The 69,011-nt window shown below is 35.1% G+C and overlaps 4 protein-coding genes across 12 annotated transcripts; 2 read left to right on the top strand and 2 right to left on the bottom strand.

The window, feature by feature from the left end:
* Positions 1 to 28,359: 28,359 nt before the first annotated feature.
* On the top strand, positions 28,360 to 32,308 carry LOC135612817 (rop guanine nucleotide exchange factor 3-like). Of its 2 annotated transcripts, none has more exons than XM_065109529.1 (8): positions 28,360 to 28,764; positions 29,299 to 29,650; positions 29,731 to 29,847; positions 29,956 to 30,110; positions 30,199 to 30,273; positions 30,451 to 30,738; positions 31,427 to 31,762; positions 31,949 to 32,308. In XM_065109529.1, the coding sequence occupies exons 2-8, from the start codon at positions 29,332 to 29,334 to the stop codon at positions 32,105 to 32,107; spliced, it is 1,449 nt and encodes a 482-aa protein (XP_064965601.1). In that variant the 5' UTR covers positions 28,360 to 28,764; positions 29,299 to 29,331; the 3' UTR covers positions 32,108 to 32,308. The 2 variants fall into 2 exon arrangements, with proteins under 2 accessions (XP_064965601.1, XP_064965602.1); XM_065109530.1 differs by lacking the exon at positions 28,360 to 28,764 and adding an exon at positions 28,796 to 29,060.
* Positions 32,309 to 35,179: 2,871 nt separating this feature from the next.
* Positions 35,180 to 42,392, bottom strand: LOC135612816 (uncharacterized). Its single transcript, XM_065109528.1, has 8 exons — positions 42,304 to 42,392; positions 41,658 to 41,815; positions 41,182 to 41,246; positions 36,909 to 38,388; positions 36,747 to 36,806; positions 36,497 to 36,639; positions 36,241 to 36,409; positions 35,180 to 36,144 (listed from the first exon to the last, which is right to left on the bottom strand). The coding sequence occupies exons 2-8, from the start codon at positions 41,776 to 41,778 to the stop codon at positions 35,567 to 35,569; spliced, it is 2,616 nt and encodes an 871-aa protein (XP_064965600.1). The 5' UTR covers positions 41,779 to 41,815; positions 42,304 to 42,392; the 3' UTR covers positions 35,180 to 35,566.
* A 6,875-nt stretch (positions 42,393 to 49,267) lies between these two features.
* LOC135612815 (rop guanine nucleotide exchange factor 3-like) lies at positions 49,268 to 53,216 on the top strand. 2 transcript variants are annotated; one of them, XM_065109526.1, is made up of 8 exons: positions 49,268 to 49,672; positions 50,207 to 50,558; positions 50,639 to 50,755; positions 50,864 to 51,018; positions 51,107 to 51,181; positions 51,359 to 51,646; positions 52,335 to 52,670; positions 52,857 to 53,216. In XM_065109526.1, exons 2-8 carry the CDS (start codon positions 50,240 to 50,242, stop codon positions 53,013 to 53,015), a joined length of 1,449 nt encoding a protein of 482 aa, XP_064965598.1. In that variant the 5' UTR covers positions 49,268 to 49,672; positions 50,207 to 50,239; the 3' UTR covers positions 53,016 to 53,216. The 2 variants fall into 2 exon arrangements, with proteins under 2 accessions (XP_064965598.1, XP_064965599.1); XM_065109527.1 differs by lacking the exon at positions 49,268 to 49,672 and adding an exon at positions 49,704 to 49,968.
* A 2,871-nt stretch (positions 53,217 to 56,087) lies between these two features.
* On the bottom strand, positions 56,088 to 64,001 carry LOC103985660 (uncharacterized). Of its 7 annotated transcripts, none has more exons than XM_018826587.2 (9): positions 63,575 to 64,001; positions 63,212 to 63,460; positions 62,566 to 62,751; positions 62,090 to 62,154; positions 57,817 to 59,296; positions 57,655 to 57,714; positions 57,405 to 57,547; positions 57,149 to 57,317; positions 56,088 to 57,052 (listed from the first exon to the last, which is right to left on the bottom strand). In XM_018826587.2, the coding sequence occupies exons 3-9, from the start codon at positions 62,684 to 62,686 to the stop codon at positions 56,475 to 56,477; spliced, it is 2,616 nt and encodes an 871-aa protein (XP_018682132.2). In that variant the 5' UTR covers positions 62,687 to 62,751; positions 63,212 to 63,460; positions 63,575 to 64,001; the 3' UTR covers positions 56,088 to 56,474. The 7 variants fall into 7 exon arrangements, with proteins under 7 accessions (XP_018682132.2, XP_009401702.2, XP_064965593.1 ...); XM_009403427.3 differs by having other exon boundaries at positions 62,566 to 62,723; XM_065109521.1 differs by having other exon boundaries at positions 57,655 to 59,296.
* Between the last annotated feature and the right edge of the window lie 5,010 nt (positions 64,002 to 69,011).

Raw genomic sequence — 69,011 nt, 5'->3', positions numbered from 1 at the left:
ATCGGCAATTATTATTGTCACCCCATCTTTTGACGTCTATCTCACAGGCCACGAAGGAGACGGGTTTCTGTCGTTCATGAGATCATTGATGCTTGTGAGATGAATATCGGGAGACGACACGTGGAAAGACTCCTTGCCTAGGCATTTATTGGCTGACATACGAACACACCGAGAAATATGCAAGTGGCAGACGTCGGTTTCCATTGCAAGGCTTCGTTTCCTGAGCATAAATTACCGAGATTTCCATAGTATTTTTTACTTTTTATTTTATGGAGGTTCATTAGCTATACACATCTATACGCAGAATCTTGTTCATTTTGTCTGTCGGAGGGGCAGATGAAGGAAGGTTTAATGTGTTCACGTTGCAGTGCACGGCTTTGTCACCTCATGGATGATGTACCGTGCATGGGTAGGGTTCGGACTAATTAATTAGGACGCAGTTTTCATCTGTGGTTAATGGGTAGGGTTAAGACTAATTATATGGATTTTTCTCTCCGAATATAATAAGAAGTATCAAACTAATTAAATTTTATATTTATTATTTTCTTAATTTATATTTTTATTGTTGATTCTTCCTATTATTCTGAAAGTATTCTTTCTTCTACAAAGTGATATTAGAACCGAAAAGATTCAAAAATAATTATAGATTGGACAAGAATATCACTAGTTGTTTATTTAGCTTTGGTTCCAAGAAGTTTGATGGAAGATATTTTTTGCTCTATGATAAAGAAGAATAAATGATATTATTTGGTAAAGCATAGTAAAAATATTAAAATATGAGTAAATAAATTTTTTTTTTAAATAACAATGAAGATTAGAATGAGTATGCAAGTTTTTATTTATCTTTACCTCGTTGACAATTATCAATAACTACTCTATAAAAATTAATTTAGGATAAATTTGAATAATTTTATTTGACTAAATGTTTAATAGATAAATTATATATGGAACAAAAAGTTATTTATAATGAGGATGGAGAAGAGTGGAGACTTTATATATCACTTGAACATATTCAAAAAAAATATTTAGATTAATAAAAAATATATAAATTATGGAGTAAATAGTATATGGTTACTTTTACATTACTCAAACTTTTATGATAACTCTGTGTTGATAGGGACAGATTAATGAGACTAGATTCTAGGGGCATTCGCCTCCTCATCTTACCACTATTTAGATTTTTTTTCTTCATAAACGTTTGCACCGTTGAAATTATAAGAATAAGTGCGTACTATTCTCCATACAACCTTTTTCTAGCCCATTTAGGGATTTTTCTTATCTTCTCCTAGACAATATAAACCTTGATATAATCTTGGACTATGTAATTTCAAGCAAAATTTAAAACCTCACAATTTGCTTTATAATTTATTCGATCTTCTGTAACACTTTTGTTATTCAAATGTCTTCATACTTTTATTATTGATATTCATGACTCCTACCATTAAATCATTAAACAAATTTAATCTATTAGATAATTGATATAATCAAAATAATTTTTTTATGTAAATAAGATTAATAAAAGCATAATCTAAATATAAATTATTATAAAAAATTAGTATAAGAGAGCAATCATTATTTTCTTCTTTTCTCTCAAACAATGACTTCGTTAAAAACGAAAATAATCTTTGTGTGTATAGAAAGACAAGTGAAAGCGTTATCACCTTCTTGGTGCTATGTGTAGATGACAATATAATCATTGGGAATGATGTAGGAATGTTCTTCACAATTAAGATTTAGTTATCTGAACACTTCCCCATGACATGAAGGACTTAGAGGAAGCATCATATATTTTGAGGATTCGGATCTATAGAGATAGATCGAAGAGGATGCTTGGCTTATCTTAGTCTAAGTACATAGACATTATTATCAAAAGATTTGTCATTAAAAAATTTCAAGAGATGTCTCGTACCGATGAGACATAGAATATCACTTTCGAGATGTACGTCCCCAAATACTCATGTAGAAAGGGCAAGCATGGATAGGATACCCTATGCCTTTACGATAGGATTTATCATGCTATGCTATGTACTAGGCCTGATATAGCATATGCTCTAAATGTTATGAGCAGATATTAGGTGGATACAAGTTTGCAAAAGTAGTAAAGTACACTTGAGAATGACTAAGGATATTTTACTGGTATAAGGAGGAGGTAGCCTCAAGGTTGAGGGCTACATGTACTCGAGTTTTCAGTCTGATATTGATTATAGCAAGTCAAACTCAGGGTATGTGTATACCCTGAATGGATGAGCAGTAAAATAGAAGAGTTCCAAGTAAGGTACTACTGACTCGGCCATTGAAGCAAAGTACATTATTGCGGTAGAAACAACAAAGGAGGGAGTCTAGATGAAACTCGTATCAAAAATATATATCAAAAATTTATAATTTAAAGGTTTCAATCGATGAAACCCATATTGAAAAAACGTTTAACTTAGAATGTGAGTAAAGGTAGTGAGCAACTAAATCAGTTGGTAATAGAAATAAAAAAGCATAAAGGAAAATGTAAACTAAATTTATAGTAGTTCGATCATCCCATCCTACGTCCACTCCCGATTCCTTTTCCCTCGAGGCCACCAGCTTTTACTACCGATCTTCTTTTTAACGGACGAAGATCAACTACCCTTATAACAACCCATTCTCCCTTTCACAGGCTCAGGAGAGAACCTTTACATATCTCTTTTACAAAAGATCTTACACCTCCCTTAGAAAGACTTCTAAACTCAAGGAGGAAGAGACTCAATACTTTTTAAAAGTTTACAACACTTTTATCCTCAAGAATTCTTGCTCTTTTTCTTGCTACATCAAGTAAGTATGAGTGGGGTATTTATAGGCCCCAAATGGCTTCAGAAATGGAACCAAATATTTAAATCCCTAGGTTTTTGAGATACTAGTGATACCACCGCCTACTACTCTGAGCACTAGCGATATCACCACCTAGGTGGTACCATCGCTTGACACAACCTGGGAGACTATGTCTTAGCGGTACCACCACTTGACATTGGACGGTACTACTATCAATTTTTTTTAGAAAAGTACATTTTATACTTTATTTATAGAAATCTTAGGGTGACATCACATGCGCAATGGAAGAACAGAAAATAAAAGTCTCCAAATTTCCTAATGATGTGTTCCTCATCCTCATCATGTGAAGATTGGTGTACAAAATCCGTAAAACCAAAACTGCATATATGAAAGATTGTGTTTTACCTAGGGAGATCGTATATCCTTGAATCCCTACAGATCTGTAGGAGAGGATGAAAGAGATCAAGCATCCTCCTCTCTAGCGATGATCCACGAAGCAAAGCTGCAACAATGCTCCTTAAATCATTACCCAAATCCCCACACCTACTATTTGAGGAGGAGAAGGGGAGAGGAGGATAGGAGGTGGCAACCAAAAACTTCTCTAGCGGTGATCCACTAGGCCCAATATCGAGATGACATTGAGTCATACCTATCAAAACTCCTTTTGGCTCAATGAATTATTATCTTCATAATAATTCACTCAATTCTTCAATTGCGGACGTACTATGCCACTACACCGCAGTCCTCAAATGATATAGAGGAATCCAATCCTTTAGATATATCTATCCTTAGTTGACATGTACCTATAGTCCATCATCCATCTAATATCCCAAAGATTATATATCGGGCATGTTGTTGTCAGACCCATACGGTTTCTACTCGAGTCTCGCTCTAATAGGATTCTCCTAGAGAACTCTTTCTCTCTCAATTCGAATGACCCTAGTCAGAGATTTGTCTGAGCAAGAATACATGAGATATTCCTCTTAGGACACCGAGAGTAGATAATCCTTTATCGACACTTAATAGTCCTTGTAAGGTTGGTTGTCACTCTCGATAACCGATTGTGCTAGATCTGAAACTTCCATGTCTATTAGTCCGGTATCAAAGAGTAGTGTACTCATACATAACATCTTTGGTGTCTCAAATCTAAAGACTAGGCACACCATTAGGATAACGAAATCACTGCTTGACAATAAAGTATCATTAACCATTCAACATTCCGCGAGCGGATTAATCAGTAAACTCATTTTCTAATGAGCACTTTCACTGTAGCCCTAGTGTTCCCACATGAGTAGCTATGAGACCAACTGCCTCCATCATATGGATGAGTATATGACACACCAGTCTGTTTTGTTATATCGATGTTCCTTTCGAGTAACTTATGACTAGGATTATTTAGGATCTGTGTTTAAAGGTAAATCAGTCTTATTATCATGATCTCGTCATGATCTGATTCTCATTACATAGATTCATGGACATCACAATATATATGCATATATGTAATAAACAATATAAAGTGATAAAATATCAAAATATAATAAGAAAAAATAATGTGTATCATATCACATGTGTCATCACTCACGTGATTGGCTTATAGGGTACTTATGACTAGCAATCTCTCACTTGACCTAAAGTCAATCACCTATGTATCTGATCCTCATCAAACCCTTGTGATGCTCAAAGAAAATCTGAGATAACGGCTTTGTCCATGAATTTGTGATGTTATCTTCAGATGGAACTCTTTCAACTACTACATCTCCTCCGGTCACAATCTCTCTAATAAGTTGGAACCTCCCAAGAACACTTCTGAGGAGACCTGGGTTCCCTTATTTGAGCAATCGCCCCGTTGTTATCGTAATATAAGATAATCTACTCCTCATTGCCCGATGCAACTCTCAAATATGTGATAAATTTCTTCATCTAGACTCACTCCTTTGCTGCCTTTACTATAGTAATGTACTCTGCCTTTGTGGTTGAGTCAGCAATAGTATCTTGCTTAGAACTCTTCTAGCATACTGCTCCTTCATTTAGGGTGAACACATACCCCGAATTAGACTTGCTATATCGACATCGGACTAGAAACTCGAGTTCGTGTAGCCTTCAACCTTGAGGCTACTACCTTCATATACCAGTAAAAGATCCTTAGTTCTTCAAAAGTACTTAAAGATACACTTTACTACTTTCTAGTACTTCAAGCCTGGATCCACTTGATACATGCTCGTGACACTCAAAGCATACGCTATATTAGGCCTGGTATATAGCATGACATACATGATAGACCCTATTACTGAGGCATAGGGTATCCTATTAGGAATCTTTGGGGACATATTCCTAGAAAGTGATATCTCATGTCTCATCAATATGAGACATCTCTTAGAATTTTTTATGCCAAACTATTTGACAATGGTGTCTATGTTCCTGGATTGAGACAAGCCAAGCATCCTCTTGGATCTCTCTATAAATTCTCCAAGATATAGGATGCTTCCCCTAAGTCCTTCATAGAGAAGTGTCTAGATAACTAAGCTTTTACTATTGATATAATTCTTACATCATTCCCAATTATCAAGATGTCATCCACATATAATACCAAGAAGATGATAGCGCTCACACTTACCTTTCTGCACACACAAGGCTCATCTTTATTCTTAACGACGTCATAAGATCCGATCATCTCATCAAATCCTATATTCCAACTTCGAGAAGCTTACTTCAGTCCGTAATGGACCTAAGCAACCTCACACCCTATCTAGGCAGTCCTTAGATACGAATCTCTCAGGTTGTATCATATACACCTTCTCGAGGTTGTCATTGAGGAACGTGGTTCTCATATCTATTTATCAAATCTCATAATCATAATGTTTTACAATAGTCAATAGAATTCGGATGGATTTTAGCATGGCTACGGGTGAGAATGTTTTGTCATAGTCAACACATTGTCTTTGATGATACCCTTTAGCCACTAGCCTTGCTTTATAGGTCTTTACCTTTCCATCTACTCTGATCTTCTTCTTGAAGATCCACTTACAACAGATGGGTACAATACCCTTAGGTGCATCAATTATTCCAAATCTTGTTGGAGTACATGGAATCCATCTAAGAATTCATAGCTTCTTACCACTTCCCAGAGTCTATACTCATAATAGCCTCTTCATAGGTTTGATAATCAATATCCTCAACATCCTCTCCTCTAATATGTCCCATATATCTCTCAAGATGATGAGATACTCTATTGGACATACGTAAAGTTAAAATTTATGTGCTGAGTACCTGAGCAGACTCGAGCTGTGGTTAATGCTTGAGTTAGGTTCTCCAACCTTGCTCAACTCTATCACGCTCCTACTATCTCGCTAAGAATGTATTCCTTCTCAAATAACACCACTCTCTTGACTATAAAGACCTTTTGGTCCTTGGAAAGATAGAAATAATACACATAAGTTTTCTTGGGGTATCTCATGAACTTGCACCGCTCTATCCTCGATTCCAACTTATCGAGGTGGTGTCTTTTAACGTGGGCAGGGTAGCCCCAAATCTTAACAACCTTAAGATCGGGTTTCTCCCCTTTCCATATCTCATATGGTGTAGACACTACCAACCTAGTTAGAACTCTATTCAGAAGGTAAGCTATGGTCTCTAGGGCGTATCCCCAAAATGAGATGGGTAGGTCGGTGAAGCTCATCATGGACCACACCATGTCTAATAGTAGATAATTCCTCCTTTCGAATACATCATTGAGCTGAAGTATATAAGAAGGTCTCAATTGGGATAGAATCTCATGGTTCTTGAGGAACTGGGTGAACTCTGTACTCAAGTATTCACCTCCTCGATCTAATCGAAGAGTCTTGATACTCTTTCTAATCTAGTTCTCCACTTCATTCTTATACTCTCTGAATTTTTCAAATGCCTCGGACTTATACTTCATCAAGTACACATGTTCATACCTTGCAAAATCATCTGTAAAAGTAATAAAGTAGGAGCAACCACCTATAGCATGAGTTGACATGGGTCAATATATATCACTATGTATGAGTTCCAATAGCTCAGTGGCTCTCTCATCAGTTCTACTAAAATGAGAGTTGGTCAGTTTTCCTCAAGGCAAGGCTCGCAAGTTGCATATGACTCATAATTGAATGGATCTAGATATCCATCCTTTAACAACTTTTGAATCATTTCCTCATGGATATGACATAGCCTACAATGCCACAAGTGTGCACTGTTCACCTCATCTCATTTCCTCTTAGACACATACATATTCATGATATGTGGAGCAGTGTCTAGCATAAACAAACCATGATATAATGTTTCTCTCATAATGATCTCATCAACTAATAATATTGAACAACCATTATCATAAAAAACTAATTTATATCCACTAACCGTCAAACATGAAATGGAAATAATGTTTATATCTACTAATTTATATCCCGAGCTAGTGAGCCTAATCACTCACATTAAGATCTATGTATGTAACGATACATCTCCATGCCCTGTGATCATCTATCTCATCATTGTCGATTCTGTCGGTATCTTGATACATCTTCATACATCGTGATCATCCATCTTGTGGGTCCCACTATTACTTCCACGCTCTCGCAGTGCCTCCTCGTGTGATTACAACTTAATTATAGGCACGTAGGCCTGACAATAAATGAGAAATAAAGTGGAAGCTTGCAGGCCCTAATAATAATAATAATAATCATAAGTACACACACATCACACGGTCCATGATCATCCGTCCACATCATACATCACATGTAAATATAATTATGTAGGACTACTAGATAATAATAATAGTTAATTAAACCTTTTAATTAACTATTATTTTTTAAAATTAGGGACATGTAAGAAATTTTTTGAATTTTGAGGGGTATTTTCATAATTTGGATAAAAGGATAGAATTTAAAATTTCTAAAAATTTAAGGGACAAAACTATCTTTTGCCAAAAAAAACGTTACTGCCCCTTCTCCTTCTCCCCTGCGTTCTACAACTGTCGCCACCCTATCGGTGGCGGCCCTTTGCGGGCGAGCGCTCTACTGCCAGCGAGCAACGTGCCTACGGGCAACGTCGCTGCAGTGGAGGGTTGCCCCCCTTGCCTATGGGCGAGCAGCAACCTAGCGGGTGGGTTCCCCCATCCCTGTGGGCGAGCGCCGCCCCGGGCAGGTGGCTCGCCACTATGGGTAGGTCGCTCGTGGGCAGCGCAACTCTTGTAGGCGTGGCTATTGCGAGTACTGTGCCCGTAGGCAACGCTCGCAAGCTACCAGCCCCCGCAAGCTGCTAGTGCTTGTGGGCATTGTTGTCTTCACGGCTATCTATGCTCGCGGGTGCAATGTCCGTAGGCAGTCGGCCATTGCCCGTCGGCCACCTGCATGTAGGTGACCAAGACCTCCCTTGGGCTTTGACTGATATCTCATATCCGAACCTCTACTCATTGTAATGCTTACCATATGTGTATGACCCTCTATGCCCAATATCAAGCTGGCCGTGAGTCATACCTATTAGAACTCCTTCTAGCTTAGTGAATTATTATCTTCATAATAAGTCACTCGACTCATCGATTGTGAATGTACTAGGCCACTATGCTGTAGTCCCTATATAATACAGGGGAATCCAATCCATTTGACGTATCTATTCTCAGTTATCATGTACCTATAGTCCCTCATCCATCTAATATCTCAGAGACCGTATACTAGGCATGGTGTTGTTAGACCCATACGGTTTCTACTCGAGTCTCGCTCTAATCGGATTCTTCCAGAGAACTTTTTTCTCTCATTCCGAATGACCCTGGCTAGAGATTTGTCTAAGCAAGAACACATACGATATTCCTCTTATGACACCGAGAGTGGATGATCTTTTATCGACACTCAATCGTCCTTGTAAGGTTGGCTGCCACTCCCAATGATCGGTTGTGCTAGATCTAAAACTTCCAAACCTATAAGTCTGGTATTAAAGAGTTGGGTACTCATATAAGACATCCTTAGTATCTCAAGTCTAAGGACTATATACACCACTAGGGCAATGTAATCGTTGTCTGACAATAAGGTATCATTAACCATCTAGCATTCTGTGAGTAGATCAATTAGTGAACTCATTCTCCAATGAGCACCTGCACTGTATCCATAGTGTCTCACATGAGTAGCTATAAGACCAACCGCCTCCTTCATAAATATGAGTATACAGTACACCAGTCTGTCCTATTATCTCGATGTCTCTTTTGAGTAACCTATGATTGAGATTATTTAGGATATATGTTTAAAAACGAATCGGTCTCATTATCGTGATCTCATCACGATCCGATTCCTATTACATAGATACATGGGCATCACAATATATTCATGCAATAGGCAATATAAAGTGATAAAATACTAAATAATAATAATAAGTAAAAGACTACATGTCAAGGCATATATGTCATCACTCACATAATTGGCTTGCAAGGCACTTATGACTAGTAGGAGTCCCTAGACGATACAAGAGAATCCAATCCTTTGGATATATCTATCATCAATTACCATATACCTATAATCATTCATCCATCTAATATCCCAGAAATCATATACCAGGCATGGTGCTGTCAGACTCATACGGTTTCTACTCGAGTCTCGTTCTAATCGAATTCTCCCGGAGAACTCTTTCTCTCTCAATCCGAATGAGCCTAGCTAGGGATTTATCTAAGAAAGAATACATAAGATATTTCTCTCATGATAATGAGAGTAGATGATCCTCTATCGACACTCAATAGTTCTTGTAAGGTTAGCTGCCACTCCCGATGATCGATTGTGCTAGATCTAGAACTTTTAGACCTATAAGTCAGGTATCAAAGAGTGGAGTACTTATACAGGACATCCTTGGTGTCTCAAGTCTAAGGACTAGGTACACCACTGGGATAAAGAAATCGTTGCTTAACAATGAGGTATCATTAACTATCCAGCATTCCGTGAGCGGATCAATCAATGAACTTATTCTCCAATGAACACCTATATTATAGCCCTAGTGTCCCCACACGAGCAGCTATGAGATAAGTTACCTCCATCATATGGACGGGTATTCAACACATAAGTATGTCCGGTTATCTCGATGTTCATTTTGAATAATCTATGACTAAGATTATTTAGGGTCTATGTTTAAAGGTGAATCGATCTCATTATCATGATCTCATCATGATCCGATTCTTATTACATAGATTCATTGATATTGCATATATGCAATAAGCAATATAAAGTGATAAAATATCAAAATATAATAAGTAAAAAGAATGTATATCATGTCACACGTGCCATCACTCATATGATTGGCTTGCAGAGCACCTATGACTAGCACTTTACTGCTCACAAGCAGTACCACCGCTTGGCCTAGTGGTGCCATCACCTGACTCAATCTCAAGTCATTGAATTGGCCTTCTAATAGGCCCAATTCAATCCTGATTTATGCCTAATGGGCTCATAATTAAGTTGACATTATTTTACCTAAAACTAACTTAATTAAACACTTAAACTACTTCGATCAAGACATAACAATTATAATCACAACAATTATAACTTAATTATAACCATCAAGACACAACACTTAAACTAGCTCAATCTGTCGGCATGTTGACCTCCCGCAGCATCCGATCTTCTTGGCGCAATACTCGATCCTTCTAGCCCGATACCCGATCTCATGACATGAAGTCCATCCTTCAACACGTTGACCAATCCTACAACCCTACGTTCAATCTCTGACATGATGCTCTCCAACCCAACATTTGATTCTGGTTTAATGATTCAAATCCATGATCGAAGTTTCTCCTATGTCACTCATTTTAAATGCTTATTAGTTTATAATTGAATCAATTAATTCCGTTATCAAAATTTGGGATTCAACGATCGTTCCATTTTTTATGATGACAATCAATTGATGATAGAGCTTTAACTAAACTTCCATTGTCTACATGTCATATTGAAATAAACTTGAATTTAGAAAATGATAACTTTCTAATGCTAGTCTTTGAATTAAAGTTGAAACAATTTTAATGACTTTTTTTATAAAGGTTATATCAAAAATTAAAATAATTATTATATGCATAATCCCAAATCATCAATGTACATCATAATTTCAAAACATGAGTTAAGATATCATTATATACATAATATCATATTATTAATATTTCAAGTCATCAAAGAGTATAGTTAACTTCTCCTCCTTTGTCATCAACAAAAAGGAGAAATATATAAGTTTTTACTTCTCTTTGAAATGTGTAAGGTAGCAACTTTTTGGTTCCCTTTTAGATGTCCAAGCTAGCATTTTTGCTTCTCTTTGAAATATATAAGCAAGCAAGTCTTTGGTTCCCTTTGAGATGTACAAATTAGTAAGTTTTTGCTTTTCTTTGGAATACCTAAGTTAGCAAGTTTTTGCTTATCTTTGAGATGTGTAAGTTAGCACTTCTCTCTCTCCCCTTTGTTATTATCAAAAAGAAGATAATGATACAATGGTGCAAAATTTACATCAATATTTTAATCATAACATTAAATATATTAATATCAAAGATAAATTTAAATCATGAGAGATCAATTTGATGATAGGGTATACATGTCATAAATACAAAGGAGTCATATAAATATCAAATTATAAATACTGAAACATCATGATTTATTTTAATAAATCTCTTCTTTAGTAAATAATAAAAAAATCTTAGGAGATCAAATAGTAAAAGATCTTGATTAATACAAAAAAATCTCAAGTCATGAATACCGAAAAATCAAAAGAAAAATCATGATTCATTTGGATAAATCTCCTCTTTAGTAAAAAGAAAGAATCATATGAGAATAAATAGTAAAAATTCTCGATTCATGTATTTGAATAAATATTTTTCAATAATGAGAACACCTTTTGATATATCTCTAATAATTAGCTCCTTAATATGTACATCTATATGTTTCTATTCCTTGGGTAAGGATTCATTGAAAGCAGATATATCCAAAAGAGGAATTTAAATTATAAAATTTAAAATTATCATCAAAATCATTTTCTTAGTTTAAGAGATTCGTAAAAAAAATATAAATAGATTTATCAATGACTAAGGATCTTTTATTGAATACTCAATAAGCTTTAGAGAATTATTTTTAAAAAAATACATTCCTCTTACAAGTTCTTTAGTTTCAATTTGTATAATTGATTTCATACTAGCATGCCCTAGTCTTCTATGCCAAAGCTATATATCATCGTTTAAAATTTAAAAATAAATTTTATCATAAAAATCATCAAGATCAACAGTATAACCATTATCGCTCCTTATAGCAATCATAGATTTTTATGTGGTATCTCTATGATGCAAGCATTAGACTCAAATTAACTTTATATCACTTATCACACAATTGACGAATGCTTAGTAAGTTATGCTTTAAACTATCTACTATATTCAATCAAATATTTGATTTGTTACCAATAATTTCAATTCCAATGATCTTTCTTTTATTATTGTTATTTCAGCTAGTGAGCTTTAAGAAATGTATTGGATCTCCAATCATATGCCTTGAGCATCCACTATCAAGATATCATTTTATGCTCATAGCTTTCGATTGTAGATATATCTATAAGAAATAGAGTTTTGTTTTAGGTACACATTTAATTTTGAGTCCCTCATGGTTAGATCTACCTATCTTGACTTTTGGCATTAAGTCATTTATGATATTTTTAGGAACCAAAATTAATTTATGAGAGCTATATTTTTTAAATAAATACTTATAAGCATAATGACCATATCTACCATAAAAATTATATTTAACTTTAGGGGAAACATATAATGTGGGTCTTTAACAAATGTAGTTGGCTTTTGTTGAGTGTTACTGCTCACAAAATCGATTCCGTCCTTTCTACGTTCATAACTTTTATTTGTGAGAATCATGCTTAATGATTTGTTATCAATTCTAAAATTTTCTAATATTTATTATAATAAACATATTTGTTATTAATTTGTAATTATTATACTTATTTTTTTAATTTATCAAATTCACTAGAGAGAGAAACATAATCCTTTGTTAGCAATTTATATTTCTTATCAACTATTTTAAGTTCATTATATAATCATGAAATACATCAAATAATTCATTATAAGGTAAAAATATTTCAATTGAGTTACATTTTATCACTTCGTCTTTATTTGTTTGCTTTTTCTAATGCACTTGATTCGTTCTAAGTTGTCTTAAATACTTTCTTCTTCTTTAGCAACTTCTTTTTCAATCGTGGATACTCATTTTTAAAGTGCTCTAGTTTTTTACATTCATAGCAAACTATTGTATCTTTTTAAGTTCATTTTTAGCTTCTCATTTTGTAGAATTAGTCTTGTTCTTTTTCATGAATTTTTTAAATTTTCTTATAAAGAGTTCTAAGTTATCATCATCACTTGAGCTTTTGCGTAAATGGTCTTCTTTAGTTCTAAGTATAATATCCTTCCTATTCTTTTGAAGGTTTTCCTCATGTTTGTCATGTGCCTTGCAAGTCATTTCATGAGTCATTAATGATCCTATGAGTTTTTTAAAAGAAAAATTGTTCAAGTCCTTTGCTTCTTGAATTGTAATTACCTTTAGATCCCAACTTTTTAGAAGGGATCTTAAAGTTTTATTAACCACTTCAAGATTAGTATAACATTTACCAAGGGTTTTCAAACCATTAACAACATCCGTAAAACGGGTGTATATGTCACCAATGGTTTCACTTAGCTTCATTCTAAATAATTCAAAACTATATACCAAAAGATTAATCTTAGATTCTTTTACTTTATTTGTGTCTTCATGAGTAATTTTAAGTGTGTGTCAAATATCATGTATAGTTTCACGTATAGAAATATGATTAAACTCATTTTTGTTTAAAGCATAAAATAAAGTGTTTATAGCTTTAGGATTTAAAGAAAATATATATTTTTTAAATTATTCCATTCATTTATTAGTTTAGAGAGTTTTTGAAAACCAAACTCATTAACATTTCATAGATCAAAATCCATAGAAAGCAAAAAAAAATTTGTATTCATGTTTTCTAATACATGTAGTCCATCCCATTAAACATAGGAGAACGAGTAATAGAGTGACCCTCTTGATTGTTAGAAAAACTCATTTAATCTCTCTTAGGTATTAAACCAAATGAGAGAACTAGGCTTTGATACCAATTGTTAGGATCGTAAAGGCACTAGGGGGGGGAGGGGGTGAATTAGTGCTTTCAAAAAATTTCAATTTAAAAGTTTCGATTAATGAAACCCATATTAGAAATATGTTTAACTTAGAATATAAGTAAAGGTAGTGAGCAACTAAATCAGTTAGTAATAGGAATGAAAAACATAAAAGAAAATACAAACCAAATTCAGTTTGCCCATCTGTTTGTGGATGATAAGCAGTGCTCATATTCAGCTGAGTACCTTATAAACGAAAAAGTTCTGTCTAGAAGGAGCTAGTAAAAATCTTGTCTCTGTCACTAACAATGGAACGGGGACTCCCATGCAATTTAGCTATGTTTTCCACAAAAGTACGAGCAACACTTGCAGCAGTATAAGGATGTCGTAAAGCACAGAAATGAGCATACTTTGTAAGTCTATCCACAACTACAAGTATAGTACTCTTTCCTTGAGATGATGGGAGACTGTCAATGAAATCCATAGATATGTCGGTCCAAGTAGCATCAGGAATAGGGAGGGGCTGTAGTAAGCCTGGGGTGGCTACTGTCTCACTTTTGTGACGTTGGCAAACATCACATTCAGTAACAAATTTCTTGATAAAATTTTTCATACCTTTCCAGTAAAAAAGTTGTCGAACTCGCTTATAAGTGCGGAGAAATCCCGAGTGACCAGCAATTGGTGATGAATGGAACTCATTCAGAATTATTGCTTGGCAAGAAGAATGTGGGGCAACCACTACTCGGCCTTTATAGCGCAAGTCCACCGAATCCCAACTATAATTTGAGACAGAACCTGGGGCTTCTTCTAATTTTTTTAATGATGTTTTGGATCTCAGGATTATTTGACCATTCATTTCTGATAACTTTCCAAAGTCTCGCAAATAGGAATAGAAATAACTACTAGTTCAGCTTGTTTTGGAAGGCGTGAGAGGGCATCGGCTACTAAATTCTCACTCCCCTTTTTATAAATGATCTCATAATCGAATCCCAGTAGCCTTGTGACCCATTTATGCTGCTCTGGAGAAGAAATCTTTTGCTCTAGAAAATATTTAAGGCTTTTGTGATCAGTGCGTATTTGAAACCATCGACCAATTAGGTAGGGTCTCCACTTTGTGACTGCATGTATTATAGCTAGCATCTCCTTGTCATAAATAGATAAACTCAAATGGGAAGGGGAAAGAGCCTTACTAGCATAAGCGATAGGCCGACCTTCCTACATTAATATAGCCTCTATTCCAGCTCCAGAAGCATCAAATTCAATCACAAACATCTTGTTAAAATCGGGTAAAGCCAGCACGGGTGTAGTAGACATTGCAGTTTTCAAGAATTGAAATGCCTGAGTTGCCTCTTCTGACCATCTGAATGCATTTTTCTTTAGAAGTGACGTCAAGGGGGCACTAATTTTGCCATAATTTCTTCACAAACTTTCGATAATAGCCGATTAATCCCAAGAACCCCCTTAAAGCTTTGATTGACTTTGGAATTGGCCAGTCTGTCATCACTTGGATTTTTGAAGGATCAACTGCAACACCCTTTTGAGATATGATATGGCCGAGGTACTCAACCTCAGGTTGCCCAAAACTGCACTTGGATTTCTTGACAAAAAGACCATGCTCACGAAGAATATTAAAGACAGTTCGTAAATGTAATAAATGACTTTCTAAGGAATGACTGTATATTAAAATATCATCAAAGAAAACCAAAACAAACTTACGGAGATGAGCCCGAAATATATCATTCATTAAACTCTAGAAGGTAGAGGGCGCATTGGTTAACCCAAAAGGCATTACTAGAAACTCATAATGGCCATTATGTGTCCTGAAGGCAGTTTTCTGAACATCCCCTTCATGTACTCTGATTTGATGATAGCCTGATCGTAGGTCCAATTTAGTGAAGACCTGAGCTCCTCCTAATTCGTCCAATAGTTCATCCACTATTGGAATAGGATATTTATCTTTCACTGTAATGTTGTTAAGTGCTCGATAGTCGACACACATCCGCCATGAGCCATCCTTCTTTCTGACTAGTAAGACTGGGGAAGAATATGGGCTAACACTAGCTCGTATAACTCCTGTTTTGAGCATCTCTATGACAATCCTCTCTATCTCTGCCTTTTGGAAATGTGGATATCTATACGGTCGGACATTAGTTGGTGCCTTCTCGGGTAATAGTGGAATCCGATGATCATGACATCTAAGAGGTGGAAGTCCATGTGGCTCTGCAAATATATCTGCAAACTCTGTTAGCAATGATTCAATATTTCCAGCCGGAATGTTCACTGTCATTTCCTTTTCAATGTTATGCAATTGCACCAAAAATCCGGTGTGTGTCTTCCGAAGGACCCGCTCCATCCGATGGCTCGTGATAGTTGTAACCTTACCCCCACGTCTTCCTTTGAGAGTCACCTGTCTTCCATTAATAAAGAACTTCATAATCAGTTTAGAAAAATTCCAGGAGACATCACCTAGGGTTGATAGCCATTCAATTCCGAGCACCACTTCATAGTCTTCCAAGGGTAATAAAAAGAAATCCACAAATAATTCTTGACCTTGCAAAATTAGTTTTATCTTTGAGCACTTGCTGTCACAGGTTAAAATCCGTCCATCGGCGACCTTGACTTCAAATTTGTCACAATCTTCAATGTGGTAAGCTAATCGGGCTGTAATTTTTCTATCCATAAAATTATTAGTGCTACCCGTATCAATCAAAACAGTGACAGACTGGTGTTTAAGAGTTCCCCCAATTTTCATAGTTTGTGGATTAGAGTAGCCAGCCAATGCATGCACTGTATGTGTGACGGCTTCAACATCATCATTAATTTCCACTTCTTCATGATCGGAATCTGATACTTCTACTTCCGGTTCCTCCTCGATCGGTTCAATCATCAAAAGTCTTCCTTGTTTGCATCGATGCTCCTTACTCCACTTTTCATCGCAATGCCAGCACAAACTCTTCGCTAACCTTTCTTTGAGTTATTCTCGGGTTAGTCTGCTAGTGTTTTAGTTTCGACTTGGAGTAGATGAGGTAGGTTGCCTGCTAATCACCTGTTTATTGGCACCTCTATTTCGACGATATTCCACACTGATTTTTTCTTCATGTAGGCGTGCAAATGAAATCGCAACCATCATAGTGCGAGGTTGACGAGCCTTAACCTCACACCGGATCTCGGGAATAAGCCCTTCAATAAACGTACCCAGAAGTTATCGTTCTGACCAATCTCTAGTTTGGTTGGACAATCTTTCAAATCTACTCTGATATTCCAACACTGTAGAAGTCTGACGAATTTTGGCGAGTTGGCCATCAACATTCTCATATTCAGATGGGCCAAAGCGAACAAGAAGTCCTCTTTTAAACTGCTCCCACGAAGGAATTCCATGGCAAGTTTCATACCAATCATAACACTGGATTGCATCTCCATCGAGCTGGATTGAGGCCACTTCTACCTTAGATTCTTCTGGAGTTCTGTGAAAACGAAAAAAAATTTTCGCCCTAGAGATCCAACTGGTCGGATCCCCATCTTCCCATCATGGAAATTCTACCCTGATACGTGGGTAGTGTGTGTCACCATCCTGGGGCCCTTTTCCTGTATCTCTCGATCTGTTTAGCGTAGAACTTGAGCTTCCATCTTGTTGAAACCCGCTAAAGTGCTCTAACAAGCTCTTTTTGAAATCATGAAGAGTTTTTTGTAGCCGATTTTCAATTCTGGTTTCCAACGCTTCCATTTGTGCCTTCACTGAGTTATCGGTAGCCATTGCGTACGATTGCAAGTCGGTAGCGACAGCCGGCAGCAGCAAGGGAACCCACGCGACTGTGGCGCGGCTGAAACAAGGGCAGAGCAAGTGTGCTATGTTTCGGTTAGATGCAGAGCAAGGTGTGGCGCGGTGCTCTGTTTCGGTTAGATGCAGAGCAAGGTGAAGCGGCGGCAGCTGGGAGACGAGCGGCGGTCGTCGCACGGTGGCCCACAGCGGTGATGGGTTGGCTGGGCGGCAACGGCACTCGAGGGAAAGAGGAGTGCTGGAGGAGGCGCGGCTGGTGGAGGCGCGGCTGGAAACAAGGGCAGCAGCGGTGAGTTGCCCTGTTTCGGTCGCCGTGAAGAGGGGGGGGGGGGCAACCGGCGGCTGCGGCTGCGACCCGGGGGGGCACGGTGGCAGAGAAGTTAGGGCAGCGTCGCCGAGAGTCTCAACGACGAAGGGGTGGTCCGTTGGCAGGGAGACGGCGCCAGTGATCCTTCTCGCTCGAGCGAGACGGGAAAGCGAGGAGGAGAGGTCGCCGGCTGGGGGGCAGCGGCGGCGTTGGTCGATCGGCTGGGACGCAGCGCCGGCGGTGGAAAGGAGGCAGCAAGGGAGGGCGCAGCCTGCCGGAGAGCAGGGGCGGCGGTGGGCTGGCCGCAAGCAGAGGAAGCAGGGATGCGTGGCTGCGGCTTCTTCTTCTTCTCTCTCTGCTTTCTCACTTCCTTTCCCTTTTGTTTTTTGTTTTTTTTTTAGTTACGTTGCAGCGGGAACGTGCCGAGGATCGCCGCTCTGATATCAATTGTGGATGATAAGTACAATTCCTCGTCTCAAGGCCATCGGCTTTCACTATTGATCTTCTCTTTTAATTGGTAAATATCAACTAGCCTTATTACAATCCTTTCTCCTTTTTACAGGCTCAATAGAGAACCTTTACACCCCTCTTTTATAAAAGATCTCACACCTCTCATAAAAAGACATCTAAACTCAAGGAGGAAGAAACTGAATAATTTTCAAGAGTTTACAACACTTTTATTCTCAAGAATTCTTGCCCTTTTTTTTTACTATATCAAGCAAGTATGAGTGGGGTATTTATAGGCCCCAAATGACTTTAGAAATAGAGCCAAAAATTTAAATCTTCGATTTTCGAGGTACTAGCGGTACCACCACCTATATTGGGTGATACCATCGCCTACCACTTTGAGCAATAGTGGTACCACCGCTTGACACAACCTGGGAGACTATGTTTTGGTAGTACCACCGCTAGTCTGAGTGGTACCACTGCCAAACACTGGGTGGTATCACCACTGAATCTAGCAGTACCACCATTAGTTTTTTTGGAAAAATACGTTATGTACTTTCTAGCTCACAAGCGGTACCACCGCTTGGCCTAACGGTGTCACCGCCTAACCCAACCTCAAGTCATTAAATTGGCCTTCTAATAGGCTCAATTCAACCTTGATTCAAGCTCAATGGGCTCCTAATTATGTTGACATAGTTACATTCAAAACTAACTCAATTAAACATTTAAACTGCTTTAATCAAGACACAACAATTATAATCATAAAACCTACATTATTCAACATGTCATCTTATTCATATGGCACTTTGTCTGAACCTTCAGTGCATCGTCCTTTCCTTTGACATATTGCTTGATCCAATGACATGTTGACCTCCCGTAACATCCGATCTTCTTAGCGCAATACCCGATCCTTCCGGTCTAATGCCCGATCTCTTGACATGAAGTCCATCCTCTGGCACATCGACTAATCGTTTGGCCTGATGTCCAATATTTAACATGATGCTCTCCGACTCAATGTTTGATTCTACTTCAATAATTCAAGTCTATAGTCAAAGTTTCTCCTAAATCACTCATCTTAAATGCTTATTAGTTTATAACTTTATTAATTGATTTTGCCATCAAAATCCAAGATTCAACAACTTATAGTTTTAGAAGTTCTAAATCTAGCACAATTGATCATCAAGAGTGATAGCCAAACTTACGAGGGCAATTAAGTGTCAATAGAGGATCATCCACTCTCGGTATCATGAGAGAAATATCCTTTGTGATCTCACTCAGGCAAATCCTTGGCCATAGTCGATCGGATCGTGATGGATATGATAAACGTGAGATTCCAAAGAGAGAGGAGTTTTCTAGAAGAATCCGATTAGAGTGAGACTTTGATATATTTTATATGGGTCTGATAGCGTCATGCCCTGTATATGATCTATAGGATATTAGATAAATGAGAATTATAGATACATGATAATTGAGGATAGATAGATCCAATGGATTAGATCCTCCTATACTATTTTAGGACTATAGCGTAGTGGCATAGTACGTCTGTGGTTGATGAGTTAAGTAAATTATTATGAGGATACTAATTCACCAAGTCAGAAGGAGTTCTAACAGTGCTACTCACGGCTAGCTCAGTATTTGGGCCTAGATGATCACACATATATGGTGGACAAACACGACGAATAGAAGATCAGATATGGGATATCCGATAAGCCCCTATTTTAATGGATTCTTGGGTGAGACCTAATAGGGCTTAGAGTAGTTATCTATCGGAATCAAACTCAGAAGTAGGGATCCTCTTACGCACCTTGTACTTGCCCCTTATATGAGAAAATGGAGACCCGCGCTACCTCACCCATGTGCCTGCGCTACCTATAGGAATGCTCCAAAAATAGCATATATAATAATGTGACTAAAAAGAGAATTGAATCCTACTCTTTCTCTCGTATATAGTATCTTATCTTATTCCTGGAAACCTAGTGAATTAATATGCTCGGGTTAGGGCGGTTCTTCAAAGGGAGTTTCATCTGGTTTCCTTAATAAGAGGCGAGGAAGCAGAGCTAGAGAGTGCTAGTTTTCAAGTCAAAATTAAGATCTTTCTTCCTCGGCTTCCTCTCTTACTGAAGACCTGGAAACTATTGTAGTTACGATAAGGTTCTAGTTCTCTTGTTTCTATATTGGGTCTAACTCTAGTGGATTATAGAGAAGGTGCCTCTCGTTCAATGGTTAGTTCGAACTAGACCTGAAGTCCACTCGTACACTTGTTGATTTGAACTCACATAAGCTAGTTAACCCATCTTCGTATTAGAATAACAACTTATACTATTAGGAGTGGTTTCTCTATCCCCGCTAATGCTTTATAGTTCCCCCGGTTACCTCTACTAAAATAGATTCTATCAAAGCGGTTCTTTATCCCATTTGGATGGATTTGGATGGAGAAATACTTACTATTGTACTGCGGCTGATCCAATATCCATTAAGCCAGGGGTTATTAGATAAAGATCCAATACCCAAAAAGAAGGATCCAACATGCTACACGAGGAGGTGTGTCGTTACTTTATCTACTATGTGGATCACTGCTAGAGAGGAGTTTGCGAGAGCTCCTTCATCCACAGACTAGGATATGTAGTTTTGGGGATATGCGATATCCTCTATCTAAGAACGTCTCAATCACTTCATGTGGTTATGCAATTTTGTCACTCTCGAGTTTTACACTCTCAATCTTCATATGACAATTCGATAAATTTGTTTTTGGGAAACCAGTTTTTGTTGCGCATGTGATGCTCTTTGTAGTTTCCTAACACATATCTATCATATCTATATGATGTATCTCAAAATCATAATGAACTAGTTATGACAATTCTTAACAAGTCCACTAGATAAATCAAAGAAAATATATTGTTACGATTAATGCTTTCTTTATGGGTATCATATTTTATCGAAGTTTGACTTTATATCATTTGATATTGTCCTTTAAGTAATATTTAATATTAAAGGCTCATATATATAATAGATTTTTTTTTATAATTATTAGGTAATTCGATGAGTTTTCAATCATCATTCTAGCCTATTGATTTTAACTTTTTTTTATTATATTATACCACTCTTAAGAATCATCATTTTTTATAATTTATAAAAAGAATGAGCGATCCTTTTGATTCCTATATCATAATATGATTCTTTTATATATATAATATAATTATAAAAATAGTATATCTCCTTTCTTTTTATATTTTCTTAAAACCACTTATTATTGTTGCTCTATAAGTTTTGTTAATGTTATTTTGTTGTTTAGTGATTTGAGGAATAATTTTTTAAAGATAAAATAATAAAGAATTATCAACTTATATCCCCTCACTATTAAAATTAAATTTTAAGATTTTTACTCATTGATTCATCATTTTCTAGGAACAACTCATTTAAATTTTACTTATCCTTTATTTCTATTGTAGTAAATTTTAAATAAGCCAAATTAAGAAGGAAGACAAGTAATAATAAATTATACATAATTGACTCATTTATATTCATACCCAATATCTTTAAGTTTTACAACTTTATAAATCATAATGATGATATATTATAATTTTTTTAAAATATTATAATACTGAGTTATAATCAGTTCTTTAATTGAGGTGTGTATTAATGATTTATCAATAATTTTTAAATCAATTTTTTAACATTTCAATGCACTAGTTATATTTTATAATGAAATATAAATATTATTAGTAATTATTAAAATCAAACCTTTTAGATATTTTTGAATCATTTATTTTAATTATTTGTCATACAATAGTTAAGTGTAATCCTTTCAACAAATAAGGTTAATTTCTAACTTGTAGTGTAAAATTCACATGCTTAAGTCATTCATAATAATTTAATCCAAAAAATATAAAGATATTTATAAGAATATAATGAATGAATTATTATTATAATAAAATAATATAATATTAATAATTTGAGTCTTTAAGTAAATATTAAACTATTGATATCATCAATATTTTATCTTTGAGTAAAATATTAACATATCTAATGTTCACATAATATTTTATCATTTTGAAGGACTAATATAAAGATATCCAAAATATCAATATCTAATATTCACATAACATATTAATATCATTTTACTAAGTTTGATTGTACAATCCAAAAGTATAAGGATATCCAAAATAATATTATCCTACCCATCATATAATTATTTAAAGTAAGTTCTTTTTTAGGATTATCTAAATCTCTTGATTATGTATGTCATTGTGAATATTATTATCTTTAATATAAATTTGAGATTAATTTATTTATTAGTCCAAATCATTTTGATGACTACAAAACTAATATAATAATATAAAATATAATTTAAAATATTTATTATAATTAATATCTTATAAGTCTACCATCGTAAGTCATTTAGACATCTGCTAATTAAATAAAACTTAGTAACATAAGTTACAAATAATATTCATAATTTTTTTTAAATTTAATTTATATAAAAATAATTTAATAATAAGAAAATAATAATCATAAAAATAATTAAATATTAATCAGCATAAAAGAAAACTCATGATGACTGTAATCATGATAAACATAAATCATGTCTTTATATAAAATATATATTATTACATAATTTGAAGCATATACATGTGAATAACTACATAAATATCTAAAAATAATAATTAAAATTTAAGAGTCATAGGTAATAAAATTTTATCAATATACCATATGAGAAAACTATAATAGAATTTTATAATTTATATATATATTATAATTCTATCCGAAATCTTAAATTAGGATACTAAGCTCTATTTAAATGAACAAGTGGGGAATTGGGCTAAATATCAATCTAATTAGATCAATTAAAATTAAAGTTGACTAAAGTAAAAAAATAATCAAAATTTATTTATTTATTTTTAAATTTGATCAAAATAAGATTGATTGAATCTAAATCTAATAAAAAAACAATTGAGAATCATCCAAATTTGAGGCACAATCAAAATTAAAATTTGACCGAATCAAGATAGTCAATACTTTGAGTCAATAACCAGGTGTAATAGGTCAAAAGTAGGCATTGACTAAAGTCAAATTTTGATTAAAATTAAACTATTTAAAATTTAGTCAAAATAAAGTATTGATGAAGTCAAAATTTTGATAAAAAATAAATTAGTCAGAATTCCATCAAAATAAGATATTGACCAAAGTTAAAATTAAACAATTGTAACAAAGTCAGAATCGAAAGAATAAATTAAAAGAATAGCCTCAGTACAGTGTCAAAAGTAGGGATTTTGGTCAAAATTAAGGTTTTAATGTTTTGTGTCAAAATCAAACAGTTGCCCAAATCACACAGCCCAATCGCTGCAGGATTGTGGCTTCTCCGTCGTGTATGGTCGACGGGTGACCTCTATGGCTATGCTGTCACCGACGAGCAGCATCATCGCTCATACCGCCCCTAACACCACACATCGTCGCTCCTCACCGGTGGCCTCATCACAGCCGGCCAGCCGCTGTTGCCGCACGACCTTCATATCGTGGCGTCCTCTCAACGCGACCAGGGACTGCCCGGCATCCCCTCTGCCTGCCTTACCGACATTGATTTGCACCGCTGCCGACGCTAATCGGTGCAACCTAGCGAGCCCCCTTTTCAGCTCCCTCATGGCAGCTTCTCCTTCGTGAGGGTCGTCATCCACCACCATGCGAAGCGATCTGCTGCGACTTCCTCCGCTGCGGAGTCTATGCCTACGTCGTCGCCGCTCAACTACGGACGATTGTGCACTGTGACAGCGAAGTGGCTACCACAGTGCACAATCGTCCGTCGCTGCACTGCGAAGCAGCAAACAACGCTACTGTGCGTCGCCGACCACTGCCGCATGCGGTTTTACCGAACACTCGACGCTCCAGTATGGTCTATAAATCTGTGCATATGTTATCTTGAATTTAAACTCAAGTATTTTATGTAAGTGATTTATATTCAACAAAATTGTATATCAAATCATCGTAAAATTCTATCAAATATTACGTTAAGTGGCCCAAATAGTAAAAGACATATAAATCCAAATCATCACGTGAAGTTATCACTTGAATGAGTCTTAAAATTATTAGGTGAAAGAGATTATAATACCCCAAGACTTCTAGATCGAAAGTGTATAAAAACTTCAATTAACTTACAAGAATATGACATTTTAAGTTAGTACCTCAAATTCAATAAATTATTGATCAATTATCCTATTGAGCCTAATTGTGATAAATAATAATAATAACAATAACAATAATAATAATAATAATAATAATAATAATAATAATATACTTAGTATTAGCCGAGACATGTAAATATTAACAAATAACATATCACACCATAAATTCACTTTTAGGTTGGTCTCACATGTATAATATTAAAATTTGATTGTGGATTACATTCGTGTCGATATCAAATTCTTAAGTGAATGAAAATTAAAAATCTTTATATTTCATTCTACTTTAGAAGTGGGTGAAAACTAGCTTATAATGACTTAATTTTTTTGGTTAACGATTCAGAATAAAAAAAATAATAGACCAAGTATCCTATCAAATCATGTTATAATAAATAGTACGAGAACTAACACAATATCAAATACGAAGAGCAATCCGAATAGAAAAAATCTTCTTGTGGCTCGATTAGAGACACATTATGGTATAGGACTATCGTTAAACTGGGTTTAATATATATCATGTTATGTTATGATTTGATTTTAAGCTATATTTAATTCTTAATGAGAATATAAAATCTTTTATTTGGGGAAATAATACTCTCAAACTTAATCCTATATTCAAAGTAGATAAAGGCTTAAATTTGATGATAAGAGTCTATGGATGCAATGTTATTTAGTTGATGAGTTAATTATTGTATCCATATGATAGTTACACGGTTTTGTTGGCAAATCCTTTAATTTTCATATCTTGTGTATATTATTTTCATATCTTTTTTTTTCCACAGTCACGTAATAAGCTTCTTCCCTCAAGCATATGATTAAAAGAAACCTATATATATATATATATATATATATATATATATATATATATATATATATATATATATATATATATATATATATATATATATATATATATATATATATATATATATATATATATATATATATATATATATAAAAGCTAGTGGAAAGATCAAGAAGGCCTGACGATTTAAAAGAATGGCTTCTACAAGATCGAGCATTAACATTAGTGCTCGGGATGTCATGCTTGAAAGTTAGGGGCAAGGAATTATATGCCTTGACCTTTAGCAGTTGAAGAGAAAGGACTGTTAAGTGACTAAGAATACAAAATAAACATATCATCTTGATGACTATTACTTTAACTAAACATTTTATGCATGTTAATTCCTTGGGTGATTAACATGTTTCTAGGTACCCATCGTGCCAACCTCTGTTTATAATCTCATTATTTTATGTTTCGGCCTTCACCCATTAGGAATACAACCAAGTTTAGAAACAAAGGAACAAATAAGAAATTTCTTTGACTTTATTTTTATCCTTTTTATTGGTTTAAGAATCAGAAGGTATATTAAATTATTTTTTACTTTAATTTTGTCTTTTTCATTTTTTTTTGTAAAACTAGGAGCTGTTTTCCTTTCCCTCAATTTTTATTTTTCATCCTGAAGGCTAAAGTGGTATCATTTCAAGGGGGAAAAAAAGGGAACTTATAAGAAGTTCCTCTGACTTTATTTTTTTTCTCTTTATTTTCTTTATAAAAGTCAGAAGGTCTATTAAATTCATTTCAAACTTAAGAAGTGATGACATTTTAGGGAGATAATTATTTCTTATAAACTTTTGACCTTCCATTTGTCAAAGCATAATTGGTATTTTTTTAGCTAGAATACTTTAAATAAGAAAAAAGAAGGCACACATAAGAAATTCCTCTACTTCATTATCTTTTCTTTCTTTTATTTTTTTTTATCAAATTCAGAAGATCAATTAAATTCACCTCCAACTTAAGAAGGGATGTGATCAACATATGACAATTTAGCAAGAAATTTTTAATCCATTTTATTTATATATTTAAAAATTCATCTGCCAGTTTATTTCCTTAAATTTCTCCAATTCTATACTCTTAAGTGATAATTTCTAGCCACAAATTATTCATTTCAAATGTTACCTATAAAGGTTGGAAAAAAAAAAGGAATAAAAGAGAATCAGACTCATGGCTGGTCCAATTTAAATATTTGATCAAAGAGTTGGATCTCCTGATTTTTGCAAACCTAAAGAAATAACTCATGCAACAAGATTGAATGGGTTTTAAAATGCTTAGAAAATTACAATAATTTCCTCTCAGCCCTATTTGTAATAGTTACTAACCCAATAAAGATTTGTCCTTTAGACACTGGAAAATATCTAAAAGGATGTCAAGATCCTATCATTGTTATCATACATATTTTCATTCCAAAACATTGTCAAATTAATCGAGGTTTGGGTGGGTGCACATTAGGCTACATCATTGTAATGTTGGAAAGTCTTCTAAGTTTAGTGTTTATTGTTATTGTATAACAATAATCTCTCTCTCTCTCTCTCTCTCTCTCTCTCTCTCTCTCTCTCTCTCTCTCTCTCTCTATCTCTCTCTCTCTCTCTGTGCATGCTTGGTAGTCTTGGACCCCATCAACATAAAACCTTGTTCGGTGAACTTGAATGGGTCATCTCCGTAATGATCAAAATGGCATATGATATGCACCACTACTTTGCATGACTCATTTCTTAAATACCAATCTAAGGCTCGTTTCTTGGGGAAGAATAATAAATTCACTTGCACACGGAAAAGAAAGAAACATAACCATGCAACTCAAATGAGTTGGATCAGCCAAGAGTTATGCGGCTCCTCTTGGCTGCGACCATCTCATCACATAGAATACTAAAACAGGACCAAATATAGCCAAAATCAAAGTCAACCACACTCTTTTCTCTCTTTTTTTATTTACGTTTTTCATTTATATTTTCATATTGGATGTAGCACATATATATATATATATATATATATATATATATATATATATATATATATATATATGAGAGAAACTTTGCAGTTATTCTGTGACAAATGCTTAGAATAATGTCATGTGAGCACTGCCCTTCGATACGATTTTTCTTCATCGTGGGTTAGTGCTTGGCTTGTCTACCCACCAAATACAGAGAATATCGAAGGAGAAGAGATCGTGGGAAGCCACAAATTGATCACTACTCCAAGATTCATATATTTTATTCCTCTGAGAGTTCATCCTTTGACTGATGGAATTGTTTATGCAAAGTATGATTGAATCCACTCAATCTGAGGTGTGACATGCTAAATAAATATGTGAACACGACGTTGCAGGAATGTTTCCCCAGGAAAAGAAAATTATTTTGTAACCAACATTCCAAGTCTTCTGTGGATGAACCAACACAAGATTCAAGAAAGCTGTGGCCTGGCCTGGCCTGGAAAAAGCATTTTGAGACTTTTCGTCACCTCTTATCATGACCATAGATGGGAGGGACCCAGTAAAATGATAACAGAGAAGCAGCAGACCACCAAATCAAACACTCATACACATGTTCTTACTGATGATGATAAATCTCTTGGAGAGTGTTATAGTAATGGTGATCATAAGCCTAGTTCGTGATCTTTTTGAACATTCACCAAAAGTGATGGTCTACTTACTGACTTAGAAGACCTCTAGAGGCATATTAAGTACAGGGTTCTTCCTACAAATCAACTTCTTGTTTTCTCCATTTTGGGCAATTAACTTTGAAGGTACAGAAGCCATTAATCAACTGATTTGTCAATATAAAACCATGTAATTTCCAGAATATTAAGTCCTTCGAGCCTCATTCTTCCATCAAGATAAGAGTTGGTCCTCCTCTAGCTCTTATATCATGACACCACCCTGTGCAAATACATCCCTTGACTAGGTAGTGTAGAAGCCATCAATCAACTGATTTGTCAATATACAACCATGTAATTTCCAGAATATTGAGTCCTTCGAGCCACATTCTTCCATCAAGATAAGAGGTGGTCCTCCTCTAGCTCTTATATCATGACACCACCCTGTGCAAACACATCCCTCCACTAAGTGCCATTCTGAAGGATTTGCCAACAGGCTATCACCTCCTGTCATCCACTTTCTGTCATTTGAATCCAAGATTTCCATAGAATCTTAGCAATTGATCTCCTCTGTAAAGCAAAAGAGCAACATACTGTGGAGAAGAGCTTGCAAGCACCAAAAGTTTATGCGAGGGAAAGGCTTCAAACTGATTGCAAAGCACAGAATTCTGGATTTCAAATAACAAAAGAAAGGTAAGTGATAATTCCTTTTCCCCAACGGCATGCTTTTTTCGATTGCCATGCCTGTTACTTTTTGTGTCCTGAAAAGAAGCAGCAGAAGCATCATGTTAGCCTTTGCCTTCGAAATTAGCAAACTGAGTTCTATGAATCTGCTCTAAGATATAGAAAACAAAAGCAAGCCACTTACCACAGCAGAAGCAGCAGTGCTGCTTCTCAACCTGTTGTGTTATCTAGCTTTTATGTAACTGGTTCCAATCAGTGAGGTGGATTCCTGGTTCTCATGAGCAAGGCCTTGCAAGAATAGCTTGGTGAGTTCTATCTGTTTCTTCTAGGATTTGTCAGTCTGCACAACACTGCATAGATCATTTTCATCTAAACTCCCTACAAATGAGTTTGTTCTTTTCTTTGTTGATTACAAGAGAACAGTTTTCCAAGATCTTTAGCATTACCTGTTGTTTCAAATATGGACCATCATCAACAACCAAACACTAAATACCGAGAGCTATTTTCCTTTTATTACCACCATATCTTGTACTTTGATTGCAGGTTTGGCAAATTGGAGTCACTGGAATTCTCTCCATGGATAGTTCCTCAGTGTCTGATGATAACTCGGAGCTGGATTTCCATCCCTCCTCAGATCGGTTGACAAGATCAAACACAGATATGGGATGCTCCACCCCTGGATGCAATTCGATCGACTACAGCCGCACAATCTCCACAGTCTCAACCTACTCTGAGGTCAACGATGAGAACAGCAGCCCATATGATCCCCCTCCGGTTGGATGGCCAATCTCTAAGCTTGTCGGACGGGCATCACCTGATTTAAGCAAACATGGAAGAAAGAAGACTGATGATATGCTCGACTGGAAACCAGGATCTCAAGATATATCACTTTCAGGTAAGTGTACCATATACCATGAATTAGAAGTAGCAACCATTCCATGCCATACCTTGTTCTGATTTTTCTGTTACCACCAGAGCTTGAGATGATGAAGGAGAAGTTCTCAAAGCTGTTGTTGGGTGAAGACATGTCAGGAGGTGGCAAAGGAGTTTGTTCAGCTGTAGCACTTTCAAATGCCATTACCAACCTCTATGGTAATGATTTACTCACTGCAGTGTCAAATCTTCTTCTCTGTTGTCTCTGAGCCTACAGATAAAGATCTTATCTGCAGCTTTCTAATTTAGCATTTCCTCATATCACAGCTACTGTATTTGGCCACTTCTATAAATTAGAGCCTGTGTCACCTGAAAAGAAGAACATGTGGAGGAGAGAGATGGATTGCCTTTTGTCGGTCTGTGATTACATAGTTGAATTTTTTCCTTCTTCTCAAACCTTGCCAGATGGGACTACTCTTGATGTGAGGATCATTTACCATAAGCAGATCAGTTATCAATTTTCACTGCTAATTTGGCTTTATTTCTGATATAATTTTCTTACCTTTCCAGATCATGGCAACAAGACCAAGATCAGATATCTACTTGAACCTTCCTGCACTTGAAAAGCTAGATGCCATGCTACTTGTAAGTTTCTGTCACCAATTTTGGTTTTTGATATTTATCAACAAGGAATCAATTAACATGAGAAGCTTCAATCACTGAAAACAGAAACCTTAAAACATGGATAGAAATTCAGACAACATAAGACTAAGAGGAAGAATGCGAGAGATTAGCTTATTGAAAGCTGGTATGATCATGCAGGACATACTGAACAGCTTTAAGAAAACAGAATTCTGGTATGTTGAAGAAGGCAAACAATCACCAAGTGCCTCCTCAAGGTCCTTCCGTCGGGTAGTTCAAAGAAAAGATGAAAAATGGTGGCTGCCTGTCCCATGTGTTCCTGACTCTGGCCTGTCCGAGGAAGCACAGAGGGCATTGCAGAAAAGGCGTGATTGTGCAAATCAAATCCACAAAGCAGCCATGGCCATCAACAATAGCATACTAGCTGAAATGGAAGTCCCAGAGTCATACATGGCATCCCTTCCAAAGGTAAGGTGATCCTTTCAAATTTGCAAATTCACATCTGCATCTAAGAAGTACCAAGTGGATTCTATTGTGAAGATGTAGAGTCTCCAACACCTGCTAACCTTATTACCATTAAGCGCTGGAAGAAAGATTCCCTACCTGCACAAAAACAAAGATTCGAAGAAAGTCACAGAAACACATATTTCTTTCATGTTTCATTTCAAATTTGCAAATTCACATCTGCATCTAAGAAATATTAACTGGATTGTATTATGAAGATGTAGAGTCTTAACACCTGCTAACCTTGTTACCATTAAGTACTGGAAGAAAGATCCCCTCCTTGCACGTAAACAAAGATTAGAAGAAAGTCACAGAAACACATATTTCTTTCATGTTTCCTTTCAAATTAGCAAAATCACCTCTGCGTCTAAGAGATATTAAGTAGATTTGTATCATGAAGATGTAGAGTCTCAACACCTGCTAAACTCATTACCATTATGTGCTGGAAGAAAGATCCCCTCCCTGCATGAAACAAAGATTAAAAGAAAGTCACAGAAACAAATATTTCTTTCATGTTTCCTTATTAAGATTCAAGAAAAATAGACCCTCTTGACAGATCGTGACGGAGATGAAACATGCACCTGAATAGGCAGTAAGACCAAAGTTTGGTTCGTCAGTTAATGCTGATGGATATCTGGTTTTCATTCTTCAGAGTGGCAGATTAGGTGTAGGAGATTCAATCTACCGCTACATGTCAACAATAGAGCCCTTCTCTCCAGATCATCTTCTTGATGGCCTCAATATATCTTCAGAACATGATGCACTTGAGATAGCAGACCGTGTGGAGGCTTCAATGCATGTATGGTGGCGAAAGGCAAGCATGCATACTTCCAAGTCATCATGGGATATGGTCAAGGATCTGGTGGCTGATGAAAACAAAAATCAGATACTTGCATCTAAAGCAGAGACTCTCCTGCTATGTTTGAAACAAAGATACCCTGGCCTGTCACAGACAACTCTAGATACCAGCAAAATCCAGTACAATAAGGTAAGGACTTGAGGCTCATCAAATTTATTTCATTTAATAATGTTCACAGTTCGCATCAGTATCATAGTAGTTGTTGGTACAAAATGTGGCTAGCATCATCTTATATATAACTTAACTCATAATCATCAACCCAAACACATTGTGCACAATAAGCATTAAGATTACTATGTTTTGCTTTTCTTGCAGGATGTTGGACAAGCAATTCTTGAGAGTTACTCAAGGGTACTGGAAGGTTTAGCATTCAACATTGTTGCATGGATCGATGACGTTCTTTTTGTGGATGCATCTGTTAGAAAACGGTTAAGAGCAACTCAACAACGAAGTCAAAAAGAGAGTCTTCTTTAATACTTTGGCTATTCATTGACTTAATAGATGTAGTACTGACCATAGAAGTAAAGGATTTCTTTGACCCTGAAACACCATAACTTGTAATGGTATAATCATTTGTTGTCTGACCGACAACATTCAAAGAACTATTATTTTCATTTTGAAGCTTTGTATCCTATGACTAAATTCAGTATCCAAGTAGGATTAAAATGTATCTCAGTTTATGTGTCTTGTACAGCATGTCTCTGGTTGCAAACACAATGGAAGCACATTGAACTGGAGTATGAATTTTAGTTCTGGGAACTAAGGTTCAAAATTATAAAAATCATACTCCTGATTCATTTATGACTATTAAAGTTATCCATTTAAAGGAAAATAATCAAACATGAACCAAAAACCAAAAATAATCATAGCGAGTCAGGGGACAATGTGGCCTCTTTCATTAAATTGTATGTAAATTGCCTAAATTAACCACAAATCAAGATTCCCATTTTAAAACTTGCTGAAAATGGATACTAATATGTTCAAAACTATCACACCACTATTACTAATAAGTTCCACACAGACATACAAAACATTTATCTTAATACAACTGCAGAAATGGCCCTAGATATAAAATGTATTTGGACAAAGTTTCTACATTCGGAAAAAGGCAACAAATTGAACTGCACAATGGCCTTAGATATTCAATACAACAAACCTCGGGTATCTTCAATCTCAAACATCCCTAGTAGGCTCTCAACTCTGAAGCTCATCTTCTTGCTAACCTGAGCAGGACTCACTGTTTCTGCCATTTTAAAAGAGCTCAGGACTCTAATTCTCTCTCTACTTCTGTTGTAATTTCTCTTTTTGATGGTTAATGATTAGTGCTCTTTCTTTTTCTAAAAGAAAAAAGAACATTAAGCATAATTTTAGTAACCAAAATTAGGAACAAAATCCTTTTTTTTCAGAAAGAGAAAACTATATTAGCGTTTCAAAAGTCTACAAAAGGACTTATTAAGGTCACTACAAAAAATGGATGTAAGATCCGAAGGAAACTGCTCCTTCCAAAACATGTCATTCTCCAGCGTGCATGACATAAGCAGGCATACGACCATAAGTGTGCCTTAAAGCAAAGAGCTTTTTGTCCAGTGTGCATGCCTGCAATATTTGCGAAGCAAATGAATGTGGCAGCCAGTGATGCAGCATAACTCTTTTCCACACAATGAACATGTTAATTTACGTTTGTTGATGTCTGTTTTAGGTCAACATAAATCAGAGGGTGCTCCTATCAGAATGAGGGTCACAACCACATGCAGGGGTGCAATTTCAGAGACTGAATGAATCCCGGGACATTGAACGCATTTGCTGCTTAGTGTTTTCTTTTGACTCTTTTCTTGATTGATTGCCAGCCCATGACGCATAAAAAAGGAAATTGGTGCCTATTCAGCTCAAGAAAACTAACAAAACAAGACAAACAACTCAAAATGCAGTCCAACTCAAGAAAGGAGGTCGCTTTGCTCCAGGAAAATCTCAGACTACAAACAAACCGATGCGAAACGAATTCCCAGAGAAAACAACATCTAAATTCCACACTAAGCACATCAACCAGAAGGCCCAGAACACAAACCAGCTTAAAAAATCACTTCAATTAACCTCCAATTCCGGTGCATAAAACCCAGCCCAGCGTCGAAAATATTCAATAACAGGAAAGCTAAGGACAACGACGAATAGAACGAGATCCTCACCCGGTTTAGAACAAGAATCCCTTTTACTATTCGCCATCGCGCGGGGGATAAACCCAAAGAACCAGAGCCAAAACTTCAGCAGCTCAGAAAACCTAAACCCGACGGAAAACGAATTCAATATATCGACTTCAAAAGTGTTTTTATGTTTTCCGAAGAGACGCCATCCTTTTCGAGTGTAGTTTGGCATTGTTGTCAAATACAGAAACGAGGTGTTTTCCATTTCTGTTCATGGTCACCTAATAATTAAGAAACTTTAGAAATAAAAATTCGAAAAAGAAAATAATTAAAAACAATTGCGAGGATTATTCACATAAAACAAACAACATTTTTAGGGGTTGTGGGCTTAGCTGGGGAAATTTGCTGAAAGTGATTTGTTACAATGATTAGCAAATAATGGAACTAGTTATATTGTACTTCTCATTTATAAGTTCTTTAAATCGATCTATATTTCCATTAATGATATTATTTTGAAGCTTGAGGAAGATTTCATGGTGGATGAACTTTCATGGAGTGGAAGTTTGCCCTCTTTTCCAAGCCCCACAAGTTGCATGGGATTTGACGGCAATGCAGAAAACATCACATTCCATAGCCTTGAATTGGATGTACCAAAACATCTGAATGCATCATACACTGGTAAATTTACCTCTTAGAATGTCCAACTTATATTAGCTGTTAAACCTTTCTACTGACTAGTGGTACTTGGAGGCCTTGTATCTTACTTTGTCTTTTAATTTCAGGCACTGAGACTTGGAATCCAGTAGTACCTGCGTCTCTTTGTAGGCAAGCAAGTGAAGGAGAAGATCTGAGCTTGTGGTTACAGGAAGACATCTTGGTGAAGTGATATAATGTCAGGTGTTCTGTTCTAATGGCCCTAATATTAAGAGGCCATTAGAGACGTTAATACAGTTGGTTGTACAGGGGCAGCCCTATCAGGCAATGCGTTTTAGTGTTTGCACTTGGAGGTACAGTGGTGCCAAGAACATCTGCATGGAGGCAACCCACACCAAACATCTGTGCCTGGAGGTGGAAGGATACAAGAATTCATCTGTCTCCTTAGGCAAGAATTATACTATCATTTGCATTTTAGCTAGCAATAATCTGGTGTTAATTGGGAGTAATTGTTCATTGATGCATTATCTGATAACTTTGCAAGTACTTGGATGAAACAAAGAAAGAGGTATAATTATGGCAACTGACTAATTCCCATAGTATAAAAACACAGGCTTTTAAAAGAGGTATAATTAGTCAGAAAGAATGAATATTAAGAATTATGCAAGAGTTGTGAAGAAAGAATATAAAGAGAGCACATCTGATCCAGGCACAAATTTTACACCAGTGCTTTTCAATTTGTGATCCTTTCCAAAACAAAAAGCACATATCAACTCATAATTTGTAATAAATGTATGTTTCTAAACCAATATACAGCTGGCACTGGTGTTCTTGGAGGAAATCTTAGGTAGTAACTCCAACTCCAGGTATTTCCAGATTATTGCCAATGGTATTACTTACAAAAGTAATTACAGACACTTCAACTCCTTTCAATCTTCACAACAATCTGCATTAAAAGAAGAACCTAGAAGTACAAATAACTATGAGGTGGCTATGTGTGAACCTCTAACTGACATGGGTGAAAAACACCCGAGTCTTTGCTAGAGATCCTAGAGGTCTTCCAATCAGATTCCAGTAACAACTTTAACTGCATACATTTGTGTGTACTATAAAAAGATGAAATGCCCAAAGAACCTGGAGTTCAAAGCCACATGTCGTAAACAGTTTCTTCGATTAGATCATCTAAGATGGAATCGCATATCTCACACGTCATGTTCTTGGTTTCAGATTGGAGGTTCATCCAACTTCTATGCTCCAAATCTTTATTTATTATTTGATCTAATGTGTTCAGGAACTGCAAATGAAGATGCCGATCAACACCCTTATAAACTTCTTGAATTAAGCTTTCCCCCAGAGGAGCAGGCAGAAATTTTCGCTTGATAAAAGATAGCCCTGGGGTATAACTTGAAAACTTCTCTTGTATCTCGACAAGGACTTCATTGATGCAATCAAAGAGAAGCTTAGAATTGTCTTGCGGGAAGAAAGAAAAGATCTCCACTCCATCAAACAAAGATGGTTCGAGTAAATGGTCTGTTACATCCCATCTCTCTAAGAGTTCGTTCATCAGGCCTGAGGCTCCCAAGACAACTCTTATATAATCATACATAGCTTGATTGACATGAAGACGATCTCTGTCCTTCACATCTGGCAAGGTTATAATTCTCAAATAATTGTCACTGTCTTCATAACTAACTCGTCGATTTTGTTTTTGCATGACATCTGCAGATGGGCAAGAAATTCAAGTTAATCCAAAAGGATAAACCAAAGATGTACGAACAAATCTCTTAATACTTCTCAATATCTGTCAGATCATACAGTGTTCTAGTTTAGAGGACTCGGGGCTGGTAATATCTTCCGACAAGAATGTGTCAAGAATGGATACTGAATTTGGTTGATCTGGTTTTTCAGTGGTGCTTTCAGAATCTGATGAATTTTCTCCAACAAAGGAACTTGGCAGGGTTAGTGACCTCTCTTCAGATGAACCCTAGTAAAATGATGGTATAATTTTAAAGAATCAACATTTTTAATTGAAGGTGGTGTTATAATGTATTTTATTAAACTCCTTGCTTACCATTTCTTGTAATGTATAAGACTCTTCTTCTTCTTCACATATTTTACTTACAACAATTGGCTCATTTGTCTCCAATGGTACATCCATCTGCTTAATGTTCGCAATGCTCTTGGTAGCAGCTGCTCCCAGGATCTCTCTGCTTCCTGTAAAGCAATTTGATAAACAATAAATTTCATATTATAAAATTGCACAAAACCTATCCTCAGTGGATCTCATTTAAATATATGGAAAAGCTTTCCAGGAAAACTACCTTTGTTGTTCAAGTCTTCTCCAATGTATGATATGTCCTGCATATTGGTATCAATGAGATCTGTATTTAAGACAATGAACTGTAAAACATCAGTTGGTATGCTCAGAGAGCAAGATGAAAAATCCAACTTTGCTCTTGACTGGCCTAAAGTATTGGCAGCACCTTCTTGCTTCAAGTGTTGTAAGGAGGAATCTCCTGTCTCCTCAGGTGGCATAGCGAGCTCATTGTCTCTTTGAGGATTGGATATAGGACATGATTCATTGAATCTTGAGAGAGAAAGTACTCTCTCCAAAGATTCTAAAACTTGGACCTTAGGCAAACTGTCTACTTTGGTGTCTAGCATCTCAGCAAGATGCTTCTTGGCTTCTTCATATATCAAAGACTGTGATCTCGAGGAAGAAACACAACTGTTGATTTTAACTTTACATTGTTCTGAATTGTTTTTCTCATCTTTTCTCTTGTCAATGGAATAACATCCAGATAGCTTTGTAATATCAAAAGAAGAACTGCTTGCTGAGCCCGATATCGTTGTTTCACTATTCATCATTTTACATGTAGCAACAGGAATTTTGTGAAGAATACCATCCATGGATATTATGTGTCGTGATTTTTTGCTCTCACCAATTATACGCCGGAGTCTTCTTTTGATTTCTTGAAGGGAAAAATGAAATCTGTCTTTATCATGCATTGGAACATCATGAGATCGAGTTGAAGTGCTTGTACTTATAACAGAACAATTTTGATTTCGTACTGCATATGGCTTCAGATCAACAATTCTGTTTAAACCATTGGAACTTGGACTTTCGTTGGATGTTCCCATTGACTTGACTTTCTTCCAGGAAAACTTGTATTTTTTCTGTTTGTGGAACAATTGATTTCTGTTTGATTCTTCGCATTTCCCTTTACTATGATCCTGTTCCCCTGATGACTGAACATTCTCTAAACATTTATCTGATTCCAGTTTGGATACTTTCCCTACCTGAGTAATGTGAAGACATTGTATATGTTTAAGCAAAAGTGATTCTGGATCTTCAAGAAGCTTCAGAAACAACTCCTTGTCTGAATTCAAGGTGTATAATGCATTGATGAATTCTTTGGAATGGATAATGCATCGTCCATCAAGTTGGTTTTCAACCATTGACTTCTGACTTATAATGGCCTGCGCAACATCTGCTAGTGTCTTTTGAAAGAAAGAGATCTTTTGATCAAGATGATCATCAAGTTCATCAAGATGGCTATCAATCTTTTGACCAATACTTCCTGAGGCAGGAAGAAAGTAAAACTTTTTTTTCGATTCTGCATGAATTTCTTGACATGTATAACTGTATAACTCTATCAAAAATGAAGCAAGGTCAAAGTTGAGCAAAGATTTTTCAGTTAGATCCATACTATCAGACTGATGACCAACAAAGCCAGGAGAATCAGCCAGATTGTTCATCTGAGCATCTGAAATTACCTTCAATTTCTCGCTTCTCTTATAATTTTTCTCAGGATGGAACTCATTTTGCAATTTAGATGTTACTCTTTGTGCTTCTTCGTTTGTAATCTTCTTTTGGGGACATTGAAACATCTCTTCCTCCATATGTACTTTCACACTCATTTTACCCAAATCAACCTGATCTTCTCTGATTTCATCAACAAGCTGAAAAATATTGGTTTCATGGATAATTGTCATCAATCTTGGTTTCTCTAAAATTAACATTTGAAATCTTGAAAAAAATAATGTAGCATCCAGTACTCAAAAAATTCATTTCTCTAAGTTATTATCACAATTACTTGCAAAGATTCTTGGCAGTCGATACTCAAAAGGTTTGTTGTAGAAACTTAACGAGATTAATGTCTCATTTTCTGGAGAAGGTCTTATAGAAACAACACATTGAGCTTCATAAGAGATTCTTCATTTGCTTTCCAATGATTTCTAGTATATTTTTAAGTACAAAGGGAAATATTGTAAAGTTTTATAAACAATGAAGAGATTGAATAAAGAATATTAATCTCATTAGGTTGATTCAAATTGGTGAGATCAACATTATTTTTATGCTTCAAGGCTCAAGCAATTGCCAGCTCCTTTATGAACTGAAAGTACCTTCTTCGGAAATTTCCTAAATCTAGCTTTTCACCAAGTTTTTCCAAAATATGTCATTCAGATTCCATTTTTGGTGCTATTTAAATGATTTCTCCTTGTCATCATCTTTACGAGTATATACATACTTCATGAGATTATTAGTCTATTATTTTCCCAAAATTTTCCAGAATATGTCAACCAAAATGTATTTTGAGAATTTAACCACTAGATACGCTTTGCAGTTCCTATTAAAATGAAAAAGATAACTGATTAGACATATTTACCAAGTTTTTATATATTCCTTATAGACAACCAGATTTAGTAAAACATCATTTATTTAATCGCTCATGGAGTATCTAATAGATGTCATAACTAATGAAAATTTTAATATATGATTAATTATTAACTTAAAAAGATATGAAAGGGAAGTTAAAAGGTTTTATGTTGCAAGGATTGACGTTTCGAAGCATACCACTCAGTATGGGTAGTACATACCGGTTTGATAGAAGATTGATATGGGCGGTACATCGATACATCCCAATGTACCATATGTCAGTATGCTCGGTATAACTCGGTACGTACCATACCAACAGCTGGTCGGTACACCGGTACAGATTGGTAATGCGAACCATGATATGTGGTAGGAAAAACTAGACCCGATCAACTGCAGTATCTTGTATGATGACAAATCAAAATAAACAAGTGAAAAATGATGGAAAAAAATGAACAATAAGGATATTTAACATATCTTCGTAGTAATTGGCATGGAATGTTATATTATCTGAAGAAAAAAAAAAATCCTTAACGAGTTTCTTCATTGGAAGAGGAGAATCTTCTGCTGTGGGACAATTCCTTAAAGTTAGTATGCAATTTCGAATGGTACCGCCCGATACGGGCAGTACGTACCGGTCCGACGGCATACCGGTACGCGGACCACCCGCTACCGGACGGACCTGTAGTAGTGCTACAGTGCTACAGTAAGAGGAAATTGCTCGGTAAGCCCTGGTGTACCGTTTGGTACGCTCTGGTGTACCGCTCGGTACGTCGATACCGTACCGTACTGAGCCAACCTCGAAACACCGGTATGGTACAGTATTGCATACCTTACCTTAAACATCATCTTTTTGTGATACATGATGTAATCATAACTTGGATATTACAACACCAGAAAAAGTCACACCTATAAAATGATAAGAATCTCTTGGTTATGTAGTTCAAGAAAATGTCATATAAAGATATTAAAATGAAATTGATGGCTGAAGTAGGCAATTGCCTTCTTTTCATCAAGCTAAAAGACTGAAAACTTCTAATTGTATCTTGTCCCAACTTATTCGGTACTTGGTAAGTGACAGCCCCACATCGACCCTTTGGTAGCAGGCAGCTAAGAGCCTGATCCATCCCCTCACCATATTGTATCAGAGAACATGGTTTGATTTGGACAAGTTGTGGCGGAGTCCCATAATTAAGACAAATGATATAAAACTGGTTTTCTGACACAACAGCTGCTACCTTCTATCCCATGTATTTAGAGCAAAAACCAATAAGAAAGTATGATAACTAACTTCCAAGTTTGCATAATAGAATTGATAGCATGTGCTATGTGGTTAATGAAAACTTCAAGGTGGTCTGAGCAATCACATGGAATGCTCACATAGGGAACCATGATCAAATTCCTGATGCACTGGTCACTATCTTTGGATGCATTTAAATGTTGTGATCAAGTTCTTACAATTGCACAAGGGAAGTTGCTAAATACCAATTTGTGAGTGAGTTGATGGTCCAACATGAAGAAGTTGGGGATGGTAAACAACTACTATATACATGAAGGACATGAAGATTTGATGGCTTAAGTTTGTGACAAATAATGTCCTTATGTGAGTGAGCCGAGCCTTTGCTAGCAGGCTAACAAGAGATCAAACAAAAGCAAACAAACCGAACAGAATTAAAATGACAAATGAAGGGATCACCAATGCAATTAGGACAGACTGATTCTCGTTTGCCAATCCTTGATTTGGCTTAGTACAAATTGTGCTAGGTAAAGCATCAAAGTAAAAGGATTGAAAGGTTCCCTCAATAAGAGAAAGGATAGAAGGTTGTAGCACAAACATTATTGCCCAATCTTATTAAAGTGAATTGTATCTAGCTATACACTGAATTGAACACCTATGCCTGACTAAGTAATATTGCTTCAATTTTCAGACCTTAATTATAGACAAAAATTACCCTACAGAATTTGTAACATCCCCTGGATTTTGCATGACAAAACAATAAATAAATTATAAATTGTCAGAAAAGTATCACGAAGTAAGCTTAGTTTAAAGATAAGTGCCGTCCACAATTTCTATAGAATGACAAATTTACTGAACTTACACTGCCTTTGTGTCTATTCTGGAAATTTCTAAGTGAATCAAGTTTGATTTTCGAATATCCACTGCCTGCACAAGATAAAATAACAGTTATAACTTCCTAAATTTTAATAATATAATAATGTCACCATTGGAAATCAAACAATTTTATCTGCATCTTGTACAAATAAATATATATGAGTGGAGACCTTAATTTTTATTATAGCTCAACAATGTAGAATCATGTAATAGTAACAGAGCCTGTGTCCCTGAGAACTTAAAATTTATCACATGGTGAGTCAGAACCTTTTCTAGAGGCACAACATAGAGCAATTATTTGTAAATGCAAGCATTGTTGCACTACCAAAACAAGAAAAGAATTCAGATAAATTATTACAAGGCATTGACTAACTAATAAACAGAATATAATTCGAAGATTCTTGAGAGCTTAGAAAATAACATATTCTGTTAACAAAGCTGTCTTAAGAAGAAAATTATTACCAGCATTTCTGATGTTCCCATGTTTCTTATCTGAAAGGAACTTTTGAGCTATCAAACCCCACATACATCCAACATTGTCCCTTCGAGATTGTGATTGTCTTCTATAGGATGTTTTTGCCATAATTGAAGTCCTGATTTTGCTCAAAGAAGATGGCCCTCTAACATTGAGGAACTAAATGAATGAGTCTGAAAGAAATAAAAGAATGAGATTGAACAGATTTTGCAACAAAGAAATTAGTGAAATAAATGCATACGAAGTAACCATTAGTTCGAAAAAAATATTGATGGACTCAAAGCTCATGTCAGGTCAAGAGTCAAAATATTATTGATTTTCAGAAATAACAAGGTGAACCTATATTTACTAACCTAATAACTGAAAATATTAGCAAGCGTTCTCCTAATATGAGAAAACCAAAGAATTTTCACATCTTTGTGAGTCAATACTGCTATCTTGAAGAAGTATTTGGAATGTTCATAATGTTCTATTCAGTGAATACAAACCATGCATTCCTTTTGATAGTTAATGACAAAAGCTGGTTATACTACATAACCTTCATTCTGAGATGAGCTTCCAATCTTAGACTAGTGTTATAACTCATCAAAAAACACAAACTAACACAATTGCTATAATTAAAAGAAAAAGTACCTCAAATTAAGCACCAACTCCAAATTGGGCAGAACTGTCAGGATGGCAAGTCTGAAAGGAGATGAAAGCTCACAATTTCCAGTTTCTAAATTTCACCCCTTCAGAACTTCCAGAGTTGTCGAATATGATCTGTTTTAGTTCTCCTGTTGAAGAAAGGAATAAGATCTTGCCCTACCGACGTGCCAAGCTCCACATGTCAGCCCTGTAAGCCAAATTCCTTTTATTCTGGAAAGGACCCGTGAGCCAAAACTGTAAAGTAAAGCAATTGAAACCTCAATCAGGTTATTTCCAGTTGAAACATATTTCAGTTTGGAGCTTTTGCAGAAAAGAAAACTGCATATTGTACTAGAGATCCAATCTAACCCAAAGTGAATCTCTACGTCAGAGAACGACATATGTAAATTGTTGGAACAAAGTTTCTTTTCTCCTCCAACTGGTCAAATTCAAGAAGTTTTAACATGGGATAGGTTGAAAGCAGGCAAAGTTGCCATCTTTTCCCGGCTCAAAAAACCAAGTTAAAGAATACACGAACGAGGATCAAAATTCGCCTCTTTCCAGCTCTGTAGCTGATAAAAGCGTCATCCTTGTGCTTCTTCCGCGATTCCTCTACAATCGAGATGCCGAGGAAAGTGTAAAGAACCTAAACAAGTGCTTCACGGCCAACACTTCATGGCGACCCGCGGCACCGCCATAAGAAGCGTGGGAGGACGGGTGGCGGAGCGTTCTGGGAAGATACAAGGAAAGAAAAGCGGAAAGCGTTTCTCTCATTGGAGGAATCGTCCGGGTCGTGGAAAAGGTGGCAAAGCATCCACCATCATTCCCGTTTCCGTTCCTTTTTAATGGGCTAATTAAATATTATTTTTTTAATTAATTATTTTTACAAATTATATTAAGATCTTTATATTTATAAAAATAAAATATTTAATTTTATTTTTCTTAATACTATCGGTTTTATAGATAAAAATATCATAAGATTTACTATCGAGCTCGTATTGACTCGGCCTCGTTTCAATTTATTATCTCATATCTAATTATAAAAGATAAAATATATTTAGTCTCACTTTCTCTACGATGAATATATTTAGAGTTAGATTAGTATTATTATCATTTCCATTGAGTTAGACGTTTTCTTTTCCTCCACGAACTTGTCTACGATATTATTTTTTCGTAAATTCTATTATTAATATTTAAATTATTTTGTTAATAGTCTAAATTTGTATATCACGCTACTTCTTTAAATAATTCTTTGGCGAGATTAAGAAGCACCAACTACTCTGCATTAGAATTTTTCTACCATCGAAACTTATGAAAAGGAATCATTTGTTATATTGAATGAGGACGAAATGGATATCGAAGATTTTGTTGCTTTGGTCATTAATTTTTGGCAGTCTGTTCCTTCCATGATTATTTTTGTCATCTATGTCTCTTTCTAAATATGTCTTTCAACGAGGCAAGTTTATATTAAATCAGATAAATGATGCGTACAGGATTAAAAAGGAAATAGAAAGAAACAAATAAAGAAAGAAAGAAAGAAACGAGTTGACTATTCTCACCACTCGCGCAAAGAAACATGCACATACAGATTTCTATCGATGGTCGCCATGTTATAGCCATTAAGATAATTTAAGACAATGATGACAAACCAATAGTAGACCTGTTTTACTTTTTGGTAAGTAATGTTTATCACAATTGTGTAATATAAGCATAGCTTGTGCACATGAATCATTATAAGTGAGGGAATTTTGCATGTAAAGACATAGTAGAACAGGTAAAATGATCATCAGTCATGATTGCATAGATGATAGTATAATTAGAAAAGGTAAGACAATTAGTCTTAATAGTGGGAGCAGAAGTAGAGAGACATATAAAAAAACTGTAATAAAATTTAAATTCTTTAATTTGTAGGTATCTGATTGATATAGCCAATCTTAAATAGTCGGGACAAAAAACATATTTTTCAAAGTATAGTGGATTTCTCAAAAGAACAAAATAGAGCTGCTGTCCATGAAGAAACGAAGGTGTTGCAAAGAGTTGGACCAACATGAGCTGCTGACGCTGATTTGACCTAATCCATGGGCGTGCACCCTTAGAGGGTTGCAAAAGCCTACCCCAGCCTTGCAAGTGACCAAGTGCAAGTCAGTCATGAATGGGAGATTTGGGAGGTTAGCATCTCACTGTATTAAGAATCACTATCAATCAATCAGATGTTGCTACTTGTCTATATGGAACGTTTCACCATCTTGTTTGTACGTTGAGATACTGTGATGTAATGGCCGTAGAGATTATGACAATGGTTGAAGTTTGGAGGTTACCTACCCTATTGTTTGTAGCATTTGATTATATATCTGCGTTGGAATTATGTTTCAGATTAGGTTAACAGAAGTGTGTCTTCTTGCTTGCAGGCAATTTAAAATAAATCCAAAGATTGAAGCCATATCAAGTTTCATGATGCTTAAACACAGTACAGATCGCTAGTCTTCATCATCTCTTTCGATTAGGCCTTCCCCACCATGTATATCAGCTTACAAGATCAACCAAGCAAACATGTCACCTACCCCAGCCTTTTTTAGACAAAGTTAAGTGACTATCGATATTATTTCTCTCTGATGGGAGCAAGTATGTATGGATCAATAATATAAACTTCTACAATTATCTATATAATCTATCGTAGGAGTAGATCCGACTAATTAATCATTTTGAAGCATTTATCGAACATATATTTATAAGCATAAAAATTATAATGATATTATTATTATATAAAAAATTTAATATCAAGAACTAAAATCAAATAATGATAGATCAAGATGAGAATTATATACCTTTTGATGTTATTCAGAAAATCTTTATCTGTTCTACAAACATACCATCATCCGATTTGAAAGCTATAGCGATATTAATCGACAAGAACTAAATTTGTCTTCTCCTCTCTCCCTATCTCACAGGACTATTATAAGCGATGGAATAAGAACTTAGATTAAGAATAGATCTTACATCATGTGTTGTCTCTAAAAGGTCATATCTATTTATAGGTGAGAAGAAATGGTTTAGGATAAAAAAGTATGAGAATTCCTCTCGTTAATGGCCCAAATAGTAAAAGACATATAAATCCAAATCATCACGTGAAGTTATCACTTGAATGAGTCTTAAAATTATTAGGTGAAAGAGATTATAATACCCCAAGACTTCTAGATCGAAAGTGTATAAAAACTTCAATTAACTTACAAGAATATGACATTTTAAGTTAGTACCTCAAATTCAATAAATTATTGATCAATTATCCTATTGAGCCTAATTGTGATAAATAATAATAATAACAATAACAATAATAATAATAATAATAATAATAATAATAATAATATACTTAGTATTAGCCGAGACATGTAAATATTAACAAATAACATATCACACCATAAATTCACTTTTAGGTTGGTCTCACATGTATAATATTAAAATTTGATTGTGGATTACATTCGTGTCGATATCAAATTCTTAAGTGAATGAAAATTAAAAATCTTTATATTTCATTCTACTTTAGAAGTGGGTGAAAACTAGCTTATAATGACTTAATTTTTTTGGTTAACGATTCAGAATAAAAAAAATAATAGACCAAGTATCCTATCAAATCATGTTATAATAAATAGTACGAGAACTAACACAATATCAAATACGAAGAGCAATCCGAATAGAAAAAATCTTCTTGTGGCTCGATTAGAGACACATTATGGTATAGGACTATCGTTAAACTGGGTTTAATATATATCATGTTATGTTATGATTTGATTTTAAGCTATATTTAATTCTTAATGAGAATATAAAATCTTTTATTTGGGGAAATAATACTCTCAAACTTAATCCTATATTCAAAGTAGATAAAGGCTTAAATTTGATGATAAGAGTCTATGGATGCAATGTTATTTAGTTGATGAGTTAATTATTGTATCCATATGATAGTTACACGGTTTTGTTGGCAAATCCTTTAATTTTCATATCTTGTGTATATTATTTTCATATCTTTTTTTTTCCACAGTCACGTAATAAGCTTCTTCCCTCAAGCATATGATTAAAAGAAACCTATATATATATATATATATATATATATATATATATATATATATATATATATATATATATATATATATATATATATATATATATATATATATATATATATATATATATATATATATATATATATATATATAAAAGCTAGTGGAAAGATCAAGAAGGCCTGACGATTTAAAAGAATGGCTTCTACAAGATCGAGCATTAACATTAGTGCTCGGGATGTCATGCTTGAAAGTTAGGGGCAAGGAATTATATGCCTTGACCTTTAGCAGTTGAAGAGAAAGGACTGTTAAGTGACTAAGAATACAAAATAAACATATCATCTTGATGACTATTACTTTAACTAAACATTTTATGCATGTTAATTCCTTGGGTGATTAACATGTTTCTAGGTACCCATCGTGCCAACCTCTGTTTATAATCTCATTATTTTATGTTTCGGCCTTCACCCATTAGGAATACAACCAAGTTTAGAAACAAAGGAACAAATAAGAAATTTCTTTGACTTTATTTTTATCCTTTTTATTGGTTTAAGAATCAGAAGGTATATTAAATTATTTTTTACTTTAATTTTGTCTTTTTCATTTTTTTTTGTAAAACTAGGAGCTGTTTTCCTTTCCCTCAATTTTTATTTTTCATCCTGAAGGCTAAAGTGGTATCATTTCAAGGGGGAAAAAAAGGGAACTTATAAGAAGTTCCTCTGACTTTATTTTTTTTCTCTTTATTTTCTTTATAAAAGTCAGAAGGTCTATTAAATTCATTTCAAACTTAAGAAGTGATGACATTTTAGGGAGATAATTATTTCTTATAAACTTTTGACCTTCCATTTGTCAAAGCATAATTGGTATTTTTTTAGCTAGAATACTTTAAATAAGAAAAAAGAAGGCACACATAAGAAATTCCTCTACTTCATTATCTTTTCTTTCTTTTATTTTTTTTTATCAAATTCAGAAGATCAATTAAATTCACCTCCAACTTAAGAAGGGATGTGATCAACATATGACAATTTAGCAAGAAATTTTTAATCCATTTTATTTATATATTTAAAAATTCATCTGCCAGTTTATTTCCTTAAATTTCTCCAATTCTATACTCTTAAGTGATAATTTCTAGCCACAAATTATTCATTTCAAATGTTACCTATAAAGGTTGGAAAAAAAAAAGGAATAAAAGAGAATCAGACTCATGGCTGGTCCAATTTAAATATTTGATCAAAGAGTTGGATCTCCTGATTTTTGCAAACCTAAAGAAATAACTCATGCAACAAGATTGAATGGGTTTTAAAATGCTTAGAAAATTACAATAATTTCCTCTCAGCCCTATTTGTAATAGTTACTAACCCAATAAAGATTTGTCCTTTAGACACTGGAAAATATCTAAAAGGATGTCAAGATCCTATCATTGTTATCATACATATTTTCATTCCAAAACATTGTCAAATTAATCGAGGTTTGGGTGGGTGCACATTAGGCTACATCATTGTAATGTTGGAAAGTCTTCTAAGTTTAGTGTTTATTGTTATTGTATAACAATAATCTCTCTCTCTCTCTCTCTCTCTCTCTCTCTCTCTCTCTCTCTCTCTCTCTCTCTATCTCTCTCTCTCTCTCTGTGCATGCTTGGTAGTCTTGGACCCCATCAACATAAAACCTTGTTCGGTGAACTTGAATGGGTCATCTCCGTAATGATCAAAATGGCATATGATATGCACCACTACTTTGCATGACTCATTTCTTAAATACCAATCTAAGGCTCGTTTCTTGGGGAAGAATAATAAATTCACTTGCACACGGAAAAGAAAGAAACATAACCATGCAACTCAAATGAGTTGGATCAGCCAAGAGTTATGCGGCTCCTCTTGGCTGCGACCATCTCATCACATAGAATACTAAAACAGGACCAAATATAGCCAAAATCAAAGTCAACCACACTCTTTTCTCTCTTTTTTTATTTACGTTTTTCATTTATATTTTCATATTGGATGTAGCACATATATATATATATATATATATATATATATATATATATATATATATATATATATGAGAGAAACTTTGCAGTTATTCTGTGACAAATGCTTAGAATAATGTCATGTGAGCACTGCCCTTCGATACGATTTTTCTTCATCGTGGGTTAGTGCTTGGCTTGTCTACCCACCAAATACAGAGAATATCGAAGGAGAAGAGATCGTGGGAAGCCACAAATTGATCACTACTCCAAGATTCATATATTTTATTCCTCTGAGAGTTCATCCTTTGACTGATGGAATTGTTTATGCAAAGTATGATTGAATCCACTCAATCTGAGGTGTGACATGCTAAATAAATATGTGAACACGACGTTGCAGGAATGTTTCCCCAGGAAAAGAAAATTATTTTGTAACCAACATTCCAAGTCTTCTGTGGATGAACCAACACAAGATTCAAGAAAGCTGTGGCCTGGCCTGGCCTGGAAAAAGCATTTTGAGACTTTTCGTCACCTCTTATCATGACCATAGATGGGAGGGACCCAGTAAAATGATAACAGAGAAGCAGCAGACCACCAAATCAAACACTCATACACATGTTCTTACTGATGATGATAAATCTCTTGGAGAGTGTTATAGTAATGGTGATCATAAGCCTAGTTCGTGATCTTTTTGAACATTCACCAAAAGTGATGGTCTACTTACTGACTTAGAAGACCTCTAGAGGCATATTAAGTACAGGGTTCTTCCTACAAATCAACTTCTTGTTTTCTCCATTTTGGGCAATTAACTTTGAAGGTACAGAAGCCATTAATCAACTGATTTGTCAATATAAAACCATGTAATTTCCAGAATATTAAGTCCTTCGAGCCTCATTCTTCCATCAAGATAAGAGTTGGTCCTCCTCTAGCTCTTATATCATGACACCACCCTGTGCAAATACATCCCTTGACTAGGTAGTGTAGAAGCCATCAATCAACTGATTTGTCAATATACAACCATGTAATTTCCAGAATATTGAGTCCTTCGAGCCACATTCTTCCATCAAGATAAGAGGTGGTCCTCCTCTAGCTCTTATATCATGACACCACCCTGTGCAAACACATCCCTCCACTAAGTGCCATTCTGAAGGATTTGCCAACAGGCTATCACCTCCTGTCATCCACTTTCTGTCATTTGAATCCAAGATTTCCATAGAATCTTAGCAATTGATCTCCTCTGTAAAGCAAAAGAGCAACATACTGTGGAGAAGAGCTTGCAAGCACCAAAAGTTTATGCGAGGGAAAGGCTTCAAACTGATTGCAAAGCACAGAATTCTGGATTTCAAATAACAAAAGAAAGGTAAGTGATAATTCCTTTTCCCCAACGGCATGCTTTTTTCGATTGCCATGCCTGTTACTTTTTGTGTCCTGAAAAGAAGCAGCAGAAGCATCATGTTAGCCTTTGCCTTCGAAATTAGCAAACTGAGTTCTATGAATCTGCTCTAAGATATAGAAAACAAAAGCAAGCCACTTACCACAGCAGAAGCAGCAGTGCTGCTTCTCAACCTGTTGTGTTATCTAGCTTTTATGTAACTGGTTCCAATCAGTGAGGTGGATTCCTGGTTCTCATGAGCAAGGCCTTGCAAGAATAGCTTGGTGAGTTCTATCTGTTTCTTCTAGGATTTGTCAGTCTGCACAACACTGCATAGATCATTTTCATCTAAACTCCCTACAAATGAGTTTGTTCTTTTCTTTGTTGATTACAAGAGAACAGTTTTCCAAGATCTTTAGCATTACCTGTTGTTTCAAATATGGACCATCATCAACAACCAAACACTAAATACCGAGAGCTATTTTCCTTTTATTACCACCATATCTTGTACTTTGATTGCAGGTTTGGCAAATTGGAGTCACTGGAATTCTCTCCATGGATAGTTCCTCAGTGTCTGATGATAACTCGGAGCTGGATTTCCATCCCTCCTCAGATCGGTTGACAAGATCAAACACAGATATGGGATGCTCCACCCCTGGATGCAATTCGATCGACTACAGCCGCACAATCTCCACAGTCTCAACCTACTCTGAGGTCAACGATGAGAACAGCAGCCCATATGATCCCCCTCCGGTTGGATGGCCAATCTCTAAGCTTGTCGGACGGGCATCACCTGATTTAAGCAAACATGGAAGAAAGAAGACTGATGATATGCTCGACTGGAAACCAGGATCTCAAGATATATCACTTTCAGGTAAGTGTACCATATACCATGAATTAGAAGTAGCAACCATTCCATGCCATACCTTGTTCTGATTTTTCTGTTACCACCAGAGCTTGAGATGATGAAGGAGAAGTTCTCAAAGCTGTTGTTGGGTGAAGACATGTCAGGAGGTGGCAAAGGAGTTTGTTCAGCTGTAGCACTTTCAAATGCCATTACCAACCTCTATGGTAATGATTTACTCACTGCAGTGTCAAATCTTCTTCTCTGTTGTCTCTGAGCCTACAGATAAAGATCTTATCTGCAGCTTTCTAATTTAGCATTTCCTCATATCACAGCTACTGTATTTGGCCACTTCTATAAATTAGAGCCTGTGTCACCTGAAAAGAAGAACATGTGGAGGAGAGAGATGGATTGCCTTTTGTCGGTCTGTGATTACATAGTTGAATTTTTTCCTTCTTCTCAAACCTTGCCAGATGGGACTACTCTTGATGTGAGGATCATTTACCATAAGCAGATCAGTTATCAATTTTCACTGCTAATTTGGCTTTATTTCTGATATAATTTTCTTACCTTTCCAGATCATGGCAACAAGACCAAGATCAGATATCTACTTGAACCTTCCTGCACTTGAAAAGCTAGATGCCATGCTACTTGTAAGTTTCTGTCACCAATTTTGGTTTTTGATATTTATCAACAAGGAATCAATTAACATGAGAAGCTTCAATCACTGAAAACAGAAACCTTAAAACATGGATAGAAATTCAGACAACATAAGACTAAGAGGAAGAATGCGAGAGATTAGCTTATTGAAAGCTGGTATGATCATGCAGGACATACTGAACAGCTTTAAGAAAACAGAATTCTGGTATGTTGAAGAAGGCAAACAATCACCAAGTGCCTCCTCAAGGTCCTTCCGTCGGGTAGTTCAAAGAAAAGATGAAAAATGGTGGCTGCCTGTCCCATGTGTTCCTGACTCTGGCCTGTCCGAGGAAGCACAGAGGGCATTGCAGAAAAGGCGTGATTGTGCAAATCAAATCCACAAAGCAGCCATGGCCATCAACAATAGCATACTAGCTGAAATGGAAGTCCCAGAGTCATACATGGCATCCCTTCCAAAGGTAAGGTGATCCTTTCAAATTTGCAAATTCACATCTGCATCTAAGAAGTACCAAGTGGATTCTATTGTGAAGATGTAGAGTCTCCAACACCTGCTAACCTTATTACCATTAAGCGCTGGAAGAAAGATTCCCTACCTGCACAAAAACAAAGATTCGAAGAAAGTCACAGAAACACATATTTCTTTCATGTTTCATTTCAAATTTGCAAATTCACATCTGCATCTAAGAAATATTAACTGGATTGTATTATGAAGATGTAGAGTCTTAACACCTGCTAACCTTGTTACCATTAAGTACTGGAAGAAAGATCCCCTCCTTGCACGTAAACAAAGATTAGAAGAAAGTCACAGAAACACATATTTCTTTCATGTTTCCTTTCAAATTAGCAAAATCACCTCTGCGTCTAAGAGATATTAAGTAGATTTGTATCATGAAGATGTAGAGTCTCAACACCTGCTAAACTCATTACCATTATGTGCTGGAAGAAAGATCCCCTCCCTGCATGAAACAAAGATTAAAAGAAAGTCACAGAAACAAATATTTCTTTCATGTTTCCTTATTAAGATTCAAGAAAAATAGACCCTCTTGACAGATCGTGACGGAGATGAAACATGCACCTGAATAGGCAGTAAGACCAAAGTTTGGTTCGTCAGTTAATGCTGATGGATATCTGGTTTTCATTCTTCAGAGTGGCAGATTAGGTGTAGGAGATTCAATCTACCGCTACATGTCAACAATAGAGCCCTTCTCTCCAGATCATCTTCTTGATGGCCTCAATATATCTTCAGAACATGATGCACTTGAGATAGCAGACCGTGTGGAGGCTTCAATGCATGTATGGTGGCGAAAGGCAAGCATGCATACTTCCAAGTCATCATGGGATATGGTCAAGGATCTGGTGGCTGATGAAAACAAAAATCAGATACTTGCATCTAAAGCAGAGACTCTCCTGCTATGTTTGAAACAAAGATACCCTGGCCTGTCACAGACAACTCTAGATACCAGCAAAATCCAGTACAATAAGGTAAGGACTTGAGGCTCATCAAATTTATTTCATTTAATAATGTTCACAGTTCGCATCAGTATCATAGTAGTTGTTGGTACAAAATGTGGCTAGCATCATCTTATATATAACTTAACTCATAATCATCAACCCAAACACATTGTGCACAATAAGCATTAAGATTACTATGTTTTGCTTTTCTTGCAGGATGTTGGACAAGCAATTCTTGAGAGTTACTCAAGGGTACTGGAAGGTTTAGCATTCAACATTGTTGCATGGATCGATGACGTTCTTTTTGTGGATGCATCTGTTAGAAAACGGTTAAGAGCAACTCAACAACGAAGTCAAAAAGAGAGTCTTCTTTAATACTTTGGCTATTCATTGACTTAATAGATGTAGTACTGACCATAGAAGTAAAGGATTTCTTTGACCCTGAAACACCATAACTTGTAATGGTATAATCATTTGTTGTCTGACCGACAACATTCAAAGAACTATTATTTTCATTTTGAAGCTTTGTATCCTATGACTAAATTCAGTATCCAAGTAGGATTAAAATGTATCTCAGTTTATGTGTCTTGTACAGCATGTCTCTGGTTGCAAACACAATGGAAGCACATTGAACTGGAGTATGAATTTTAGTTCTGGGAACTAAGGTTCAAAATTATAAAAATCATACTCCTGATTCATTTATGACTATTAAAGTTATCCATTTAAAGGAAAATAATCAAACATGAACCAAAAACCAAAAATAATCATAGCGAGTCAGGGGACAATGTGGCCTCTTTCATTAAATTGTATGTAAATTGCCTAAATTAACCACAAATCAAGATTCCCATTTTAAAACTTGCTGAAAATGGATACTAATATGTTCAAAACTATCACACCACTATTACTAATAAGTTCCACACAGACATACAAAACATTTATCTTAATACAACTGCAGAAATGGCCCTAGATATAAAATGTATTTGGACAAAGTTTCTACATTCGGAAAAAGGCAACAAATTGAACTGCACAATGGCCTTAGATATTCAATACAACAAACCTCGGGTATCTTCAATCTCAAACATCCCTAGTAGGCTCTCAACTCTGAAGCTCATCTTCTTGCTAACCTGAGCAGGACTCACTGTTTCTGCCATTTTAAAAGAGCTCAGGACTCTAATTCTCTCTCTACTTCTGTTGTAATTTCTCTTTTTGATGGTTAATGATTAGTGCTCTTTCTTTTTCTAAAAGAAAAAAGAACATTAAGCATAATTTTAGTAACCAAAATTAGGAACAAAATCCTTTTTTTTCAGAAAGAGAAAACTATATTAGCGTTTCAAAAGTCTACAAAAGGACTTATTAAGGTCACTACAAAAAATGGATGTAAGATCCGAAGGAAACTGCTCCTTCCAAAACATGTCATTCTCCAGCGTGCATGACATAAGCAGGCATACGACCATAAGTGTGCCTTAAAGCAAAGAGCTTTTTGTCCAGTGTGCATGCCTGCAATATTTGCGAAGCAAATGAATGTGGCAGCCAGTGATGCAGCATAACTCTTTTCCACACAATGAACATGTTAATTTACGTTTGTTGATGTCTGTTTTAGGTCAACATAAATCAGAGGGTGCTCCTATCAGAATGAGGGTCACAACCACATGCAGGGGTGCAATTTCAGAGACTGAATGAATCCCGGGACATTGAACGCATTTGCTGCTTAGTGTTTTCTTTTGACTCTTTTCTTGATTGATTGCCAGCCCATGACGCATAAAAAAGGAAATTGGTGCCTATTCAGCTCAAGAAAACTAACAAAACAAGACAAACAACTCAAAATGCAGTCCAACTCAAGAAAGGAGGTCGCTTTGCTCCAGGAAAATCTCAGACTACAAACAAACCGATGCGAAACGAATTCCCAGAGAAAACAACATCTAAATTCCACACTAAGCACATCAACCAGAAGGCCCAGAACACAAACCAGCTTAAAAAATCACTTCAATTAACCTCCAATTCCGGTGCATAAAACCCAGCCCAGCGTCGAAAATATTCAATAACAGGAAAGCTAAGGACAACGACGAATAGAACGAGATCCTCACCCGGTTTAGAACAAGAATCCCTTTTACTATTCGCCATCGCGCGGGGGATAAACCCAAAGAACCAGAGCCAAAACTTCAGCAGCTCAGAAAACCTAAACCCGACGGAAAACGAATTCAATATATCGACTTCAAAAGTGTTTTTATGTTTTCCGAAGAGACGCCATCCTTTTCGAGTGTAGTTTGGCATTGTTGTCAAATACAGAAACGAGGTGTTTTCCATTTCTGTTCATGGTCACCTAATAATTAAGAAACTTTAGAAATAAAAATTCGAAAAAGAAAATAATTAAAAACAATTGCGAGGATTATTCACATAAAACAAACAACATTTTTAGGGGTTGTGGGCTTAGCTGGGGAAATTTGCTGAAAGTGATTTGTTACAATGATTAGCAAATAATGGAACTAGTTATATTGTACTTCTCATTTATAAGTTCTTTAAATCGATCTATATTTCCATTAATGATATTATTTTGAAGCTTGAGGAAGATTTCATGGTGGATGAACTTTCATGGAGTGGAAGTTTGCCCTCTTTTCCAAGCCCCACAAGTTGCATGGGATTTGACGGCAATGCAGAAAACATCACATTCCATAGCCTTGAATTGGATGTACCAAAACATCTGAATGCATCATACACTGGTAAATTTACCTCTTAGAATGTCCAACTTATATTAGCTGTTAAACCTTTCTACTGACTAGTGGTACTTGGAGGCCTTGTATCTTACTTTGTCTTTTAATTTCAGGCACTGAGACTTGGAATCCAGTAGTACCTGCGTCTCTTTGTAGGCAAGCAAGTGAAGGAGAAGATCTGAGCTTGTGGTTACAGGAAGACATCTTGGTGAAGTGATATAATGTCAGGTGTTCTGTTCTAATGGCCCTAATATTAAGAGGCCATTAGAGACGTTAATACAGTTGGTTGTACAGGGGCAGCCCTATCAGGCAATGCGTTTTAGTGTTTGCACTTGGAGGTACAGTGGTGCCAAGAACATCTGCATGGAGGCAACCCACACCAAACATCTGTGCCTGGAGGTGGAAGGATACAAGAATTCATCTGTCTCCTTAGGCAAGAATTATACTATCATTTGCATTTTAGCTAGCAATAATCTGGTGTTAATTGGGAGTAATTGTTCATTGATGCATTATCTGATAACTTTGCAAGTACTTGGATGAAACAAAGAAAGAGGTATAATTATGGCAACTGACTAATTCCCATAGTATAAAAACACAGGCTTTTAAAAGAGGTATAATTAGTCAGAAAGAATGAATATTAAGAATTATGCAAGAGTTGTGAAGAAAGAATATAAAGAGAGCACATCTGATCCAGGCACAAATTTTACACCAGTGCTTTTCAATTTGTGATCCTTTCCAAAACAAAAAGCACATATCAACTCATAATTTGTAATAAATGTATGTTTCTAAACCAATATACAGCTGGCACTGGTGTTCTTGGAGGAAATCTTAGGTAGTAACTCCAACTCCAGGTATTTCCAGATTATTGCCAATGGTATTACTTACAAAAGTAATTACAGACACTTCAACTCCTTTCAATCTTCACAACAATCTGCATTAAAAGAAGAACCTAGAAGTACAAATAACTATGAGGTGGCTATGTGTGAACCTCTAACTGACATGGGTGAAAAACACCCGAGTCTTTGCTAGAGATCCTAGAGGTCTTCCAATCAGATTCCAGTAACAACTTTAACTGCATACATTTGTGTGTACTATAAAAAGATGAAATGCCCAAAGAACCTGGAGTTCAAAGCCACATGTCGTAAACAGTTTCTTCGATTAGATCATCTAAGATGGAATCGCATATCTCACACGTCATGTTCTTGGTTTCAGATTGGAGGTTCATCCAACTTCTATGCTCCAAATCTTTATTTATTATTTGATCTAATGTGTTCAGGAACTGCAAATGAAGATGCCGATCAACACCCTTATAAACTTCTTGAATTAAGCTTTCCCCCAGAGGAGCAGGCAGAAATTTTCGCTTGATAAAAGATAGCCCTGGGGTATAACTTGAAAACTTCTCTTGTATCTCGACAAGGACTTCATTGATGCAATCAAAGAGAAGCTTAGAATTGTCTTGCGGGAAGAAAGAAAAGATCTCCACTCCATCAAACAAAGATGGTTCGAGTAAATGGTCTGTTACATCCCATCTCTCTAAGAGTTCGTTCATCAGGCCTGAGGCTCCCAAGACAACTCTTATATAATCATACATAGCTTGATTGACATGAAGACGATCTCTGTCCTTCACATCTGGCAAGGTTATAATTCTCAAATAATTGTCACTGTCTTCATAACTAACTCGTCGATTTTGTTTTTGCATGACATCTGCAGATGGGCAAGAAATTCAAGTTAATCCAAAAGGATAAACCAAAGATGTACGAACAAATCTCTTAATACTTCTCAATATCTGTCAGATCATACAGTGTTCTAGTTTAGAGGACTCGGGGCTGGTAATATCTTCCGACAAGAATGTGTCAAGAATGGATACTGAATTTGGTTGATCTGGTTTTTCAGTGGTGCTTTCAGAATCTGATGAATTTTCTCCAACAAAGGAACTTGGCAGGGTTAGTGACCTCTCTTCAGATGAACCCTAGTAAAATGATGGTATAATTTTAAAGAATCAACATTTTTAATTGAAGGTGGTGTTATAATGTATTTTATTAAACTCCTTGCTTACCATTTCTTGTAATGTATAAGACTCTTCTTCTTCTTCACATATTTTACTTACAACAATTGGCTCATTTGTCTCCAATGGTACATCCATCTGCTTAATGTTCGCAATGCTCTTGGTAGCAGCTGCTCCCAGGATCTCTCTGCTTCCTGTAAAGCAATTTGATAAACAATAAATTTCATATTATAAAATTGCACAAAACCTATCCTCAGTGGATCTCATTTAAATATATGGAAAAGCTTTCCAGGAAAACTACCTTTGTTGTTCAAGTCTTCTCCAATGTATGATATGTCCTGCATATTGGTATCAATGAGATCTGTATTTAAGACAATGAACTGTAAAACATCAGTTGGTATGCTCAGAGAGCAAGATGAAAAATCCAACTTTGCTCTTGACTGGCCTAAAGTATTGGCAGCACCTTCTTGCTTCAAGTGTTGTAAGGAGGAATCTCCTGTCTCCTCAGGTGGCATAGCGAGCTCATTGTCTCTTTGAGGATTGGATATAGGACATGATTCATTGAATCTTGAGAGAGAAAGTACTCTCTCCAAAGATTCTAAAACTTGGACCTTAGGCAAACTGTCTACTTTGGTGTCTAGCATCTCAGCAAGATGCTTCTTGGCTTCTTCATATATCAAAGACTGTGATCTCGAGGAAGAAACACAACTGTTGATTTTAACTTTACATTGTTCTGAATTGTTTTTCTCATCTTTTCTCTTGTCAATGGAATAACATCCAGATAGCTTTGTAATATCAAAAGAAGAACTGCTTGCTGAGCCCGATATCGTTGTTTCACTATTCATCATTTTACATGTAGCAACAGGAATTTTGTGAAGAATACCATCCATGGATATTATGTGTCGTGATTTTTTGCTCTCACCAATTATACGCCGGAGTCTTCTTTTGATTTCTTGAAGGGAAAAATGAAATCTGTCTTTATCATGCATTGGAACATCATGAGATCGAGTTGAAGTGCTTGTACTTATAACAGAACAATTTTGATTTCGTACTGCATATGGCTTCAGATCAACAATTCTGTTTAAACCATTGGAACTTGGACTTTCGTTGGATGTTCCCATTGACTTGACTTTCTTCCAGGAAAACTTGTATTTTTTCTGTTTGTGGAACAATTGATTTCTGTTTGATTCTTCGCATTTCCCTTTACTATGATCCTGTTCCCCTGATGACTGAACATTCTCTAAACATTTATCTGATTCCAGTTTGGATACTTTCCCTACCTGAGTAATGTGAAGACATTGTATATGTTTAAGCAAAAGTGATTCTGGATCTTCAAGAAGCTTCAGAAACAACTCCTTGTCTGAATTCAAGGTGTATAATGCATTGATGAATTCTTTGGAATGGATAATGCATCGTCCATCAAGTTGGTTTTCAACCATTGACTTCTGACTTATAATGGCCTGCGCAACATCTGCTAGTGTCTTTTGAAAGAAAGAGATCTTTTGATCAAGATGATCATCAAGTTCATCAAGATGGCTATCAATCTTTTGACCAATACTTCCTGAGGCAGGAAGAAAGTAAAACTTTTTTTTCGATTCTGCATGAATTTCTTGACATGTATAACTGTATAACTCTATCAAAAATGAAGCAAGGTCAAAGTTGAGCAAAGATTTTTCAGTTAGATCCATACTATCAGACTGATGACCAACAAAGCCAGGAGAATCAGCCAGATTGTTCATCTGAGCATCTGAAATTACCTTCAATTTCTCGCTTCTCTTATAATTTTTCTCAGGATGGAACTCATTTTGCAATTTAGATGTTACTCTTTGTGCTTCTTCGTTTGTAATCTTCTTTTGGGGACATTGAAACATCTCTTCCTCCATATGTACTTTCACACTCATTTTACCCAAATCAACCTGATCTTCTCTGATTTCATCAACAAGCTGAAAAATATTGGTTTCATGGATAATTGTCATCAATCTTGGTTTCTCTAAAATTAACATTTGAAATCTTGAAAAAAATAATGTAGCATCCAGTACTCAAAAAATTCATTTCTCTAAGTTATTATCACAATTACTTGCAAAGATTCTTGGCAGTCGATACTCAAAAGGTTTGTTGTAGAAACTTAACGAGATTAATGTCTCATTTTCTGGAGAAGGTCTTATAGAAACAACACATTGAGCTTCATAAGAGATTCTTCATTTGCTTTCCAATGATTTCTAGTATATTTTTAAGTACAAAGGGAAATATTGTAAAGTTTTATAAACAATGAAGAGATTGAATAAAGAATATTAATCTCATTAGGTTGATTCAAATTGGTGAGATCAACATTATTTTTATGCTTCAAGGCTCAAGCAATTGCCAGCTCCTTTATGAACTGAAAGTACCTTCTTCGGAAATTTCCTAAATCTAGCTTTTCACCAAGTTTTTCCAAAATATGTCATTCAGATTCCATTTTTGGTGCTATTTAAATGATTTCTCCTTGTCATCATCTTTACGAGTATATACATACTTCATGAGATTATTAGTCTATTATTTTCCCAAAATTTTCCAGAATATGTCAACCAAAATGTATTTTGAGAATTTAACCACTAGATACGCTTTGCAGTTCCTATTAAAATGAAAAAGATAACTGATTAGACATATTTACCAAGTTTTTATATATTCCTTATAGACAACCAGATTTAGTAAAACATCATTTATTTAATCGCTCATGGAGTATCTAATAGATGTCATAACTAATGAAAATTTTAATATATGATTAATTATTAACTTAAAAAGATATGAAAGGGAAGTTAAAAGGTTTTATGTTGCAAGGATTGACGTTTCGAAGCATACCACTCAGTATGGGTAGTACATACCGGTTTGATAGAAGATTGATATGGGCGGTACATCGATACATCCCAATGTACCATATGTCAGTATGCTCGGTATAACTCGGTACGTACCATACCAACAGCTGGTCGGTACACCGGTACAGATTGGTAATGCGAACCATGATATGTGGTAGGAAAAACTAGACCCGATCAACTGCAGTATCTTGTATGATGACAAATCAAAATAAACAAGTGAAAAATGATGGAAAAAAATGAACAATAAGGATATTTAACATATCTTCGTAGTAATTGGCATGGAATGTTATATTATCTGAAGAAAAAAAAAAATCCTTAACGAGTTTCTTCATTGGAAGAGGAGAATCTTCTGCTGTGGGACAATTCCTTAAAGTTAGTATGCAATTTCGAATGGTACCGCCCGATACGGGCAGTACGTACCGGTCCGACGGCATACCGGTACGCGGACCACCCGCTACCGGACGGACCTGTAGTAGTGCTACAGTGCTACAGTAAGAGGAAATTGCTCGGTAAGCCCTGGTGTACCGTTTGGTACGCTCTGGTGTACCGCTCGGTACGTCGATACCGTACCGTACTGAGCCAACCTCGAAACACCGGTATGGTACAGTATTGCATACCTTACCTTAAACATCATCTTTTTGTGATACATGATGTAATCATAACTTGGATATTACAACACCAGAAAAAGTCACACCTATAAAATGATAAGAATCTCTTGGTTATGTAGTTCAAGAAAATGTCATATAAAGATATTAAAATGAAATTGATGGCTGAAGTAGGCAATTGCCTTCTTTTCATCAAGCTAAAAGACTGAAAACTTCTAATTGTATCTTGTCCCAACTTATTCGGTACTTGGTAAGTGACAGCCCCACATCGACCCTTTGGTAGCAGGCAGCTAAGAGCCTGATCCATCCCCTCACCATATTGTATCAGAGAACATGGTTTGATTTGGACAAGTTGTGGCGGAGTCCCATAATTAAGACAAATGATATAAAACTGGTTTTCTGACACAACAGCTGCTACCTTCTATCCCATGTATTTAGAGCAAAAACCAATAAGAAAGTATGATAACTAACTTCCAAGTTTGCATAATAGAATTGATAGCATGTGCTATGTGGTTAATGAAAACTTCAAGGTGGTCTGAGCAATCACATGGAATGCTCACATAGGGAACCATGATCAAATTCCTGATGCACTGGTCACTATCTTTGGATGCATTTAAATGTTGTGATCAAGTTCTTACAATTGCACAAGGGAAGTTGCTAAATACCAATTTGTGAGTGAGTTGATGGTCCAACATGAAGAAGTTGGGGATGGTAAACAACTACTATATACATGAAGGACATGAAGATTTGATGGCTTAAGTTTGTGACAAATAATGTCCTTATGTGAGTGAGCCGAGCCTTTGCTAGCAGGCTAACAAGAGATCAAACAAAAGCAAACAAACCGAACAGAATTAAAATGACAAATGAAGGGATCACCAATGCAATTAGGACAGACTGATTCTCGTTTGCCAATCCTTGATTTGGCTTAGTACAAATTGTGCTAGGTAAAGCATCAAAGTAAAAGGATTGAAAGGTTCCCTCAATAAGAGAAAGGATAGAAGGTTGTAGCACAAACATTATTGCCCAATCTTATTAAAGTGAATTGTATCTAGCTATACACTGAATTGAACACCTATGCCTGACTAAGTAATATTGCTTCAATTTTCAGACCTTAATTATAGACAAAAATTACCCTACAGAATTTGTAACATCCCCTGGATTTTGCATGACAAAACAATAAATAAATTATAAATTGTCAGAAAAGTATCACGAAGTAAGCTTAGTTTAAAGATAAGTGCCGTCCACAATTTCTATAGAATGACAAATTTACTGAACTTACACTGCCTTTGTGTCTATTCTGGAAATTTCTAAGTGAATCAAGTTTGATTTTCGAATATCCACTGCCTGCACAAGATAAAATAACAGTTATAACTTCCTAAATTTTAATAATATAATAATGTCACCATTGGAAATCAAACAATTTTATCTGCATCTTGTACAAATAAATATATATGAGTGGAGACCTTAATTTTTATTATAGCTCAACAATGTAGAATCATGTAATAGTAACAGAGCCTGTGTCCCTGAGAACTTAAAATTTATCACATGGTGAGTCAGAACCTTTTCTAGAGGCACAACATAGAGCAATTATTTGTAAATGCAAGCATTGTTGCACTACCAAAACAAGAAAAGAATTCAGATAAATTATTACAAGGCATTGACTAACTAATAAACAGAATATAATTCGAAGATTCTTGAGAGCTTAGAAAATAACATATTCTGTTAACAAAGCTGTCTTAAGAAGAAAATTATTACCAGCATTTCTGATGTTCCCATGTTTCTTATCTGAAAGGAACTTTTGAGCTATCAAACCCCACATACATCCAACATTGTCCCTTCGAGATTGTGATTGTCTTCTATAGGATGTTTTTGCCATAATTGAAGTCCTGATTTTGCTCAAAGAAGATGGCCCTCTAACATTGAGGAACTAAATGAATGAGTCTGAAAGAAATAAAAGAATGAGATTGAACAGATTTTGCAACAAAGAAATTAGTGAAATAAATGCATACGAAGTAACCATTAGTTCGAAAAAAATATTGATGGACTCAAAGCTCATGTCAGGTCAAGAGTCAAAATATTATTGATTTTCAGAAATAACAAGGTGAACCTATATTTACTAACCTAATAACTGAAAATATTAGCAAGCGTTCTCCTAATATGAGAAAACCAAAGAATTTTCACATCTTTGTGAGTCAATACTGCTATCTTGAAGAAGTATTTGGAATGTTCATAATGTTCTATTCAGTGAATACAAACCATGCATTCCTTTTGATAGTTAATGACAAAAGCTGGTTATACTACATAACCTTCATTCTGAGATGAGCTTCCAATCTTAGACTAGTGTTATAACTCATCAAAAAACACAAACTAACACAATTGCTATAATTAAAAGAAAAAGTACCTCAAATTAAGCACCAACTCCAAATTGGGCAGAACTGTCAGGATGGCAAGTCTGAAAGGAGATGAAAGCTCACAATTTCCAGTTTCTAAATTTCACCCCTTCAGAACTTCCAGAGTTGTCGAATATGATCTGTTTTAGTTCTCCTGTTGAAGAAAGGAATAAGATCTTGCCCTACCGACGTGCCAAGCTCCACATGTCAGCCCTGTAAGCCAAATTCCTTTTATTCTGGAAAGGACCCGTGAGCCAAAACTGTAAAGTAAAGCAATTGAAACCTCAATCAGGTTATTTCCAGTTGAAACATATTTCAGTTTGGAGCTTTTGCAGAAAAGAAAACTGCATATTGTACTAGAGATCCAATCTAACCCAAAGTGAATCTCTACGTCAGAGAACGACATATGTAAATTGTTGGAACAAAGTTTCTTTTCTCCTCCAACTGGTCAAATTCAAGAAGTTTTAACATGGGATAGGTTGAAAGCAGGCAAAGTTGCCATCTTTTCCCGGCTCAAAAAACCAAGTTAAAGAATACACGAACGAGGATCAAAATTCGCCTCTTTCCAGCTCTGTAGCTGATAAAAGCGTCATCCTTGTGCTTCTTCCGCGATTCCTCTACAATCGAGATGCCGAGGAAAGTGTAAAGAACCTAAACAAGTGCTTCACGGCCAACACTTCATGGCGACCCGCGGCACCGCCATAAGAAGCGTGGGAGGACGGGTGGCGGAGCGTTCTGGGAAGATACAAGGAAAGAAAAGCGGAAAGCGTTTCTCTCATTGGAGGAATCGTCCGGGTCGTGGAAAAGGTGGCAAAGCATCCACCATCATTCCCGTTTCCGTTCCTTTTTAATGGGCTAATTAAATATTATTTTTTTAATTAATTATTTTTACAAATTATATTAAGATCTTTATATTTATAAAAATAAAATATTTAATTTTATTTTTCTTAATACTATCGGTTTTATAGATAAAAATATCATAAGATTTACTATCGAGCTCGTATTGACTCGGCCTCGTTTCAATTTATTATCTCATATCTAATTATAAAAGATAAAATATATTTAGTCTCACTTTCTCTACGATGAATATATTTAGAGTTAGATTAGTATTATTATCATTTCCATTGAGTTAGACGTTTTCTTTTCCTCCACGAACTTGTCTACGATATTATTTTTTCGTAAATTCTATTATTAATATTTAAATTATTTTGTTAATAGTCTAAATTTGTATATCACGCTACTTCTTTAAATAATTCTTTGGCGAGATTAAGAAGCACCAACTACTCTGCATTAGAATTTTTCTACCATCGAAACTTATGAAAAGGAATCATTTGTTATATTGAATGAGGACGAAATGGATATCGAAGATTTTGTTGCTTTGGTCATTAATTTTTGGCAGTCTGTTCCTTCCATGATTATTTTTGTCATCTATGTCTCTTTCTAAATATGTCTTTCAACGAGGCAAGTTTATATTAAATCAGATAAATGATGCGTACAGGATTAAAAAGGAAATAGAAAGAAACAAATAAAGAAAGAAAGAAAGAAACGAGTTGACTATTCTCACCACTCGCGCAAAGAAACATGCACATACAGATTTCTATCGATGGTCGCCATGTTATAGCCATTAAGATAATTTAAGACAATGATGACAAACCAATAGTAGACCTGTTTTACTTTTTGGTAAGTAATGTTTATCACAATTGTGTAATATAAGCATAGCTTGTGCACATGAATCATTATAAGTGAGGGAATTTTGCATGTAAAGACATAGTAGAACAGGTAAAATGATCATCAGTCATGATTGCATAGATGATAGTATAATTAGAAAAGGTAAGACAATTAGTCTTAATAGTGGGAGCAGAAGTAGAGAGACATATAAAAAAACTGTAATAAAATTTAAATTCTTTAATTTGTAGGTATCTGATTGATATAGCCAATCTTAAATAGTCGGGACAAAAAACATATTTTTCAAAGTATAGTGGATTTCTCAAAAGAACAAAATAGAGCTGCTGTCCATGAAGAAACGAAGGTGTTGCAAAGAGTTGGACCAACATGAGCTGCTGACGCTGATTTGACCTAATCCATGGGCGTGCACCCTTAGAGGGTTGCAAAAGCCTACCCCAGCCTTGCAAGTGACCAAGTGCAAGTCAGTCATGAATGGGAGATTTGGGAGGTTAGCATCTCACTGTATTAAGAATCACTATCAATCAATCAGATGTTGCTACTTGTCTATATGGAACGTTTCACCATCTTGTTTGTACGTTGAGATACTGTGATGTAATGGCCGTAGAGATTATGACAATGGTTGAAGTTTGGAGGTTACCTACCCTATTGTTTGTAGCATTTGATTATATATCTGCGTTGGAATTATGTTTCAGATTAGGTTAACAGAAGTGTGTCTTCTTGCTTGCAGGCAATTTAAAATAAATCCAAAGATTGAAGCCATATCAAGTTTCATGATGCTTAAACACAGTACAGATCGCTAGTCTTCATCATCTCTTTCGATTAGGCCTTCCCCACCATGTATATCAGCTTACAAGATCAACCAAGCAAACATGTCACCTACCCCAGCCTTTTTTAGACAAAGTTAAGTGACTATCGATATTATTTCTCTCTGATGGGAGCAAGTATGTATGGATCAATAATATAAACTTCTACAATTATCTATATAATCTATCGTAGGAGTAGATCCGACTAATTAATCATTTTGAAGCATTTATCGAACATATATTTATAAGCATAAAAATTATAATGATATTATTATTATATAAAAAATTTAATATCAAGAACTAAAATCAAATAATGATAGATCAAGATGAGAATTATATACCTTTTGATGTTATTCAGAAAATCTTTATCTGTTCTACAAACATACCATCATCCGATTTGAAAGCTATAGCGATATTAATCGACAAGAACTAAATTTGTCTTCTCCTCTCTCCCTATCTCACAGGACTATTATAAGCGATGGAATAAGAACTTAGATTAAGAATAGATCTTACATCATGTGTTGTCTCTAAAAGGTCATATCTATTTATAGGTGAGAAGAAATGGTTTAGGATAAAAAAGTATGAGAATTCCTCTCGTTAATGTCATCTCCCGAGAAATCCTACGATAATCAGACTTTCTTTATATTAGTTATCAAAATTTATAATATATCTTACATAATTAAATAGCATCACATAATCTAATATTCTCCCACTTGGTCATTAATTCGTAAGATATAAAAATTTTAAAATTAAAATAAATAAAATAAAAATTTTATTTAAAAATAATTTTACCTAATTAGATTTTAAAATTTTTTAAAGTATTCTATATATTACATTGAATTTTAAAATAAACTAATAAGTCTAATAAATATAATAATACTATATTAAGTCTATTTGCAATATGAGTCATAATGATTATATATCATCAATGTTATACTTCTTTCTATGTACCATAATACCATTAATTTTTTTAAGTAGTCTATAATGACTCATATAATTTATTTTGTCATGATCCTATTATCACATTTAACTATAATATATATATAAATAAATATATATCTAAATAGGATAGTGAAAATAAAAAAATAATTAAATAAATAAATAAATAAATAAATAATAATATTACTTAAATATGCATCAGTATATTTTTATGAGTTGCTTATAAATCTCATTCTAAGAATATATTACTTAAATGCTTTATATTGCAAGGCTTTAGTCAATACATCAAGAATCATCAATGTTAAAGTTACATTTATTATTTCTAAACTCTTTTAAAGTATTTTATCTCATTATACTCAAAACCATTAGAGTCTTTATCATTCTTAAGAAGCAATAATATTATCACAAAATATCTTCAATTGATTAATAATTAAATCAGCCACACTAAGTCTTTGTTAGGATCTTAATGACACTAGGGAGGTAATGAATTAGTATTACAGTAAATTTTAATTGACTTTGGATCTTGATCATAAAATTTATATTAGAAATATGATTAACCAAATATTGAGTGTGAATAAAGGTTGTGATTAAAGTGAATAATAAGTAATCATAAACAAAAGTCATAAGTAAAATAAGGAATACAAACCAATTTATAGTGGTTCAGTTTTTTCGACCTATATCTACTCTCGATTCCTCTTCTCTCGAGGCCATCAGCTTTCACTACTGATATTCTTTCTAATGGATGAAGATCAATTATCCTTATTAAAACCTTTTTATTTATTACAAGCTTAGGAAAAAACCTTCATTCTCACTCTTGTACAAGAGATCTCTGACCTCCTATAACTTGGTATCACAACTAAATTCAATGAAGAAAAAGAGACTCAAATAATACTCAAGAGCTATAATACTTCACAAACATCGGAATAGATGCCATATCAACTAAGCTTAAGTGGGATATTTATAGGCATCAAAAAGCATCATGAATGGAGCAAAAAATTCAAATCTATAAAAATTTTGGGATATTGGCAATATTACTACTAACACTGGGTGGTACTACGATAGTAACTTTTGACATCATAATTATGGACTCTAGTAATACTACTATTATAAAATTTGAATTCTGGATGATATAACTACCTTCTTTGGTGGTACTACCATTACTATAAGTGATACTACTATTGGAAAGGTTAACAAAGCAGTACTTATCGATTGATTTAGATAATACTACCACTTAGGCCTGATGGTACCACCATATAGGCCTAATTTAGGCCACCTATTTGACCTTCTAATAGGCATAATTCGACCCTACTTCAAGTCTAATAGTTTTCATGACAAGTGAGTATTGTTTCAACTTAATATCAACTTAAATTAACTCAAACTAGCCTTGATTAAGACCTCAACAATTCAACCACACCTCCGTTACCTTTATCACCATTACGAAGCTTTTTGGCACATTATTCACTATTACACCATATTGTTTGATTTTCTAATATTCTGTCTAAACCTTCGTCATATCACAATTTCCTTTGACATATCGCTCATTCCAGTGGTATGTCAATTTTCCCATAACATTTGATCTTCTAGTGCAATATTTGATCCTTCCAAATACGATATCTGAACCTTTAGCATGAAGTCTAATATCCAACACGTTGACCAATCCTCTAACTCAACATTCAATTTTTGATGTGATAATTTTTGTAGCACAATGTCCAACTCTTCTACTTCAAAAGTTGACCATTCAATGGTTCAAGTCTATGATCAAAGTATTTTCTATATTACTTATCTCAAAATTATATCAGTCCAATAAACTCATCAATTTGTTTCATTATCAAAATCTAAAATTCAATAGTCTTGAAATAAAATTTCACAACTATAAAGTTTGATTTACAGCCTCAAAGTATACCATAGATTCAACTTCCATTATTGATTATATAATAAATGATTGCTTTGCACTTTTTCAAGAAATTGCTCCTCTAGCTAACAAAAATATGAATCTTTAAGTAGACTTCCTACTATTAAGATAATATACAAAATCAACATCTAAATATCTCATTTCTTCAAGCTAATATGATCTCCTATATATGAATATATAGTTTTTCATTTCTTTAGATATCTCATCACTTTCTTTATTTCTTTCTAGCTTTCTAATATTTCATTCTTGGGTTAATCTATATCTATCCAATATTCCAACTACAAAATTGATATATGATATTGTATAAGTTTAAGTATATAATATACTTCTAACCACGTATGCATAAGGAATATTTTTCATTTGATTTATTTCTAAGTCATTTTTTATATACCGGTTTTGATTGAATATTTCACCTTCGGTAATATGTGTATTATTAGTTAAGCAAAACTATATACTAAATCTCTTCAAGAC

The sequence above is a fragment of the Musa acuminata genome, chromosome BXJ2-5 (genome assembly GCF_036884655.1).
Source record: "Musa acuminata AAA Group cultivar baxijiao chromosome BXJ2-5, Cavendish_Baxijiao_AAA, whole genome shotgun sequence".
Lineage (NCBI taxonomy): Eukaryota > Viridiplantae > Streptophyta > Magnoliopsida > Zingiberales > Musaceae > Musa > Musa acuminata.
This window is presented reverse-complemented; position numbering and strand designations above follow the sequence as displayed.

What these genes read in the sequence shown, in the direction of transcription:
- LOC135612816 (XM_065109528.1), bottom strand. Translation starts at nt 41,778, where the DNA reads ATGGCAAAAACATCCTATAGAAGACAATCACAATCTCGAAGGGACAAT. An exon ending in AGAATAGACACAAAGGCAGT is followed by an intron (nt 38,389 to 41,181) that starts GTAAGTTCAGTA and finishes AATATTTTTCAG; the next exon opens with CTTGTTGATGAAATCAGAGA. An exon ending in ACAACACTTGAAGCAAGAAG is followed by an intron (nt 36,807 to 36,908) that starts GTGCTGCCAATA and finishes TCTTAAATACAG; the next exon opens with ATCTCATTGATACCAATATG.
- LOC103985660 (XM_065109521.1), bottom strand. Translation starts at nt 62,686, where the DNA reads ATGGCAAAAACATCCTATAGAAGACAATCACAATCTCGAAGGGACAAT. An exon ending in TGGGAACATCAGAAATGCTG is followed by an intron (nt 62,155 to 62,565) that starts GTAATAATTTTC and finishes TATCTTGTGCAG; the next exon opens with GCAGTGGATATTCGAAAATC. An exon ending in GTCCTCTAAACTAGAACACT is followed by an intron (nt 57,053 to 57,148) that starts GTATGATCTGAC and finishes GCCCATCTGCAG; the next exon opens with ATGTCATGCAAAAACAAAAT.
- LOC135612817 (XM_065109529.1), top strand. Translation starts at nt 29,332, where the DNA reads ATGGATAGTTCCTCAGTGTCTGATGATAACTCGGAGCTGGATTTCCAT. An exon ending in TGCCATTACCAACCTCTATG is followed by an intron (nt 29,848 to 29,955) that starts GTAATGATTTAC and finishes CTCATATCACAG; the next exon opens with CTACTGTATTTGGCCACTTC. An exon ending in ACATGGCATCCCTTCCAAAG is followed by an intron (nt 30,739 to 31,426) that starts GTAAGGTGATCC and finishes TTCATTCTTCAG; the next exon opens with AGTGGCAGATTAGGTGTAGG.
- LOC135612815 (XM_065109526.1), top strand. Translation starts at nt 50,240, where the DNA reads ATGGATAGTTCCTCAGTGTCTGATGATAACTCGGAGCTGGATTTCCAT. An exon ending in TGCCATTACCAACCTCTATG is followed by an intron (nt 50,756 to 50,863) that starts GTAATGATTTAC and finishes CTCATATCACAG; the next exon opens with CTACTGTATTTGGCCACTTC. An exon ending in AGCTAGATGCCATGCTACTT is followed by an intron (nt 51,182 to 51,358) that starts GTAAGTTTCTGT and finishes ATGATCATGCAG; the next exon opens with GACATACTGAACAGCTTTAA.